Below are 69,542 nucleotides of genomic sequence, written 5' to 3' on the forward strand. Positions count from 1 at the left end.
AAGTCCAAAAACTTCACTCTGTATATTATCTGTACAGAGGATGTGTTGCCGTTACAGAGCTGACACAGCAGAGGAATCTTTCCATACACAGATGTGTGTGAGAGAAAAAGAGAGAGAGTTTGTCTACTGTTGGATTGGAGGGAGGGAATCTACACACTTCATAAATATTTATCTCACACATCAGTCTCTCATTTATTGGCAATAAACATCTCCTGCCTCTGACGTCTGCAGCTCATACAGGCTACGGAGGGCAGGAAGGAACATCAAGTGATAGGAGTAACTGTAGATGTATTCTAATCATGTCTGTTACATTGGTTTCAGTGTGTTGCTAGTTGCTGCAGGTAAAGAGGAGAGGTGATGTCCTCAGGACCTTGCATAGCGAACAGACACACTCATCTCCTCTGCCTTTTTCTGTCTGGAACATTGTCTCATTAGGGAAGCTGATTAAATCGAGGGGACGAGGGTCAGGCCAACCACTGGAGGGAGAAATGCTGTGCTGTGATGAACATGGAGAGAGGGAGGAGGAGATGAAGGAAGACAAAGACAGAAAGAGGTAGAGGGACGGACGGGGAAGTATAGGGTTGTTTGCAGAAGAGAAAGGGAAAGAGGCAGGGACAGAAAGAGTGGGGGGGGGGGGGGGGGGGGGGTTGAGGGAGAGAGGGATAGGCAGAGTGAGAGAGAAAGATAGGAATGTGTGTTAGTGATTGTAGTTGGCGGCTCTGAGGGCTCTTCGCCACATGTTTTGTCTGTACAGGGAGACCAGACGTTCCTTTCTAATGGAACCCTAAAGAGCACAGGCGAAAAGCCACTCAAATCCTCTATCTAATGAAATAACAATGTGTCTGTGTGTGCCTGAAAGGGGATGTCAAGAGAAGTTAGGAGGAATGTTACTTTTTCTCTTTTAAATTTCAACCAGATTTTTAATTGAGGACTAATTAGGTTCCAGGAAACCGGCCCTCAAGATTAAAGGAGAAAGTTGAAGTTTCAGAGAGACAATAATGAGGGTATGCAGTACTTTCTCTGTGTTCTGTCTGCCCAACAGCCCAAGGCATTTCATTATCACCCTCATTCATCTAATCATCTGAGTTTCTGAACCACTTTAAATGGGGCTATGATTGTGATTGGTTTGGGGAGCACACACTGTCCTGGTTCTTCTCACTTTAGCCCAGTTTGTGCTCCACTTCTGTCTGATGCGGCAGTAAAATGGATTTTATTACGTTCTTTCTTTTTTTGAAACAGAGTTCCAAGTTCTACAAAGTTTTGGGTCCCATTTCTTATCTCCTACTCTTATAATGACAGTGGGCACAGTGCCCTCTGGCCTATTACAGTGACCACCTGTTAATGAATGCCTTTCATGTCTAAATCCTGCTGATCATGATAATAAGAATAGTGTTTTTCACTAACAAGTCTAAACTTCAAAGCTCACCTCTTGTCTTGGACGAATACAACAAGCACATAATATATTTTGTTATCAAGCTTGTAACATAGTCCCACTCTCATTGAAATGTTACCTGGTCCATTTTCCCTCAGATATTTCCCTTAAAAAGAACTAACTCTTCTCTACCAGACATGGTCTGCAGTAGGACCCAGGGGCCACCGAGGCGCCGACTACACAGGGCTCGTGTGTAAGGAATTGGCCCAGCCAATTTGTTTCAGTGTGTGGAGAGCCTGAGTGAGGTGCGTGCATAGTGGACCTATAACTTGTGAAGATGTGCATGGCTTAGACAGTTCGTTTTCAACACCAGACAACTGAACTCTCATTATCAACCACGACGGGCATAATACCGTATACAGATCCTGTGCGTACTTTATACGACATTGGTTGGAATGCAAAGCATCCACAGGAGAATTGACCTTTCTTTCGCACATGCACAGCGACGCATGGGTGGAATGCTTCTAACGAATAAGGACTTTTATGGAGTTTCTTTCTTTACTTCGTCTTTGGATAGCTTTGGGACAGTAGAGCGCGGTTGCAGCTCCCCTTTTCCCGCGGAACTCTACCTGGATGGAAACCATGTCACCACAGCAACAGAACGAGCTGAGCCGCAGGACGTCACTCACCGGCGAGTCCAAGACCAGCACGCAACATGAACACAAGAGGGTAAATTAACGTCAAAGGCCAAATCATGTGTTTTTACGCACACATTCCCGATTAATGTGTGGATTGTTATGCGTTTCAAAACAGTGAAAATACTTTTTTGGTCAATTAGTTTATTGCAATTGTGTTGTGTTGCGCGCTCTGTGTCCCGTAGCGCACGGGCTCACACTGGGATTGCCGGTGCTATGTTCGGAATCACGGTGTTCGCAGGAGGAGGGAGTAAATCGCCGTTAAACCGACCCCTCCGGTTGTAAATAATAATCAGAATATCCATAGACAGATCCAGGAATTAGGCATATACAACTCAGTTATTTGCTGAAAACAGCACTACTTGTTGCATATCCATGCGTATATGTGAATTGGTGACATTTCAAAAGCGTTTCAATGCTGTGAAACCGTAGATCTTATGCAGTATATCAAATATGACACCTTCGTTTGAAACTTTAGGCCTTTATCATATAGCCAACTGTAGGTTATTATAGGCCAATGATCAACAGTTGGAATGTATAGATTCCCCCTCCGCAGTCTTCTGAATCAGTAGTTGTGGTGTTTGTGTAAAAGCTATGGTGTTCTGTAGCCGGGTGTTTCAGTCTCTGGCACCACTATAGTGTCTGGCTGCGTGGGGACTGGCAGCCTTTTGCAATAGGCTTTACCCACTGCTCTGCTTTGTGTGGAAATAGCAGTTATAAGCAAGCCTGCCATTAATACCCTGACTGCTTCAGTAATTGATAGTTTTAAATGAAATAGTTATTATCTGACCAGTCACAAGATCTACAGTGCATTCAGAAAGTATTCAGACCCCTTGACTTTTTCCAAATTTTGTTACATTACAGCCTTATTCTAAAATGTATTCAATTGTTTTTCCCCCTCATCAATCTACACACAATACCCCATAATGACAAAACCAAAAATGTTTTTATAAATGTTTGCAAATGTATAAAATATATAAACTGGAGATATGACATTTTACATAAGTATTCAGACCCTTGACTCAGTACTTTGTTGAAGCACCTTTGGCAGCGATTACAGCCTCAAGTCTTCTTGGGTATGACACTGCAAGCTTGGCACACCTGTATTTGGGGAGTTTCTCCCATTCGTCTCTGGAGATCCTCCTAAGCTCTGTCAGGTTGGACGGGGAGTGTCGCTGCACAGATATTTTCAGGTCTCTCCAGAGATGTTAGATTGGCTTCAAGTCCGGGCTCTGGCTGGGCCACTCAAGGACATTCGGAGTCTTGTCCCGAAGCCACCCCTGCTTTGTCTTGGCTGTGTGCTTAGGGTCGTTGTCCTGTTGGAAGGTGAAACTTCGCCTTAGTCTGAGGTCCTGAGTGCTCTGGAGCAGGTTTTCATCAAAGATCTCTCTGTACTTTGCTCTGTTCATCTTTCCCTCGGTCCTAACTAGTCTCCCAGTACCTGCCGCAGAAAAAACATCCCCACAGCATGATGCTGCCACCCTTACGGTAGGGATGGTGCCAGGTTTCCTCCAGACGTGACGCTTGGCATTCAGGCCAAAGAGTTCAATATTGGTTTCATCAGACCAAAGAATCTTGTTTCTCATGGTCTGAGAGTCTTTAGGTGCCGTTTGGCAAACTCCAAGCGGGCTGTCATGTGCCTTTTACTGAGGAGTGGCATCCGTCTGGCCACTCTACCATAAAGGCCTGATTGGCGGAGTGCTGCAGAGGTAGTTGTCCTTCTGGAAGGTTCTCCCATCTTCACAGAGGAGCTCTGGAGCTCTGTCAGAGTGACCATCAGGTTTTTGGTCACCTCCCTGACCAAGGCCCTTCTCCCCCGATTGCTCAGTTTGGCCGGGCGGCCAGCTCTAGGAAGAGTCTTGGTGGTTCCAAACTTCTTCCATTTAAGAATGATAGAGGCCACTGTGTTCTTGGGGACCTTCAAAGCTGCAGAAATGTTTTAGTACCCTTCCCCAGATCTGTGCCTCGACACAATCCTGTCTCTGAGCTCTACGGACAATTCCTTCAACCTCATGGCTTGGTTTTTGCTCTGACATTCTCTGTCAACTGTGGGACCTTATATAGACAGGTGTGTGCCTTTCCAAATCATGTCCAATCAATTTAATTTACCACAGTTGGACTCTAATCAAGTTGTAGAAACATCTTAAGGATGATCAATGGAAACAGAATCCCCCGATTGCTCAGTTTGGCCGGGCGGCCAGCTCTAGGAAGAGTCTTGGTGGTTCCAAACTTCTTCCATTTAAGAATGATAGAGGCCACTGTGTTCTTGGGGACCTTCAAAGCTGCAGAAATGTTTTAGTACCCTTCCCCAGATCTGTGCCTCGACACAATCCTGTCTCTGAGCTCTACGGACAATTCCTTCAACCTCATGGCTTGGTTTTTGCTCTGACATTCTCTGTCAACTGTGGGACCTTATATAGACAGGTGTGTGCCTTTCCAAATCATGTCCAATCAATTTAATTTACCACAGTTGGACTCTAATCAAGTTGTAGAAACATCTTAAGGATGATCAATGGAAACAGAATGCATCTGAGCTCAATTTCCAGTCTCATATAAAAGGGTCTGAATACTTATGTAAATAAGGTATTTCTGTTTTTACAAAAATTTCTAAAACCTGTTTTTGCTTTGTCATTATGGGGTATTGTGTGTAGATGAGGGGAAAAAATAATTTAATCAATTTTAGAATAAGGCTGTAACGTAACATAATGTGGAAAAAGTCAAGGGTTCTGAATACTTTCCGAATGCCCTGTATATTACTGTGTCATAATAACTGTCATTACTAATGTAGTATAGATGCCTTTCTTATAACCAGTAGTGACAGCTGATGTCATCACAGGATAGGTCCTAACTGTTTAGGTCAGCAGATTTGGCTGCTGACCAGCAGGCTAGATAACCCTGATGGGCTTAACATAAATAATTGGTCAGTTGAGGAAACATGATTATGCCTAAAGTCATGACACAAATCATTATCTATACAGTCCAGAATAACATGTTATTTAGCTGTTTACTTTGCGATAGAATGGGCAATGCTTTACATTGTTGCCCATGTGCCATGTATTAACTTAATAACCAACTTCTCTGGTAACCAGGGTTGGGGAGTAACAGATTACATGTAAGGGATTACAAAAAAACGGTAACTGTAAATCCGTTACGTTACCAACAAAAATATTGTAATCAGATTACAGATACTTTTGAAAAAGTAGATGATTACTTTGAGGATTTCTTTTAAATTCGGAAAGGATGTTTGCAAAACAAATCTTGGCCTCTTCTCTGTTTTCTCAATGACACTCAAATCGGCATTGAAAAAAGGCGCAAATTTAAGTTTGTTGCACCTGAGCGAGACTGACCATAAATCAGAGACCACTAGGATGACACACCACATGTGTTTGATGGATTGCGGGAAAAGAGCAGGAATAGGCTTTTGTAGGCTACAGTCCAATCTATGTCTTACAATGTTACGACTTCTGTTGGCATCCAAAGATTATCCAACTTGAATAAACGCTTGGAGGTAAGGATGACAGCAGTGGTGTAGTCTACGGCGATACGGATATCACTTATTATTGATATCTACATAGCGCATTGATGTGAATCACACTACTGCTCTCTCATTTAGCTTTTTGCGCCTTACGTGTTTTGGATGGCTGTTCACAAATCTAAATGTGTATTTGAACCCAATAATGGTTGAATTCAAGAAGTTTAAGCTGCCTATCAATCATTGTTTTTGAAACCAGTGGACAGCCAGGGAAAAATGCGCGTATCCAAGCCTATGGAATAAAAGTGGGGCTTTTATTGCTCAATCTAATTAATGCTGATTTAAAAAAAATCCATAGGCCTAATGGACACATCCTCAAACTTGCAAACTTTTGATAGACTTAAAAGGGGCAATCTGTAGTTGCTACATCCATTTTTTGGACTTATTTTTACATTAATATATATCATTTATATAATGTAATCTTATTATTATTATATGTAGTAGAAAGCGATGGGTTAGAAGAAGCCTACATAACCAACCCATAAAGTAAAATGTAACATCCATATATGGCCAGTTATGTAAACTTTAACATTGATTTATCCTGCAATAGATGTCCTTCAATTGGTAACATACATTTTTGTCTTCTTCTAATGCCTCTTAAGGGGAAAGTAATCTAAAAGTAACAATGTAATCAGATTGCGTTACTGAGTTTGAGTAATCCAAAAGTTAGGTTACTGATTATAATTTTGGACAGGTAACTAGTAACTTTAACGGATTACATTTAGAAAGTAACCTACCCAACACTGCTGGTAACATGTTGTAATGCAATTAATCAGCTGTACATTGGTGACCTCAGATGAGGTATGACTGACCCCACAGTTGTACACAGGGTTACCTGTAGATTTCAGAGAGGGATAACATCTGATTTTCCTATTTACGTATTCACTATATTTTTTACCTTAAAATAAGATCATCCACCCTCCAATCCAATTTGGACTCCCATTCCAATTAATGAATGACATTTATTGTCCCTCAAAAGGAAAGTCTCTCCAGAGCTCCCTACAGTCTACACCTACAGTACATTACAGGAGACATCCCTCACTGAGAAAGAACCCCAGTCCTCTCCTGTCAGACGGGACACCTCAGCCCTGTTATATAATTAAAACCTCCATTGTTAAATTCACTTCCCTCAAACTGTCTGCTTGGAGGCCATGCTAGCGGTGACTGCTGACACCAAAGTCGATGGTGAGTTATCGCACACATCTTGTGTAAACGTTATCTCTTTACCGCAGACTTGTGCAATGTTGTGGCTGCACCACAGTACGCTTTTTAACCGTTATTTATCAGGATATGCTGTATGTGTCTGTCCAGCCAGCCAGCTGCTGCTGTGTACGGTAAATAAGGTAAAACCCATTAGAGAACATTAGTCAGAGTTGAAGACATATTTGGGCTGTTGGATCAGAGTCTCTGCTGTGTCTGGCGTGTCCGTACAGCTCTCTCTCTCTCTCTCTCTGTTTCCCTCCATCTCCACCCCTATCATACCCCTCTCTCTGTTTCCCTCCATCCCTCCATCAGTTGCAAAATCTGAACCCCTACAAATCAGTAGGGCTAGACAAACTGGACCCTCTCTTCCTAAAATTATCCGCCAAAATTGTTGCAACCTCTATTACTAGCTTGTTCAACCTCTCTTTCGTATCGTCTGAGATCCCCAAAGATTGGAAAGCTGCCGCGGTCATCCCCCTCTTCAAAGGGGGAGACACTCTAGACCCAAACTTCTACAGACCTATATCTATCCTACCCTGTCTTTCTAAGGTCTTCGAAAGCCAAGTTAACAAACAGTTCACCGACCATTTCAAATCCCACCGTACCTTCTCCGCTATGCAATCTGGTTTCATAGCTGGTCATGGGTGCACCTCAGCCACGCTCAAGGTCCTAAACGACATCATAACCGCCATTGATAAAAGACAATACTGTGCAGCTTTATTCATCGACCTGGCCAAGGCTTTCGACTCTGTCAATCACCACATTCTTATCGGCAGACTCATCAGCCTTGGTTTCTCAAATGACTGCCTCGCCTGGTTCACCAACTACTTCTCTGACAGAGTTCAGTGTGTCAAATCGGAGGGCCTGTGGTCCGGACCTCTGGCAGTCTCTATGGGGGTGCCTCCAACTGCTATTAAATGCAAGCAAAACTAAATGCATGCTCTTCAACCATTCACTGCCCACACCTACCCACCCGTCCAGTATCACTACTCTGGACGGTTCTGACTTAGAATATGTGGACAACTACAAATACAGTCTGGTTAGACTGTAAACTCTCCTTCCAGACTCACATTAAGCATCTCTAATCCAAAATTAAATCTAGAATCGGCTTCCTATTTCGCAACAAAGCATCCTTCACTCATGCTGCCCAACATACCCTAGTAAAACTGACTATCCTACCGATCCTTGACTTCGGGGAAACCATTTACAAAATAACCTCCAACACTCTACTCAGCAAATTGGATGCAGTCTATCACAGTGCCATCCGTTTTGTCACCAAAACCCCATATACTACCCACCACTGCGACCTGTATGCTCTCGTTTGCTGGCCCTTGCGTCATATCCGTCGCCAAACCCACCGTCGCCTAACCCACCGGCTCCAGATCATCTATAAGTCTTTGCTAGGTAAAGCCCCGCCTTATCTCAGCTCACTGGTCACCATAGCAGCACCCACCCTCAGCACGCGCTCCAGCAGGTATATTTCACGGGTCATCCCCAAAGCCAATTCCTCCTTCGGCCGCCTTCCAGTTCTCTGCTGCCAATGACAGGAACGAACTTCAAAAATCACTTAAGCTGGAGACTCATATCTCCCTCACTAGCTTTAAGCACCAGCTGTCAGAGCAGCTCACAGATCACTGCAACTGTACATAGCCAATCTGTAAATAGCCCATCCAACTACCTCATCACCATATTGTTATTTATTTTATTTATCTTGCTCCTTTGCACCCCAGTACCACTAATTGCACACTCATCTTCTGCACATCTATCACCCCAGTGTTTAATTTGTCATACTGTAAAAATATCGCCACTATGCCCTATTTATTGCCTCACCCCCCTTATCCTACCTCATTTGCACACACTGTATATAGACTTTCTCTATTGTATTATTGACTGTATGTTTGTTCATTCCATGTGTAACTCTGTTATTGTATGTGTTGAACTGCTGTGCTTTATCTTTGCCAGGTCGCAGTTGTAAATGAGAACTTGTTCTCAACTAGCCTACCTGGTGGGGGAAAAAATAAAAATAAATCTCCACCCCTATCATACCCCTCTCTCTGTTTCCCTCCATCTCCTCCCCTATCATACCCCTCTCTCTGTTTCCCTCCATCTCCACCCCTATCATACCCCTCTCTCGGTTTCCCTCCATCTCCACCCCTATCGTACCCCTCTCTCTGTTTCCCTCCATCTCCACCCCTATCATACCCCTCTCTCTGTTTCCCTCCATCTCCACCCCTATCATACCCCTCTCTCTGTTTCCCTCCATCTCCACCCCTATCGTACCCCTCTCTCTGTTTCCCTCCATCTCCTCCCCTATCGTACCCTTCTCTCTGTTTCCCTCCATCTCCACCCCTATCGTACCCCTCTCTCTGTTTCCCTCCATCTCCTCCCCTATCGTACCCCTCTCTCTGTTTCCCTCCATCTCCTCCCCTATCGTACCCTTCTCTCTGTTTCCCTCCATCTCCACCCCTATCGTACCCCTCTCTCTGTTTCCCTCCATCTCCACCCCTATCGTACCCCTCTCTCTGTTTCCCTCCATCTCCTCCCCTATCGTACCCTTCTCTCTGTTTCCCTCCATCTCCTCCCCTATCGTACCCCTCGCTCTGTTTCCCTCCATCTCCACCCCTATCATACCCCTCTCTCTGTTTCCCTCCATCTCCTCCCCTATCGTACCCCTCTCTCTGTTTCCCTCCATCTCCACCCCTATCCCTCTCTCTCTGTTTCCCTCCATCTCCTCCCCTATCGTACCCCTCTCTCTGTTTCCCTCCATCTCCTCCCCTATCGTACCCTTCTCTCTGTTTCCCTCCATCTCCACCCCTATCCCTCTCTCTCTGTTTCCCTCCATCTCCACCCCTATCCCTCTCTCTCTGTTTCCCTCCATCTCCACCCCTATCGTACCCTTCTCTCTGTTTCCCTCCATCTCCTCCCCTATCGTACCCCTCTCTCTGTTTCCCTCCATCTCCTCCCCTATCGTACCCTTCTCTCTGTTTCCCTCCATCTCCTCCCCTATCGTACCCCTCTCTCTGTTTCCCTCCATCTCCACCCCTATCATACCCCTCTCTCTGTTTCCCTCCATCTCCTCCCCTATCGTACCCCTCTCTCTGTTTCCCTCCATCTCCACCCCTATCCCTCTCTCTCTGTTTCCCTCCATCTCCTCCCCTATCGTACCCCTCTCTCTGTTTCCCTCCATCTCCTCCCCTATCGTACCCCTCTCTCTGTTTCCCTCCATCTCCACCCCTATCGTACCCCTCTCTCTGTTTCCCTCCATCTCCTCCCCTATCATACCCCTCTCTCTGTTTCCCTCCATCTCCTCCCCTATCGTACCCCTCTCTCTGTTTCCCTCCATCTCCTCCCCTATCGTACCCTTCTCTCTGTTTCCCTCCATCTCCTCCCCTATCGTACCCTTCTCTCTCTGTTTCCCTCCATCTCCTCCCCTATCGTACCCTTCTCTCTGTTTCCCTCCATCTCCTCCCCTATCGTACCCCTCTCTCTGTTTCCCTCCATCTCCACCCCTATCATACCCCTCTCTCTGTTTCCCTCCATCTCCACCCCTATCATACCCCTCTCTCTGTTTCCCTCCATCTCCTCCCCTATCGTACCCCTCTCTCTGTTTCCCTCCATCTCCACCCCTATCATACCCCTCTCTCTGTTTCCCTCCATCTCCACCCCTATCCCTCTCTCTCTGTTTCCCTCCATCTCCTCCCCTATCGTACCCTTCTCTCTGTTTCCCTCCATCTCCTCCCCTATCGTACCCCTCTCTCTGTTTCCCTCCATCTCCACCCCTATCGTACCCCTCTCTCTGTTTCCCTCCATCTCCTCCCCTATCATACCCCTCTCTCTGTTTCCCTCCATCTCCACCCCTATCATACCCCTCTCTCTGTTTCCCTCCATCTCCACCCCTATCCCTCTCTCTCTGTTTCCCTCCATCTCCTCCCCTATCGTACCCCTCTCTCTGTTTCCCTCCATCTCCTCCCCTATCGTACCCCTCTCTCTGTTTCCCTCCATCTCCACCCCTATCGTACCCCTCTCTCTGTTTCCCTCCATCTCCTCCCCTATCGTACCCTTCTCTCTGTTTCCCTCCATCTCCTCCCCTATCATACCCCTCTCTCTGTTTCCCTCCATCTCCACCCCTATCCCTCTCTCTCTGTTTCCCTCCATCTCCTCCCCTATCGTACCCCTCTCTCTGTTTCCCTCCATCTCCTCCCCTATCGTACCCCTCTCTCTGTTTCCCTCCATCTCCACCCCTATCGTACCCCTCTCTCTCTCCTCCACAGAGGATGAAGTCTCTGAGCCATCGTCGACAGTCCGCTCCCTCTCTGGTCATCAACAAAGCCCTGACCAGATCCAGAACTTTCTCCAGGTACATTGGGGGACCAGGGACATTTCACATAAACTAGGCGTAAAGGTCAAATCCTAGCTCAACAAAAATTACACAACTCAACTTTTCCATCAATATCACACTCGGAGCTTGAGTTAAGTGGGTTTTCCAGTTAGGATTAAGCTCTCAAGGTAGAGCTCTAAGTCAACAGTTTCCATTCTATTTCTAAGGTTCTCTCTTGGCTAGGGAAGTGGCCATGGGTTGTGATGATCATAGACCAGAGAGGTCAAGGGTCACACTGGCTGAACATGAGGAGACAGTTTGTGCGTGCGAGTGAGTGTATGTACATGCGTACCCTGGTCAAACAGAAGGAGACAGCAGTGCACTCTTAGGGAAAAAAGGGTTGTTAGGCTCTCCCCATAGAAGAACCCTTTTTGGTTCCATAGAAGAACCCTTTTTGGTTCTACCTGGAACACAAAAGGGTTCTTCAAAGGGTTATCCTATGGGGACAGCTGAAGAACCCTTTTAGGTTTTAGATAGCAGCCTTTTTTCTAAGAGTGTATTATCAGTCTGAGTTAGCTGTCTGAAGGGACTGACCCAAACAGGGACACAGAGCAGACATCCCCCTCGCAGCCTGGATGTGTGTCAGGGTCATTACTGCTTAGACGACCCCTGGGACTCTGAGCTGTGATTGAGAGGAGTGGAAGGAGCCAAGTTTTAATTGAGGGAGAGTTGCGCCTACGTCTTCCAAATACTCGGAGGGGTGATATCATAATCTGCACCACATTACAGACGCTTCACAGGAAGGAGCGGAACGACTTCATTACTAAGAGAGGAACAGAGTTTTTCCATCAGTTTGTGTGTGTGTTCAAATGCTATATGTCAAGGCAGTTGTGAAATGAATGGTTCACATTGATCTCCAGTTGTTGTTATATATATACACACACACACACACACACACACACACACACACACACACACACACACACACACACACACACACACACACACACACACACACACACACACACACACACACACACACACACACACACACACCAAGCTCGTAGTACTAGAGTGGTTCTCCTCTCAGGCATCGCTAATCCTCTCAGATAGCTAATCCATCCCAATCAGGATCTGGGATCTATTAATATCCCTGGCTTTGACCCTCTGTCCAGGGCAGTGAATAACCATATTAAAGAGATACTGGAGGTGTGTTCATCTGCCCTGGTGACTACTAGCCTAACTGACCCCTTTCACAGCAGGGTCACATTCCATTTAATTCAACACTTCAAACACAACCACATACCCCATAATGTTGATTCCCTGAACTGAAGTTCGTGCATACATTTTTTACCTTTTGTTAAGATTGTTTCGGTTGTATAATTTGGTCAGGAAAGAATATATTTATTCTGGAACTGTGTTTAGATTGGATGTATACCTGATATTTTCTCCCCAGAGAGAGCTTCCTGGTTCCTGTGTGTCCAGAGACGTGCCCATTGGTCCAGTCGTTCCTGTGTCCTGATAGGGCGTTCCTCCTGCACGGCCACGTCACGCTGAAGACAGGGCTGCAGACGCAGGACAGAGACCTCTTCCTCTTCACCGACATCCTCATCATCGCCAAGTCCAAGTAAGAGCAAGAGAGGGAGGAGGAAGGTGGGAGATAGAGGGGGGAGGATGACAGAAGGGCAGTGAGTGTGTCTCTGACATCTGTTGTTTGTCATCCTCAGGTCTCCCACTCACTTCAAGGTGAAGGCCCAGGTGTGTGTGGGTGAGATGTGGACAGCCCAGTGTATGGAGGACGTATGTGAGGGCAGCACCAACCCAGAGAGGAGCTTCGTCATGGGCTGGCCTACCTGCAACTGTGTGGTCACCTTCAGGTACACAACAGACATTCTGGGTCTGCACTCTGCACTGCATATTTCTGAGCAGTGAAGCATTGCTTATATATACACAGCTGGGGAGGCTGGTGGGAGGAGCTATTGGATGGGCTCATTGTGATGGCTGGAATGGAATTAATGGAACTGAGTCAAGCATGTGGTTTCCATATGCTTGAAGTGTTTGATATCGTTCCATTTATTCCATTCCAGCCATCCCAATGAGTCTGTCCTCCTGTAGCTCCTCCCATCAGACTCCTCCGATATACATTATGACCTTTTATAGGTTGTATATATTTCAACCTGGGACATTTTTACAGGTGGTTCTATAAGTTGCTGTAGAAAGTGTTTAGGTTGCACGTGCTGCTGTTGTTCTGACGTTTATGGTTTATCTTTACCAGCTCTGAGGTCCAGAAGGAGAGATGGCTCTACCCGCTCAAAAGGTGAGCAACAGATAAGCCATCATGGTTTATCTTTACCAGCTCTGAGGTCCAGAAGGAGAGATGGCTCTCCCTGCTCAAAAGGTGAGCAACAGATAAGCCATCATGGTTTATCTTTACCAGCTCTGAGGTCCAGAAGGAGAGATGGCTCTACCCGCTCAAAAGGTGAGCAACAGATAAGCCTTCATGGTTTATCTTTACCAGCTCTGAGGTCCAGAAGGAGAGATGGCTCTCTCTGCTCAAAAGGTGAGCAACAGATAAGCCATCATGGTTTATCTTTACCAGCTCTGAGGTCCAGAAGGAGAGATGGCTCTACCCGCTCAAAAGGTGAGCAACAGATAAGCCATCATGGTTTATCTTTACCAGCTCTGAGGTCCAGAAGGAGAGATGGCTCTCCCTGCTCAAAAGGTGAGCAACAGATAAGCCATCATGGTTTATCTTTACCAGCTCTATGGTCCAGAAGGAGAGATGGCTCTCCATGCTCAAAAGGTGAGCAACAGATAAGCCATCATGGTTTATCTTTACCAGCTCTGAGGTCCAGAAGGAGAGATGGCTCTCCATGCTCAAAAGGTGAGCAACAGATAAGCCATCATGGTTTCTTCTACTGCAAACGTATGTTGATGTGTGTCCAGTATGTGTTCTCCCTGTGGGCTGGATCCTAACTTTCCTGTTTTTCCAGTCGAATAAAAGAGGAGAAGGAAAAGGATGATCCTAAAACCATTCCACTGAAGGTGTTTGGTAAAGGCATTGGGAGTTGTGCTCAGGCTGGCAGTAAGACCTTGGGTGTCAGTAACTCTGATTCAACCAATGAGGTTGTCCGACTCGCTCTGCAACAGTTTGGTGTCACGGTGTGTATAGAAATGAGCAATACTGTTTTTTTGTGTCTTGTGTTGTTGTAATCTTGACTAATGTAGTTTTTCGAGTGTTTTTGTTTATCTTGGATCTTAGAATATCTTTGTCTGTGTTCCATAGAGCTGTGTGAAGGACTACCAGCTGTGGGTAAGCTCCAAGAGGGACAACGCCCCTTACCCTCTCATTGGTGAGATTCTAACTAGGGTCTTGCCTGGAACTAAATCCTACTGGAACCCCTGACCCCTGACCTCTGACCTTTACGCCCTAACCCTCTCCCAGGTCATGAGTTCCCTTTCAGTATCCAGATGAGTCATATGCGGGAGCCTCTGTCCCAGCCGGGCCGCAGGGACACAGTTCCACCTCCAGACAGACAGAGGGCGATGCACCGCAACCAGGTACAGGTGGACAAACAGTGCCAGTTCATCCTGAAGACCCGATGCAGCTCAACAACAACAGCGTCTGTGATTGGTGAGGACTGAGGAGGCGCTTAATGTACTAATACTAGTCTATAAAAGGTTTATTAATGGTCTATTACTGGTCTGTTACTGATGGTCCAGGATTGGCTTGTTTTTGCTGTCACCCTTTCTCTTGTTATTTTATTGCTTCCCTTTCTCTCCTCTCTCTGTGTTGTACTGCAAATGATTTGATCTCTCTGTTGTGACCACGTCCTGTCTGACCTGACATCTCTCTCTAGTAGACCCAGCTCAGAAGCCCTTCAAGCGAAGGCGTTCTCTCATCAACTGGGCTTTCTGGAAAGGCTCCAATCCTAACCTCCACAGTTCCTCTACAAACCTCTCCTCTCCTGCCCCCGGCTACCTGTTCGGCCAATCGCTGAGCACCATCTGTTGGGACAACTCCCTGCCCAAGCCCGTCATGGTGAGTGAGGCGATGATGTCGTAGTGACATCATCACAGTGATTTGAGGAAGTCAGTTGAAAATGTATCAATCTCATCTGCAACCGCTGTCTCTCTCTCTTGCTCTCTCTAGGACATGCTGATGTTTCTGTACAACGAGGGTCCGTTCACGCGGGGGATATTCCGACGGTCAGCGGGGGCGAGGGCGTGTCGTGAACTCAGGGACAGACTGGACTCTGGGGCTCAGGATGTCCCGCTGACACGGGAGCACGTCTTCATCATCGCTGCTGTGTTTAAGGTACACTCTCTAAAACACGCTAGACAACTCTGAAGTCTGTGGCGACAGAATTACATCAATTATACCAATGATGTGTTATGTAGGCCTTATGGCAGACGGAGGGTTCAAGTGAAGTGAAACCAAATGTACTTTCATCACCTGAGGAAAAACAGGTTTAATTAACCTTTTTGTGCTTAGTAAATCTGGTCACCTTGTAGGAGCATGGCAGATGAAGCTGTAAAGAAACATGCGGCTGTCACATTGATGCTGTAGTGTTGAGGTTGGGCAAAAAAAAATCAAAAATAACCGCCTTAAACTATATAACTGATCAATGCACCATCATACCAGGTCATTTAATGCTTTAAAATGGCTGCAGAAGTGCAATTTCTTACCGATCTCTAGAGCTTCCGTCCTGTGAAATGACATCAACACATACATGGGTAGTTGCTGGCTAGCTACAGCGGCAACATTTAGCTAACGAACTAGCTACGTCAGTCGCGGCGAGCATGACCAGAATGACACGTCGATGAACCTCCAAAGGCACACTCCATTTTCTGTTTGAAAATTGAGAAAGAGGCGGAGTTGGACCGTTTTTCGTGCCCAAAGTCGACCTTTAAACCTTGTGAATGACTAATGGCAGGGAAGGACATTGTCCTTGCTTGCCAAGTGTTACATTACACCTGTGCCCTTGTGGTGTGTTGTCGTCAATCCAATTATCGACTCGTATCTCTATGGGTGACACATCCGAGCCCGTAGCAATGCAGCACAGGCTGTGCCAAAAACAATAGCTAAATAGAGATATGGTTGTCAAATTTAATCTGTAGCTCATAATCTGTTAATCTAGTAGGGATCCACTGAATGAGTCTGAAGACATTAACAGTTACATCTGAAAGTCTATAACAAATGAAGGTGTCCACCTAAAACTTCACCTCAAAATGAACTTCAATGACATTTTACTGTTGTATATTTTTTCCACTATAAATTGTGTCAGTCTAGTGACTCTGGTCTCTGTATCGACATTCAGGACTTCCTGCGGAACATTCCAGGCAGTCTGCTGTGTTCAGACCTCTATGAACAGTGGATGGATGTGATGGAGGAAGCAGAATCGGAGGAGGAGGAGAAGGCACAGGATATAACGAGGTAGACGGACACTTTCCATCCTCACCTGTATCAGCAGTAGCCTACTCGCCCAGTAATAGGCTGAGTAATGAACCAGGTGACTTAGTTCTGAAAGGGAAACTCCTCTATAGGGTTTTAAGAGTGCCAGGATCCACTGCTTCCCTCAGCTCAGTGTTCTAATCATAGAGAGTTTTATCTCAATTGTTCACAAAGCTTTTCAGCTAGCTTCTCTAAACAGGCAGAGCCCAGGGTTAGGGAACTGAAGAGAAGGACTGGACAGCGTCAGCACGACTGTAGGCCGCTGTAAAGTAGGAACATATCGGGCAAACTGAATATTCCTCCTGGGCATTCAACTATTTGTTATCGATTCGTTCCACCCAGTCACAAGGGAGCCGCGTGAGTGAGAGAGAGAAAGAGAGTGTGTGTGAACTGTTATGTTATCATTCATTTCTGTGCCGGAAAGCAGAGTCCATGTTCAGATGGAGGTAGAGGTAGCCCTTTAAGACAGATCTAGGATCAGATTACCACGTTATTTGAGTTGAATCCTAATCAAACCATCAGGCTAATGAGAAACATCTGACCACGTATCAGTCATTAGGGGCAGCTTGTGCCTACACAAATCAAATCAAGTTGTATTATTTGTATTTTTGTTCTATTTTAAATTTGTGTGACTGTCATTGTCTATCAGTGTTTTGTTACTAGTCATGTGTTGTGTTTTTTGTAGTCCCAGGAAGAGTTGCTGCTGCTTCTACAAAAGCTAATAGGGATCCAAATAAACAAACCAGTGTCTGGAGTTTTTCCTGTCAGGGAAAACTCAAGACCCTGTTCATACTGTAAATAATACACATTTTGATAACCAATATTAACCTTTGACCCATCAGTGACCCTCCTTCTCTGCAGGCTGATTGGTCTACTGCCCAATATGAACGCCCTGTTGCTACGCCACGTGGTCGCCGTGCTGCACGGTATCCAGGAAAACGCCCATGACAACCAGATGAACGCCTTCAACCTGTCTGTGTGCATTGCTCCCAGCATGCTCTGGGCTCCGGGCCCCAGCAGCCCCGAGGTGGAGGGGGAGGGCGCCAAGAAGGTGAGGGGACGACTGGAGGGGTAATGCACATAAGCACTTTCCCTTGACCCCTAACCTTTATCTAGGCTAGGCTCCACTTAAGCCTTTATCCTGTAACCTAGTGAATGGTCACTCAAACACTGGAAAACCACAGTAGAGTAACAGTTAACATGTAGCTGGGAACTCAACAGTAATGAGACGGTAGCTGGAAACATAACGGGCTCGCTAGGAAATATGCAACACATGTCCTTCAGCCTGCAGGGTCAGCACTGTTCTCACACTCGTCTTGTGATGCACACACACACACACACACACTCTACCCCTGCCCTCACAATGGGTGTTGTTTTTTCTTCAAAAGTCTAATTCCATGGCTAACAGATTTGTCTGACGGCTCTGCTAACATTGCAAAAATGTATTATGCAACAAAGTCTTAGGTTACAAGTAAGTTCATGTGTTCCATAGCCAGTTCAATAGCCCCTAGAAGCTTATCTCGCGTGCTAAGACTGAAAATACAGACAGAGCAACATCAATGTAACCATCAGAGCCATTTTGGTGCTGCATTTGTGTCAGTTCATCACCATATCAACAGAATGTCCAACCCACTCAGAATAGATTGTTCTTTCTCTGAGAAGGTTATCTGGTAAATTCCCATCACTCACGTCACTCCTGCTTTCCTGTTTCATACAGTTAGAAAGCTGTGAAGCCCCTTTTCCTATGAATAGACTCACTTCTCTATCTTGGAGACTGATTTCTCATGAGAAAAACACAATGTGTCTTAAATGCTAGTTATTTGTTTAACTCAAGGCCTAATAAAAAGATACATAGAGCTCAGTATCTGTAGTAGTTCCTCCAGGTTAAAGACCTGTCCCCTGTCCTGTCCCTAGGTGTGTGACCTGGTGAGGTATATGATAGAACACTGCCAGGAGGTCCTGGGAGAGGATGTCACCTCTGTGTTTGGAGGTCTACCCCGGAAACGTGCCGAATCGGGTATCACACACACACACACACACTAACATCTCTGTTTATGCAAAGATTCCCCTGCTCAAAAGCACACACCATCTAATTTTCTCCTCTTTCTCTCTGTCCACCTCTATCTCTCTCTTTCTCATTCTCTCCACAGACGTGTCTTCCTTCCACCTGACCGACTCGTCTTATGACAGCCTGGAGAACATGCTGAATGATGACAGCAGTGAGTCTCCATGCCTCCACACCTCACGGCGGCGCTGGAGAGCCAAGCCCCTGCAGGGCAGCCTGGACTCGGTCCTCACCCTGAGTGACTGCGACCTGGAGCAGCCCGACCTGGACACAGACCCCGACACCACAGACCCCCAATCTGGCAACCACAACCACCGTGATACAATCACACAACCTGGATCTGGCAACCTCCTCCAGCCCTCAACCCCAGCCCGAGGCAGGACCAGGAAACTCAGCCCAGCTGCGCCCCCCTCCTCCTGTCCCAGCCCCCCAGCTCCTCGGAGGGGGGGGAGGAGGTGCTCAGAGCCGGCCATAGGGTACTCTGTGGCTAGCTTCATGGCGCGACTGGCAGGGAACGCAGACAGGCTGGGCAGCATCGATGACCTGGCTGGAGGTGGGGAGATGTTTCACAGCTTACGGAAGGATGGACAGACACACGGACCCACACACACAGGGGAGTGGAATGGCAGTAAGGGTGTGTGTGAGGGTTCGGGGTCACAAGGTGCACACACGCGACGCCGGGACGCGAGCTACTCCAGTCTCTCTTCGCCGCCCACCTCCCCCACCCCCACACGCTCCTCAGTGGACTCCCTGGACAGCCTCCTCTCCTACTCCAGCATCCAGTCCGCTGCATTCTGGCAACCCAGGGCGGTGACCAGCGCCGCAAGATTGACTCCCTCCCCTGCCCCTCCTGGTCCTCCTGCCCCTCCTGTCCCTCCTGGTCCTCCTGTCCCTCTAACCCCCATATCTTCCTCTACTTCCACCCATAGTCTACCCATCCCCACCCCGGCTCCAGGCCAGGAGCTCAGTCCCAATATCTCCCCGCCGAAGGAGATCCCTTCCTGGGGTATGCTGAAGGGCTGCAGGGGGCTCCATCCCAACACCTGGTTGAAGAGAGGCCGCAGACTGTCGCTGTCGCAGCAGGAGGATGAGGGGGGTGTGGTGAGTTCCATTACATGTGGTTGTTGTTTATTAGTACTGTTCATTCATGGAATTTCTCTCTCTCTCACACAGACTCATCATTTATCTTTCTCTCTCTCTATAGGTGGGTTCCACTAACAAGACTCTCCCCACTAGCAAGTCATGTCAGGATAAAGGAGGGCTGAAACAGTCGTATGAGGACCCCCCCAAGTCCAGCCTGGCCAGATGCCCCCCAAAGGCAGGAGGGGTGCAGGATTGCGGCAGGATGACCAAGGACCGAAGATCCAGTCAATGCTCGGTGAGCCCACCATCGCGCCAGAGGTCCCAGGAGCATTTCCACTCCTGCCGCTCTCCCTGCTACCAACCAACAGACAGACCCCTCACTGTCAAAGAGCTGAGAGAGATACACAGCCGGGCCTGCGCAGCAAGCAACACAGGATATGACGTCACAAACCAGGGCAGCCGTACTCCTCCCCAACATGTGTTCTTTGGGCAGGGTGGACCCAGCTTGTCCCTAGCCAGGCAGAAGTCCCACTCCCTAGCCCCAGGCATGGAGGGTCTCTCCGGGGGCAGGTGTTCCCAGCGCCGGCGCTCCGAGCCTGGGGCAGCACATCTAGGTGAAGCCCTGGTTCTGGATAAGGCCTCACATCCGGAGAGGCTTCACAGAGAGGCCAAACTGGGTCAGAGGTCAAAGTCAGTGGACGGGTCCCAAGACCTGGGGTTGAAGGTGTCTGACACGGACCAAAGCGGGGCTCTGAAGTTTTGCCTGTCTCCCTCTGCCACCAAGGCTGTGAGGGACTATTTCTCGTCTCACACGCGCAGCAATCCCCATAGTGGTCAGCAGGTGGCGCTAGCCCTGATTCAGGGGCAGAGGGAGCGGCTCAGGAGGTGTAGTGATCCCATGCTGGAGCCTGACTGACCAACTGCTCTTTGCTGAAGAGTCCTACGTGTGAGACCATCACTGGTTGTGAACAGTCACATTAAATGCTTCTACATACAGCTGTGAATGTACAGGTAGAGTCATTTAGGACCATAACAGAACCAAAACATAGCGCTTATGAGAATCACAGATATAACAGCCTTCTGCTTATTGTGGACAAACATTCCTATACTTACAATGCACTTTGCTTTTCAGAATCAATTGGTAATAAGACTCTCATATATTATTATAGATTCTACTAAAAGAGCTCACTGAAGTGAATGTATCATGTACATATTAGGACTAGCGAGGGAAGAGTAGTTTCAGATTATGTAATGTGTCGTTTTAGATCGCAGAAGTGAACAAATGTACTTTAGGGATCAGGCTATTTGGTTGGATTACATGTGAGATTATTCACAGGGACCCTTGCAGTGAACTGCCTATGATCAGTATAAGATTACTAAAACATTTACTTCTAAACAAAAATTCCTTACTGAACAGTGTCAGCGAGGCTGTGATTTTGCATTGACAGTATTTTGTAAATAACATAGACGATCTTGACTGCCAATGAATCAATGTTGATAATGACAAAGCAAAGTGCTTTAAGCTTACAGCTGTAGTGTTTCCTCAAAAGATTTCTAAAACTCTGTATTTCAATCTGTACTGTATATGTGGCAGGATGTCTGTATGTCTGAGAGATGTTCTCTATTCACTCTGTATCGCTGAAGAGTTACTGATTCTGCGATCGAAATGTGAAGGTCATTTCTGATTGAGCTGACATACAGTATGCAGCGTTTACCGTGAATGCAGTCGTCGCTAAAGCGAGACCGTTGCCTTTAAATTTCAATCACGCTGTAAAGTTGAACTTCCACGATGCGGATTGAATAGAGCCCTATGTTTGTGTCTGAGAAGTATACATGAATTATATCATCTATGCAGTATGATTGTTCGCTTATTTTCTACATTTGAAGGTATTCATTTCATACTAATTGCTGCCAATTGTGTTATGTGCATTTTCACATAGCTTTCTACACCATAAATTGTGCTTTGTTCTCTTTGTATTTGTGCCCATAGGATGCTTTATAATGTTTAAAGTGTACACGCTGTGCTGTATTGAGATTGTACAAGCTGGCAGATACCGCCGCTGCTTTAATAAACTGGCTACTACACTCGTTTGATGTGTAACGCATAAGATAATCAGATCATCAAATAAAACAAACCACCTTGGCTAGTAAGACTAATGGTGCCGTTGTTTCGTTTTCTTTGAAATGTTCTGTCCAGTAGCACCTGGGAAAATGTCTTTGGAAGTTTGTATTCAACTCAATTACACCCAAACCCCACTGAACTCAAGTTCAGCCAATCACCCAGTGTCACCTCAATCAGCAGGCCTGGTGCACCCTGGGGACTCCAGAATGCCAGTTTGATGCCAAGCTGTTCTGAATGACTGATATTAGAACTTATCTAATTAATTCTGCCATGTTGCTAACCAATTAGCCTAGCACAGTAACTTCCAACATAGATCCAGCTAATAATATCTACAAAATGTAGATCAGGGTGACTGTCATAAGAGGAAAACTACTGATGCACAACCACATTTCTAAATTGCACCTTGTGTATTCTACTATTATAACTCTCAACAGTACATTGAACCCCTGACTTGAGTCCCAACCCAAAATTAAATAATATACATTTGTTGTCTACAAAAGGGGGGCCACGGGCTGCCAGTTTCCCAACCCGGATGTAGATTGTATGTGTTTCCTGTTTGGAAAGAGATTAGCAGGCATTTGAAATCAACAGATTCTGGTTCTATTGTTTGAAAACTGACTCTTCCCAAAGTAACTATACTGAACAAAAATATAAATGCAACATGTAAAGTGTTGGTTCCATGATTCATGAGCTGAAACAAAAGATCCCAGACATTTTCAAATACGTACAAAAATATTATTTCTCAAATGTGTTTACATCTCTGTTAGTGAGCATTTCGCCATTGCCAAGATAATCCATCCACCTGCCAGGTGTGGCATATCAAGAAGCTGATTAAACAGCATGGTCATTACACAGGTACACCTTGTGTTGGGGACAAGAAAAGGCCACTAAAAAGTGGTTGTGTCACAAGTCACAGATGTCTCAAGTTTGGGGGCGCGTGCAATTAGCATGCTGACTGCAGAAAGGTCCACCAGAGCTGTTGCCAGAGAATAGAATGTTCATTTCTCTACCATAAGCTGCCTCCGTCATTTTAGAGAATTTGGCAGAACATCCAACCGGCCTCACAACCGTAGACCATGTGTACGAGCGGTTTGCTGATGTCAATGTTGTGAACAGAGTGCTCCATGGTGGCATTGGGGTTATGGTATGGGCAGGCATAAGCTACAGACAAACACAATTGCATTTTAATCGACAGCAATTTGAATGCACAGAAATATCATAATGAGATGCCGAGGCCCATTTCTTTTAAAGTATCTGTGACCAACAGATGCATGTCAGTATTCCCAGTCGTGAAATCCATAGATTAGTGCCTAATTTATTTAAATGGGCGGATTTCCTCATATGAACTGTAACATCTTTGAAATTGTTGCATGTTGCGTTTATATTAAGAGTGAAGCATATGAAGGACTGAAGTAATATCCCTTCCTGCTGTGTCATTTTCTCATTAAAGAACATGTTGGAGGATCCATTTTCTATGGTTGTGTAATACATAATGTTAGTATATTCCCTTGAGGGTGGTTTCTCTTTAGCACCAACAACAGGACATGAGACAGACAGAGAAATCAGACTAATTAGAAATGGTCTATTTTAATACAGCATTTCTCTGACTATACACAGATGAGTGCTATTTACAATCACGTGGAATATGAAATTAATATTTAATTACACGAGTGTTAGGACAACACTAAAGACAGTAAGGGTACACAACTTGATGAAACAAAGGCTAGGGTGGCCATAGAAATGACAAGATAAGGCATCCTTGCCAGTCTTTCCTCTGGCCAGATTAATGGGTGTCATTCTGAAGTCTGGATGGGTGACTTTACAATCCTGTTTCAGCTGGTATTTACTCAGAAACTACATGGTGACAAGCTGCACTTTTTGGTACTTATTTGAAAGAATTCAATACAATTGGTAACATGTATTGGTAATTGATAATAGCACAAAAAACAACTATTTGAATGTGTTATTTCCAAGTACTCACCAGGGAGGTAGTGGACTATGAAAGTGATCATAACCCCTTACATTCACTGGAGAACATCTACACAGAACAAAATTATGAATGCAACACGTAAAATATTTGTCCCATGTTTCATAAGCTGAAAGAAAAGATCCCAAAAATGTTCCATATGTACAAAAAACATATTTCTCTCAAATTGTGCGGGGACATTTGTTTACATCCCTGTTAGTGAGCATTTCTCCTTTGCCAAGATAATCTATCCACCTGACAGGTGTGGCATATCAAGAAGCTGATTAAACAGCATGATCATTACACAGGTGCACCTTGTGCTGGGGACAATAAAAGGTCACTCTACAATGTGCAGTTTCATCACACAACACAATGTCACAGATGTCTCAAGTTTGAAGGAGCTTGCAATTGGCAGGCTGACTGGAGGAAGGTCCATCAGAGCTGTTGCCAGATAATAGAATGTTCATCTCTCTAACATAAGCTGCCTCCAACGTTGTTTTAGAGAATTTGGCAGAATGTCCAACCGGTCTCACAACCGCAGACCATGTGTATGGCGTTGTGTGGTCGAGCGGTTTGCTGATGTCAACGTTGTGAACAGAGTGCCCCATGGTGGCAGTGGGGTTATGGTATGGGCAAGCATAAGCTACAGACAACAAAAACAATTGCATTTTATCGATGGCAATTTGAATGCACAGAAACACCGTGATGAGATCCCGAGGCCCATTGTGAGGCCCATTTCTTTTAAAATATCTATAACTAACAGATGCATATCTGTATTCCCAGTCATGTGAAATCCATAGATTAGGGCCTAATTTATTTATTTCAATTGACAGATTTCCTCATATCAACTGTAACTCAGTAAAATCTTTGAGATTGTTGCATTAATATTTCTGTTCAGTATATACTACTTCAAAACCGTTAAGGAATGGGGGGGGCTGATTGGAGACTTCCATCTAAACTTTCTTCTATTCTCCAGAACCTGCTTGGCACAGAGGAATTATTTGCCAACTTTCCCATTGTTCCCTGTATTGAGTGAATGTAAAACTGTGATGATGGGGACTCATTCAAATGTTAATATTTCATAATCTCTATAAATACAGTGTCTTCCATTTCAACATTTATACCAGCATACCACTTAGAATTGGGCATTATTTGGTCATGCTAGTGTTGAAATAAAGCATTGATTTGGGCAAATTACTCTGGTCTGGGGTGGCCATTATGAGGACCCGTCTCCACTCTGTCGGATGTCTGCCACACTCTCAGGCACCCTCGCTGTCATGCCTTCCAGGGACCTGGTCAGGCAGATCTGGCAACCCAGGCGGGACCTGGCAGAAAGAGAGAGAGAAAAAAGAAGATTATGATAAACATATTTAAAAACGTCACAATGCTATGACCTAACCAAAATGGATCCACTTGAAATAATTGAAGTTGGAGAGTGAGGAGGTAATCTTATTCAAGATCTGTGTTTAGGGGGTAACGTTTTGGGACAACAGAAGTGGGCCAGTCAACACTCAGCTAATATGATAGTGAGGTCATGACTGTCACCCTTCTCATCTTGCTCTGCCTAAACCAGCAACACAGAACTCAAATCCCCTTCCGATTGGTTGGAAAGCAGGCTAGCAACAGTACAAGGCAAGCGTGTGCCACTGTGTGTTTATCCCTCTGTTCTTGTTCCTCACAATGATTACCTCCTAATCTCATTATAAATCAACGCTGAACAGCATAACACTCTGGTTACACTGGTGGCAGTGTGTGTGTGTGTGTGTGTGTCATTTCACTTGTGCGTCCAATCAATGGGCCTCCAATTACTGTGTGTGTCTCACGTGTCTGTGAGTCCGTAGGCCAGGTCCAGCATATCCATCTCCTCGTCAGTAATGGGGCCCAGCTTATTATACACGTCTTCCTCAAAGATCAGGTGACAGGTAGAACAGGCCAGTGTCCCCTCACATGCACCTGACAGACAGAGACAAACACACAGAGAGACAGACAGAGGGATCAAAACATTCCAGAGTGAGAGAGCAGGCAAAACCTACAATAAACAACCGTATTAATTCACTTAACCACATTAACGTAACCCAACTCACCGAACCCATCGAAATCGAGGTCCTGGTCGATAATGACATCTAGGAGAGAGTCTCCAGGAGAGCCTTTGACAGAGATCTTCTCTCCATCTCGATTGATGAAGTGGACCGTCACCTTATTGTCAGCTCTGCACAGGAACAGACACAAGGGTGCAATTATAGACAGTAGCTGTGGTCATGCTGGGGAATGGGAATACATTGGATTAACATAACACTTTACAGATGCTCAAGGACTTTGCATTGTATGTTGGAAATGGGTAACTCCCTCTCAGGACTTCGGTTACAAATGTACAGGCTGTTTTTGAAGGTGTATTGGTTTCGGGTTACTGCACACAGATCCAATGGCTTTAGCTTTGACATCTATACCAGGATGTGTTGAACAATATTTCGACAGTCGTTCCATACTCTACAGTGGGTAACTAGTCCCACAAGCAATCCAGCAATGTCCTAGTCCAACAACTATTTAGAGATCCTGAACAAAGCCCTGGTTTGATGGCACTTATCTGCCAGAATGATCAGTCAGTTGTACCTAGCTGTACAATGGTGACAGTTTGCAAATGAATTGATTTGCACATGATTTTCAAATGATGAGATGTACATAAGGTTACAGGCAGTGTGTCATGGTTAATAAATTGATTAAATAGAACGGTGTGTTACTGAGGAAGTAGGTAGCTAGACAGATGGTTAACCTTTGCTCATCATTTTCAACCAGAAGGGGTTATTGAGTGACTGACTCAGACTTTTTCGTCACACTGCTGCAAGTTTGGAAGTTATGATTAAACACAGTTCTAAGAAATTATTGCTACCTAGTTGGTTCGAACAAATACATCGAGTACTGACACAATGATTACGCAACAAGCCTTTCTGCTGAAGTTAGCCTTCAGTTATTGGCTTATTTGATGCGATACTAACAAGTTTGTTAACGTTAACTAGTTCATGTTAGGAAGAATGCTAAGTTAGCCAATATGACTAGCTAGCAATTAGCCTAACTAAGCGTGGATACCTTTATAGCTAGCAAGTTAAGTACGTTTGGGGACATGGGGACATATATGACACGATTCCTTACCTAAGAGGTTGTGTGTTAGTGCTAAAATCCCTTACACGAATACAGGCCATTCTCTGACCCGCCAATGATAAGTTCCCCGACGTTGTGTTTGTTGCTGAAATGAGTGCTTCTGTTCGTCGTAGAGAATTTTCTCGGAACGAAACATGAAATAGTCTTCTTGCCGATGTCATCAGAGCCATTGCTTGGAAATGACGTTCAAACTCTAGCTTAAACAACGGGGAAGAGAGTTCGATTTCGCCTTGTATGAGACCGCTATACACTACTGACAAAACAAGTACTAGCCCTTTGCGTAACCAGCAGACACCGCTGCTCCGTCGGTGTCACGTTAATTGCATAACATCTTAGCTACTGCTATATCGATGCCATACTGGTACACGATCACTTTGGAAATAAAACCTGAAATATATCTAATTTGTTTCAATGAAATAAGCTTAGCCTCTGGACTATTTCAAATGCAAAGCGCAAGGTTTTACTTTTTTATTTAAAGATTTCAAAATAACTTCCTGGAACAAATTATGACATACACTCTCACGTGACCTTACGTGACCAATCACAAGAGTTTTCTTGGGGTCTTTTTCGGGGCAGTGAATAGTTTTCATGTATTCAAATGTATTATATCATGTATTCCATAATGTATCCAAATGTTAGCGCATGGTAAATGATGATTTTGAAAACTAGTTTTAAGTTGTCTACTGTGGTCTTGAAAAGTACTCTTATCCTCAAAATCTGTATATGAGCTGAAAGGGAAATTATTACTCAAACTCATTATGGGAAGAATTAAAACTTCTTATGGCTGCAGGGGCAGTATTGAGTAGCTTGGATGAAAAGGTGCCCAGAGTAAACGGCCTGCTCCTCAGTCACAGTTGCTAATATATGCATATTATTAGTCTATTTGGGTAGAAAACACACTGAAGTTTCTAAAACTGTTTGAATGATGTCTGTGAGTATAACAGAACTCATATGGCAGGCAAAAACCTGAGAAAAAAATCCAACCAGGAAGTGGGAAATCTGAGGTTTGTAGGTTTTCAACTCATCGCCTATCGAATACACAGTGGGATATGGGTCATTTTGCACTTCCTACGGCTTCCACTAGATGTCAACAGTCTTTAGAACCTTGTCTGATGCTTCTACTGTGAAGTGGGGCCGAAGGAGAGGGGATTTGGTAAGGTCTACCATGACCTGAACATGCGCTGAGCATGTGCGTTCATGTGAGACTGAGCTCTGTTCTATCGCATTTCTGAAGACAAAGCAATTCTCCAGATGGAACATTATTGAAGATTTATGTTAAAAACATACTAAAGATTGATTCAATACATCGTTTGACATGTTTCTACTGACTGTTACGGAACTTTTTGACATTTCGTCTGCGTTTAGTGAACGCGCTTTGTGACTTTGTATTTGTTTACCAAACGCGCTAACAAAAGTAGCTATTTGGACATAAATTATGGACATTACCGAACAAATCAAACATTTATTGTGGAACTGGGATTCCTGGGAGTGCATTCTGATGAAGATCATCAAAGGTAAGTGAATATTTATAATGTTATTTCTGATTTTTGTTGACTGCACAATATGGAGGGAACCTGTATGGCTTGATTGGGCTCTGAGCGCCGACCTCAGATTATTGCATGGTTTTCTTTTTCCGTAAAGCTTTTTTGAAATCTGACACAGCGGTTGCATTAAGGAGAAGTGGATCTAAAATTCCATGTACAACATTTGATCTTTGATCAACGTTTATTATGAGTATTTCTGGAAATTTATGTGGCTCTCTGCAAAATCACTGGATGTTTTTGGAACTATTGAACATAACGCGCCAATGTATACTGAGATTTTTTTTACATAAATATGAACTTTACTGAACAAAACATACATGTATTGTGTAACATGAAGTCCTATGAGTGTCATCTGATGAAGATCATCAAAGGTTAGTGATTAATTTTATCTCTATTTCTGCTTTTTGTGACTCCTGTCTTTGGCTGGAAAAATGGCTGTGTTTTTCTGTGATTTGGCAGTGACCTAACATAATCGTTTGTGGTGCTTTCGCTGTAAAGCCTTTTTGAAATCGGACACTGTGGTTGGATTAACAACAAGATTACCTTTAAAATGGTATAAGATACTTGTATGTTTGAGGAATTTTAATTATTATATTTCTGTTGTTTGAATTTGGCGCCCTGCACTTTCACTGGCTGTTGTCATATCGATCCCGTTAACGGGATTGCAGCCCTAAGAATTAACTACCACAAGTATCCTTTTCCATTCATACATAAGATTCTATATGGTGTATCATACCAGATATGTGTTATCATTTTAGTGGCTTACACAGGGCAGTTTACATTTACATTTTACATTTAAGTCATTTAGCAGACACTCTTATCCAGAGCGACTTACAAATTGGAAAGTTCATACATATTCATCCTGGTCCCCCCGTGGGGAATGAACCCACAACCCTGGCGTTGCAAGCGCCATGCTCTACCAACTGAGCCACACGGGACCAGTTTAAATGGAATAAAGTCATTTGATCAAATGTTACTGATATAAAAAAAACTAATTCAATCAATACTGTTCGTGCTAGTGTGGAGTGGGTAGCAGGTGTGCTATCTCGCTTTATTAGCTGGATGCCTTGCCATACCTAACAATGACTTACAATGAAATCCCAAGTTAAAAAACATTGGGATATGGCGGCAATCCAAAATGTTTATAAAAAGGTGAAACGAGGTAAAGCCTTATTGACAATAAATTGGGATTGCTGCTGTTTCCCAATGTTCTTGAACTTGGGATTTCATTTGAACTGTTTGTGTTCATATCAGAGAGTATACGCCCCTTATCATCTTTATTGCTGCAGCTGAATACTTATTGACCAGTGAGTCTTGTCTTTTCTCAAATTACTTTCTGAGTCTCCAGACCACCTGTTCACCATACAGGTAAGTGAAATACAACTACGCACACTCAATACACACAAACAGAGATACACAGACTGAGCGTCTGCTAAATGGCATATAGAGAGTATATATATATTATTTATAAAAGGAAAACGTATTTGACACAGACACACATAAACACAGTCAATGTAGGCTAGCTACTCACGTACTTGAACCCAATGTTAAATAGACACTAAGGTCGAAACATTATCTAAGTGAAGGGAGAGGCTAAGGCACTGGTAAACTGGACAGGAACTGAGCAGAGGTACTTGGACTAAAAGGTAAGAGAGACAGTGAGACTTTTAGATTGAGAACAGTCACAGAGCACTAGCACAGCTGGATTCACCCTACAACCAACAGGTGAGATTACCTGTCTGAGTTAGGTAGATACAGTATATACATTTAGACAGCATATACATTTAGACACCATCAGTGTACCTATTCTCTCTCATCCACTTTTTTCTCTTCTTTGCTTCTTGTCTTGTTCACAGGATGTTGACGTTTACGTTTTTGCTCCTGGCTTTGTCAAGTAAGAATCTGACATTTTTGAATGTTTTTTTTTTTGACAGACGAGATTCCTCAAATTGAGAATAACTGAAATATTACAGTATAGACTGCTTATGCAAAAATACTACATTTCACTATATCAATGTACTGTAACGTTGGACTTATTCCTTACTCTTTTGGACTTTGTTGCAATAAATTCTTATCATGTTAGATTATTTTTCTGGCACAGTGGTTAATAATTGTACCAATAGGGCAGCGGTTCCTTCTCTATGTATGTTCTTATCTGATCAAAATAAGCGCATGCCTTGTATAACAAGATCAAAGTTCAAGGGCAGTGTGTTTGTGGGCTGGCATGCATGCATGTAGGGTGTGTGTGCTCGTGTGCATGTGTGTGCGTGCATGAGTATGATCATTTTTGCAAGTGTGTGTATGTATGAATCTGACCGTGCCTCCCCCCACTTTTGCTCTTGATTATAATATTTACTGATTGTATGTTGTGTCCCCCCAGGTCTCCATGCTGCCCCACTGAGGGATGATGTAGTGGCACCCCCTAGAGGTAGGCTTCAGGATCGCAAGGTCCTGGTTCTGCCCTGGAGCGTCCCAGTGAGGGATCATGTATTGTCATCCCCTAGAGGTAGACTTCAGGATCGCAAGGTCCTGGTTCTGCCCCGGAGCGTCCCAGTAGAGGAGCGCAGACAGGGAACAGAGCCCTCCAGACGCTTCATCATGGACCTGAACACCGGCCTCGTCAAGGAACACGTCAGTGAGATGGACAGGAGAGTGGGACTAGGTACAGGGCTTTGAAATGTTACATTATCCAGAAATTGTATTTATTTTTTACATTTTGGGTTTTATATATTGTCTTTCTCCCCTGGACACAGTAAGCACAGGTTTTCTAGCAGTCCTACAGACATTCGCTTTGGAAGATAATTCTAGCTGAAAACAGTGTAACAGATATGGCTGAAAACAGTGTAACAGCTATGGCTAAAAACAGTGTAACTGATATGGCTAAAAACAGTGTAACTGATATGGGTGAAAACAGTGTAACTGATATGGGTGAAAACAGTGTAACTGATATGGCTAAAAACAGTGTAACTGATATGGGTGAAAACAGTGTAACTGATATGGGTGAAAACAGTGTAACTGATATGGGTGAAAACAGTGTAACTGATATGGGTGAAAACAGTGTAACAGCTATGGCTGAAAACAGTGTAACAGCTATGGCTGAAAACAGTGTAACAGCTATGGCTGAAAACAGTGTAACAGCTATGGGTGAAAACAGTGTAACTGATATGGGTGAAAACAGTGTAACTGATATGGGTGAAAACAGTGTAACAGATATGGCTGAAAACAGTGTAACTGATATGGGTGAAAACAGTGTAACTGATATGGCTGAAAACAGTGTAACAGATATGGCTGAAAACAGTGTAACAGATATGGGTGAAAACAGTGTAACTGATATGGGTGAAAACAGTGTAACTGATATGGGTGAAAACAGTGTAACTGATATGGGTGAAAACAGTGTAACTGATATGGGTGAAAACAGTGTAACTGATATGGGTGAAAACAGTGTAACTGATATGGGTGAAAACAGTGTAACTGATATGGGTGAAAACAGTGTAACTGATATGGGTGAAAACAGTGTAACTGATATGGGTGAAAACAGTGTAACTGATATGGGTGAAAACAGTGTAACTGATATGGGTGAAAACAGTGTAACAGATATGGCTGAAAACAGTGTAACAGATATTGCTGAAAACAGTGTAACAGCTATGGCTGAAAACAGTGTAACAGCTATGGGTGAAAACAGTGTAACTGATATGGGTGAAAACAGTGTAACAGCTATGGCTGAAAACAGTGTAACAGCTATGGCTGAAAACAGTGTAACAGCTATGGGTGAAAACAGTGTAACTGATATGGCTGAAAACAGTGTAACAGCTATGGGTGAAAACAGTGTAACAGCTATGGCTGAAAACAGTGTAACAGCTATGGCTGAAAACAGTGTAACAGCTATGGGTGAAAACAGTGTAACTGATATGGGTGAAAACAGTGTAACTGATATGGGTGAAAACAGTGTAACTGATATGGGTGAAAACAGTGTAACTGATATGGGTGAAAACAGTGTAACTGATATGGGTGAAAACAGTGTAACTGATATGGGTGAAAACAGTGTAACTGATATGGGTGAAAACAGTGTAACTGATATTGCTGAAAACAGTGTAACAGATATTGCTGAAAACAGTGTAACAGATATTGTGTCTGTATATTTCTCTCTCTCTCCAGTGTATGTTCCTCCCTCTGTGGATGAGTACAGACAGGGAACCGAGAACTCCCAGAAGACTCTGGTGGACATCAGGAGCGGACGCATCATCAAACCTGTCGGAGAGATGGAGAGAAGCATGATAATGACTCCTCAGGGTGAGAGAGTGTGTGTTTATGTGTGTATTTGTAACAGAGAGAGAATATACTAAAACTTTCTTGCGCACCTAACCCATGTATTTCCTATCCAGAGCCTATGGAGGTCCCAGTCCCAGTCCAGAGGAGAGTGGGAGGATGGGTGAGGGCTGATGTTCTGCCCGGGAGTCTCCCAGTGGAGGAACGCAGACAGGGAACAGAGCCCTCCAGACGCTTCATCATGGACCTGAACACCGGCCTCGTCAAGGAACACGTCAGTGAGATGGACAGGAGAGTGGCACCAGGTACAGGGCTTTGAAATGTTACATTATCCACAAATGTTATTTATTTTTTACATTTTGGGTTTTATATATTGTCTTTCTCCCCTGCTCATCTCCTCTCCAGTGTACACTCCTTCCTCTGTGGATGAGTACAGACAGGGAACCGAGAACTCCCAGAAAACTCTGGTGGACATCAGGAGCGGACGCATCATCAGGCCTGTTGGAGAGATGGAGAGAAGCAATAAACAGATACTTCAGGATGAGAGAGACAGATTCCAAAGTACAACAGAAGTTTTTATTTTTTATATACACTAAATATATATATATACCTATATATATTCATATCCATATCTAAAAGCCTGTCCACTTGAATTGCTTATTCAGTGGCCTTCTCCTTCTCCCTGTAGATGTGAGGCTGGTCGGGGCTGAGGTCCGGAGCGTCCCAGTGGAGGAACGTAGACAGGGAACAGAGCCTTCCAGACGATTCATTTTGAACCTGAACACCGGCCTCGTCAAGGAACACGTCAGTGAGATGGACAGGAGAGTGGCACCAGGTACAGGGCTTTGTAATGTTACATTTTTCTGAAATTGTAATCTCTAAAAAAGGAAACAACTATTGGAAGAAGTATTAGGGGTTATATACACTGTGTGTACAAAACATTAAGAACACCTTCCTAATACTGAGTTGCACCCCCCCCTTTTGCCCTCAGAACAGCCTCAATTCGTTGGGTGTTAAAAGCATCCCACAGGGATCCTGGCCAATGTTGACTCCAATTCTTCCCACAGTTGTGTCAAGTTGGCTGGATTTCCTTTGGGTGGTGGACCATTGTTGATACACACAGGAAACTGTTGAGCGTGAAAAACCCAGCAGCGTTGCAGTTCTTGACACAAACTGGTGCGCCTGGCACATACTACCATACCCCGTTCAAAGGCACATAAATGTTTTGCCGTGTCCATTAAATTAACACTCTGAATGGCACACATACACAATCCATGGCTTAATTGTCTCAAGACAATTTCGCATCTAAGCTGATTGAAGTGGATTTAACAAAGGACATCAATAAGGGATCATAGCTTTCACCTGGATTCATCTGGTAGGTCTATGTCATGGTAAGGTGTTCATAATGTTTTGTACACTCAGTGTATATTCTCTTTCTCTCTCTCCAGTGTACACTCCTTACTCTGTAGATGAGTTCAGACAGGGAACCGAGAACTCCCAGAAAACTCTGGTAGACATCAGGAGTGGACGCATCATTAGGCCTGTTGGAGAGATGGAGAGAAGCATGAAACTGACACCTCAGGGTGAGAGTGTTTGTGTGTACAGTATGTGTGTGTGTGTGTGTACAGTTTGTGTATGTTTGTGTACTGATGGAGTATGCTTGCTCTCCTTCTCCCTGTAGATGACAGGCTGGTGAGTGCTAAGGCTGAGACTCACTCAGAGAAAGAGTGTGTTGGTGAGGTCATCGATGGCCACTGCTATCAGTTCAACCCCACACTAATGACCTTCAGTGAGGCAGAGGTGAAATATACACCCAGTCAGTCATATTCGCTTTTCTCTTAAACAAACAGCTGTCCTAATATTTGTGTGTGTGTGTGTGCGTCCAGTACTCCTGCAGAATTCTCTCCCCTCACGGACACCTGGCCTCCGTAACCAACGGCAACCTGCACTCCCGCCTGGTCTCCCTGGTGACCAGGGCCACCAAGAGTCCCGTCCTCACCTGGCTGGGTGGAGTCGTGAAGGTCAGTATTCCATCACCCCCTCACTCTTGTTCAATCAGAATGTCTAATAGTAACCAAGCCATTTTCCAAGAGTTTTAATGGTGTGTATGTGTGTGTGTGTTGTGACCCCTGCAGGATAAGCAGTCAGAGTGGACCGACGGGTCAGCCTGGGGCTACAGTGACTGGATGCCCGGTCACCCAGACACACAGACAGACAAGCAGGCTTGTCTGGAGATGTTCAGAATTGGTGAGACTCATACATTTAAAAATATTTGATATCTATATTGACAACCTTTTAAGTATTAACAATATAATATTTTCTAAGTCACAGTGCTGTCAATAGCAGGTTATATTGTGAAATTCTACCTTTGAGACTGTTGATAAATAAGGCTATAAATCATAAAAAGTCTTGGAAGGACCCAGATGAACCTGGTTTTGGTTATGAGAGCATGTTGTATTATAAGATTTCTGTTCTTTCATGACCATAACATTCTGATACTGTTTTAATCAACAGGTCTATTAGACACAATCAAAGTTAGATCCTTAAAATTGGATTATATGGTATATGAGTGTTCCATTTAACAACATTGTCATTTGTTCCCTCTCCCAGATGAGAGCTGGTGGACAGCAGTGGACTGTGAACTGAAGAGAGCTTCCATCTGCTCCTTCCCCATGGCAGCATAAGAGGCCTGCACTAACTGTAGAATTAGAATAAGTAGAATGGACATTACAATGCACTATGAATGGGACTGGTCACTCGATGGCAAGTTGCAACATACATAGAAGGCAACAAAACCTGATGGAGACAAACACAATAGAAAAGTTAAATTACCACCCCCCCCCCCCCCCCCCCCCCATTGGTAGTGATATCAGGTCTCACCAGTAACCAAGTGATGTCAACACATGAAGTGTTCTATTGAAGTGTTCTAATCTGTCACCCTCTTGAGTGACATTAAAAAACATGGATTTAAAAAATATATATCCATTCTACACATTCTGTTTCCATGCAGTAATCCTGTGAACCATAAATCATCTGCATCCTGTTTGTATTAAGTTGTATGTCCTCCCTTCTTAAAATAAAAACGGAGCATTTTACATGGTGTGTCTCTTGTGTTCATTGTGAAATGAAAACAGCTGGAGATGTGTTCTGCCTGAAGCTGTTTCAATGATGCTTCAGCAACAGGTCCAAAGACTTCCCCTACTCCAACTGTCTGAATACTGTTTGAATAGTACATACTGTATAATGAAATCAAAAAGAAATTAACTGGAACCAACTGATCCAAGCCGTATAACCTTTGTCCACGCTTATGAATGAGACACTCCTGTATGGCAGGTAGTCATAAATAATAAAATAGGCTAGACTACTATCTACTGCTTGCCTATATCAACAAAAAGACTTCGGGAAAACAATTAGCTTGAGGAAAACTATAAAAGTGAGACCAATAGATAAACGAAGCGCTTCACTACACCGACAGTTTATAACAGACAGAGGCAAAGAGAGTACGCACCCAAACATGAACAACTTTTTCAGTCTGTCGATGGGAGGTGGGTTGCAACCAACGTCCGGTGTCGGTCTGTGCTGCTACACATGCGCTGAACGGACGCCGCGGAAAACACATTGGTGGATGTAGGCATTGAGGGATTACTAAAGACATGGCGGCCAACATCGAGCAAATTTTTCGCGATTTCGTAGTAAATAAGATAAAAGAAATTGAAGATGAGAGTCAAGATATCATGTAAATATGTTTTTATACAGCCTACATTACTGGCATGAATGGTTTGTTTGGGCAATTTGAGAAATGTATAATTTTCTGTGCTGGCCTACTAGGTTAGCTAGCTTGCGTGTTCGGCAGTACAAAGTGTGCAAGGCAGGCAGTTGCTGTGGCTACAACGTATTAAGCTAGCTAACTACCTGACTAATAACACGGTAAACTCATGGGTTGGTTCTTGCAAAGATTACTATACTGTGGTTTTTGGGTTCAAACAAACCAGGTAGCTAACGTGGCACCAGGTACAGGGCTTGTTCGCACTACGCACCTTCCTAGCTAGCTAATCATGCTAAATGTGGATTGCTAACAAGCCAACGTTAGCAGTTTACCAGGACGCAATCTCTTTGCTAGAACTCCCCCAAAACGTTGGTTTGACAGAGTCACAGTGTGCAAAGGCAATAGACATAATTTACACACACACATTTTGGATTATCAGGATTTTTTATTTAGCTAGCTATGTCAAAAGCAATGCCGGGGACTTAGTTATGCCTTTGAGTTTTCACGTTACACAGTCACGTTCTAATTTGAGGTTAACGCCAAATAACTAACAGTAGCTAGCTACCTCGCAGGGTGGGTATAATTTGTGAAACTTTCCAACAGGAATCTGTTCCAAAAACGTAAAGTACAAGGTTGCCAACAAACAACGCATACAAAGTAGCATGATCAATTCACCTAGCTAACTCGCTGCCGAATAGGCATCAACCCACCGCGTAGCTTATTCTTAATGTTTGTCCATAGGCTAACAGAGTGAAGATAGACTTTTTTCGAAATAAACGTGGTGAGTGACAAATTTAATGAAATAGCCCACTCCCTAATCGTTATCTTATTCTGCCGCTATACAACTTTGTATGCGTTGTTGTTGGCAACCTTGTTATTTACGAAGTTTCTAGAACAGATTCCTGTTGGAACGTTCCACAAATTATACCCACCCCTACCTCGCATGTCAAATCACATTTTATTTTTATTTGTCACATGCGCCGAAGACCTTACAGTGAAATGCTTACTTACAAGCCCTGTCAGTTATTATGTAGACTACGTTAATCATTCAAGCTCATACATACTTATAGATATTGTCCATTCGTTGTGTCCACTGTCATGTTGTTAAAAACCAAGACCCCTGCTGATAAGAAAGTTGAGTGAACCTACTGTAAGTTCAAGTACAGGTGTCATCTCATACCTGCATTCTCTCTAAGTCTGACAGATGAAGGCCATCCCAATGGTAAAACTGCAGATGGGATCAACAACACACAAGGTCAGTAACACAAGGGCTGTATCTCAATAGTCCAAAGTGATATTCTCTCTTCTCCTTTCCTTTTTGCACTGATACAGTGCACTACAGTTTTGATCAGGTGAAAGCATCTATTTCAAATTAAATTGTAATGTACGGTATTATTTATGCAGATAAAGATGGCATAGCCAATAAGGAAGAGGGTGATGTCCCACAAAAGAAACACAAGAAGCACAAGAAGCACAAGAAACACAAAAGCAAAAAGAAGAAACGTAAGGAAGAGAAAGAGAGCGGCTCAGAATCAGCAGCAGACTCTGATGGAGACAAGGCAAAGACTGGTAAGTAGTCTCAAGATACTACTAAGCATATGCATAACAGCAGTGGTGGACCTTTTCAGTTTGATGTTAATAATCAGCAGACTACTTAAAGTTCCATTATGTAGCTTTGTGGACGACACAATTCACATTGAATTGTGAGTTCTAGATCTGTCATTCTCATTGAACGCAAGTTTGATGGTAGATCTGTTTGTTATTTTACAGCGTTTTTGGTTATTGAAAATATATTTCACAGCAGTTCAGCTAGATGGTACAGTGATTCTCTACACAAAATTGAGCTTTTTGTCACAAACAGAATTTTTAGCAACCAGGTAATGTCGATTTCTACATATTGCACCATTGAATCAAATGTCATGATGACTAATTTCTAAAATATTGTCATTCATTCCACAGGGGAAGAGGATGATGGCAGATCCAAGCGGCATAAACGACATTCTGGGAAGAAGAAGAAAAAAAAGCAGAAGAAAGGTGGTGACAAGTCCAACAGCTCATCTGGGTCGGAGTCCGAGTCGAAGCCTCAGCCTGGGAACAAGGAGAGCAAACCTCAGGATCTGCCTGATATCATCCCTAAACTAGAGGAGAAGTGTCCGGAAAAGTCCTCCTCCAGACGCTCACGGTCTCGTTCAGGCAAGCGCAGGTCCAGATCCAGGGACAGGAGAGGGAGATCCAGATCGAGGTCCGGTAGAAGACATGGCGGACACACACGTTCAAGATCACGGCACCGGGGGTCCAGGTCACATTCTAGAAGGTCTGGGTCTGCCAGGAGAGACAGGAGAACCCGGTCAAGGTCCCTCGTGATCTTGAAGAAAGACAGACGGTCTAGATCGAGATCCAGAAGGCGATCGAAATCTAAGACGAGATCTCAGTCGAGACACCAAGAGATGAGTTCAGGATCTCCCTCTCCGTCCAGAAACGACAAATCCAAATCCAGGTCTGCCTCAAGAGACAGCCAATCAGCCGAGAAGGATCCCTCTGCGGCCCTGGCTAAAGATGAGTCTGCTGTGATAGACGAAAATGTAATGGTTGCAATCGATCCGCCAGCCCTAGCTTCCCAAAACAGCATTGATTGTGTTGTCAATATGGCCGCTGCCACTGGAGGAGGGTGGAAGCCGATACCCTTCTTAGGGGACAGCAGTAAGGGAGAGCCAGCCGTTTCCTCCCAGCCCTCAGAATGTCTGACGTCTCCACAGAAGTGCCCTCTTTCTCCCAAGGTGCCTTCAGGTGAGCAGCATGAGACCTCCACTGACCACCATTCAACGCCAGCCTCTGATCCTAACCTCAGCGGCCAGCCAACTGGTGAGCCAGGGGAATCGGATGGACCTGTTACTTCAGAAACCTTGGATGGCTCTGTAGATTCCTTACCCCCCAAAACAGATGCTGGTGGAGGGGACAAGGTGACACCTCAGGGTGAAGAGCTGCCTGCCTCACCTCAACCTAAACCACAGCCAACATCTGGAGAGGCAGAGACGACAGAGAAGGAAGGACAATCTTCAAAGTCCAGGTCTCCTTCAAAGAGGAAAAAGTCAAGGTCAAAGTCTCCTGGTCAGAAGAAACGCTCTGATGCAAAGTCCTCCAAGAAGAGGAGGTCCAGAACCAAGTCTCCAGGGAGGAAAAGGAAATCGAGGTCCTCGTCGCCAAGCCACAAGAGGAAGTCCAGGACGCCGTCTCGGAGGAAGAGGTCTCGCTCAAAGTCCGGGACGAGAAAGAAGAAATCACGGTCCAAATCCAGAACGCGGAACAAGCGCTCAAAGTCTAGGTCGCCGAAAAGGAAACGATCCAAGTCACGGTCTCCTGCTCGGAGGTCAAAGAGATCGAGGTCACGCTCCGGTTCGCGGCGGAGGGGTAGGGGTGCATTCGGCAGCCACCAGCTGAGCCAGAGGGACCGCTGGAAGCGTGAGCCAAGCCACTCCCCAGTCCTCATCCTTCGCAAGAAGAGGTCTCCAGCACGCACCAACCGCGACACCAGCAAAAGCCCGCCACGACTCACAGAGCTGGGTAAGCATGTCACAAAATTATTTTGAATGATCAATGTATTTGAATTGAATAACTTTATTTTCCCCAATGGTAACTTGACAAAAACACTGGTGTACAGTAAGTCTCAATGCAAGTTTGTGATGTGTTCCTCATCCCTCCTCACAGATAAAGACCAGTTACTGGAGATTGCTAAGGCTAATGCAGCCGCCATGTGTGCCAAGGCCGGGATACCCATCCCAGAGAGCCTGCGACCCAAAGCAGTCCTCCAGCTGCCTTTACCCAACCCCATGTCCTTCTCCATGCCCATGAATATGAACATGCCCATGAACATGTCTATGAACATGCCTATGAGCATGACCATGAATGCAGCTATGGCTAGCATGACAGCTGCCACAATGACTGCTGCCCTGGCCAGTATGGGATCTATGGCCTCCATGCACCAGATGGCCCCGCTCCCCAGCATCACCAACAAGCCCCCGCCAGGTCCCCCCCAGCCCAACATGGCCACCATCGAGGATGTGAAGAGGAAGGTGGCCAAGCAGGCAAACAGCATCAGCATCAAGGAGTTCACTGACGTAAGTGCTCTTCAATGTCATGATGATGACAATCATGTAATAATATGCTTTGGGGAAGATTTACTAAGCATTTGTCCTGGTGCAAAATGTAGTCCTGCACCTTTTTCATAACAAAACACAAATCTTAGACATTCAATTGTATGTGGTAATGGAAACACTGACCCTCTAGCTGTGTCCTGTGTGTTTCTGTAGAAGTGTAAGAAGATTGTGGAGAAGGGAGGGGAGCTGGCCCTCGCTGAACCCCGTATATCTGACGACGAGGACGACGCCAAACCGTTTGGACGAGCCGCCCTGAGGGAGGTCAAGGGCATCTCCTTCAGCCTCAATGTAAGAACATGGAACACACACACACAGCATCAACATGTCTCTCATGAATATACAGTACATTCTGAGCTTAAACATTTCCTTAATAAATAAAAATGTTTCGAGGCAGTTTCAACTGATATTTAATTTTCAGAACATGGTTACTGTTTGAACATAGTTAAAGACTAGTTACTGTTTAGATACTATGTGGGACTGAAGAGATGTGCCTAACTGGGTGAATGGTTGAAGTGAACTGCAGTATGCTGTCTGTTTTGCCCTGGGCTGATGTTAAGAGCTGTTTCTATTGCTGCCACATAACATTTTACAACAAACATACTGTTTTTCCTATTGAGCCAACATAGGCGATGGGCAAAGCAGACAGCAAGCCTCCTTGGGCCCAGAACCAAACCAGGTAGATTTATACTCTTGCGCACTTTCCCACAAACTTCCATCCCAAGGAGACCTCAGTCATGTGAGTGAAGTTTGCTGGTTGAAGTGCGCTGGAGATAAATCCCCCTGATTGAGACTGGGCCCAATAACTGCTATGATAACCAGCCATTCCTCTTCAACCATTCCCCTTGTTGAAACACACCTCTTTGTCTTTTTATATTTTTTCCCTCCCATTTTTTAAACAGTAACCCCCCCCCCCCGCCCCTCCTACTCCTGTGCTGCCCCTCCTCCTCTCTCAGAACGCATCCGTGCGTCCATCTCCGGCGTTGGCGGTTCGGAGCGAGGCGGCGTTCGCCAAGGAGTTCCCCGTGTCGTCGGGCTCCCAGCACAGGAAGAAGGAGGGCGACGGGGGAGGGGCTTATGGAGAGTGGGTGACCGTCGACAAGAAGGCGGAAAAGGCCAAGGCGGCGGCGACCAAGGCATTGGCAACGGCTGCCAAGGAAACTTCGCCTGGGGATGCGCCTTTGTCTGCGGTGTCCGTGGCAACGGAGGAGCCGGCGGTCGTCAAGGAGAGTGATAGTGTGTTCCCGGAGCCGCCGCTACAGGTGGGATACGGAGGGGAGGGGGAGGAGGGAGTAAAGTGACACTAAGAGAGATGAGGGGGTTTTAGGAGTCGTTGTGTAGGAGGGAGAGAAAGTGAGTTGAGATATTATGCATTTCAAAATCATACGCGTTAAAAATATATGTGATTTATTTTGGGATTTTAGTTTTAACCCAGTGTTTTACCACATGTAGTGGTTTGGATCAGTGGTTTCCGAAATGGTAGGTCACTGCTGGTTCCTATTGGGATGTAGTTTGAGACCAGGTTCTATGGTTATACACAGTAGCTAGAAACATTGGTTTGGTTGATTTGAAAGTAGAAAAGTCCAAAAGCCTTAGGTGGGTTGTCATGCCCAGCAGGATGAAAAAGATTTGAGATCCACTGGTTTAGATGGTATGGTGAGTTTAGTTAGAATGCCATACCTGTGCTCCTCATCTGACCCTATAGCAGCATTGACTGGGTTTAGCTGGAATAGCTGTTTCTGAGGGCGGCATGTAAAACACTGACCCTCCTCCCCCACCAGTTCCAAATTGAATGTACAATCAAGTGCATCATTTGACCTCTCAAATCTGAGCAATACCATTTAATAATCTGACTCCCAGGCGATGACAAGTGGTTTAGAATTGAGTTATCGATCAGTCATCGATCGTCAGATGGGCAGACCAATGAGAAATCGGGTGACGTCATCCGTGACCTTGCTGTTAATTTGTGCTTATTTTGTATTTGATGCAACTGTTATTAAACAAAGCTGGCTGAAATTCCACAGGTTGCGTTTTATTTTTTGGGGGGGGTGTACAACTGTACTAATACTGACAACTCTTAAAAATACAAATACTGACGACAACGTAGATGTAAGTAGTTTCATATAACAACTGATCTAGGTCTCATGGAATAAGTCTAGATTTCTTTCTTGTATGGTGAATGGATTTTCCTTATTCGTTTTATCAGCTGTTCACTGGTGTGTGTGTGTGTGTAGTATTGTGTTTTTGAATGAATGTGTGTGAATGATGTGTGTGTGACGCTGACTCCTGTGTCTCCCCCTTTAGCCTGTAGACATCACCCAGGCAGTCGGTGAGAGGATGAAGGCCCAGAAGCGTCTGGCCGAGAACCCGTACGACGTCAGCGCCATCTGCATGCTCAGCCGTGCTCAGGAACAGGTAAACAGGCGTTCGTAGAAGCATAATGTACGCTCTTTCCACCTCCTTTCTCACACACTAAACATTTCTCTCTGTTAGGTGGATGCATGGGCCCAGTCCAACACCATCCCTGGACTGTTTACAGGTTCTACTGGAGCAACGGTGCTCAGCTCAGAGGAGCTGTCCAACAGCGGACCACAGGCCTGGATCAAGAAGGTACCGTCCACTGCCTTACCTGCTCCCCACCCCAAACATACCACCCCACTACCCTACAGGTGTCTGCATCGCCCATGCCCACTGGTGTACCCACTTCACAAGCCTTCCTCAGCCTGCTCCCTAATCACCACCCAGCCCTAGTCAAATAACTGAATGGCTGTACGCATCGAGCCAGAGACACATACTGTAGTTAGTTTGACAAATGTTCTGTTGATGTAGAACAGACTGAGTTAGAATGGAGTAGTTCCACTGTTACTCAGTGGAGTCCAGGTTAGATGTAAGGGCCCCGAAACGTGGGGTCCACTGCTACCATGGCAACCCTTGTCAGCGCTAACGCACATAGTTTACTGATGTGTGTGTGAGAGCATGTGTTGTCTGTATTGTGTGTTTCTGTCTGCGTCAGAAAAGATGCTCTGACGGTAAAGGAAGCCTCTTGTTTATGTTGACTGAGCCTGATATTTGCACTGCAGTCTGTAACAGTGGTAACATGATGAACCCAGACTTTAATCTTTAATCTGACATACAGAGATGAACAAAAATCTCCCTGTACTTCAATCACCCCCCCACCCCTCCCCCGCAACACACACACACACATTCTGACTAATTACATTTCCTGTGAAGTGGGTACACCATGTTAAGGGTAGCGATGCAGATTCCTTACATGTGACATTCTTACCAAAGCAGGTGCAAATGCAGTACTGACACCCGGCCACTAGTGGTGCTCCGGTCTAACACCCGGCTACTAGTGGTGCTCTGGTCTGTCCACTAAATAGTCTCCCCCTCGGAGTCGGAATAGGGACTTGGAGGGAGGGGAGAAAGAGGAGAGCTGGAAGTAAGTCTGCAGACCCCAGAACCCCCCCTTGTCCTCTAGCACCCCAGGGTAAGGCAGAGATTATGGTCCATCTCAGTAGTCTAAAGATGCTTCCTCGTCTCTTTCCTTGGATTCACACTGATCTCAGAACAGGGGAAAGGGAAAATCACTATTCTTTCACCTATCCTGCCTTTTCAGATCAGGTCAGATGTTATTGGGGACTTTCGGTGAGGAAGTGACTTTAGACTATTCAGATGCACCCTAAGACAGGTTACTATAGTCTCTACCGTCACGCTGTCTCCCTATCACTCCCCCACACCCAGTCACACAGAATGTCATCAGGCCCAGAGATAACCATAGTCGTTTGTCCTCTGTCTGTGGACCCCGTCTGGACCCTCCTACCCTGTAGTGTTTCTATAGTGGGCTGTTTGAAGCCAGTGGGTGTAACTGTACCCCAAGCCTCCCTGAGCTCTGTAAACACACAGAGGCAGGGCGCTACTGTTACTGTTTTAAATGTAACATCTTGAGGAATCTCTCTCAGGTTGGTTACACATTGTCACATCATTTAGCTATAGAGAGAGTGATGGATCTGCTGAGTTCATTATTCACTTAATACGACACGTCCTTCACATGCAGATGCTATGTGCAGATGCCATGGACATATGCTGTGGACATGTTCAGAGACATGAAATAGGGATGAGAGTGCATTGATCATACTAATGTTAGTGACATGCATTTTGCTAGCATTGCAGCAGCTAACATTGATTTACAGCACGCTAGCATTGCAGCAGCTAACATTGATTTACAGCACGCTAGCATTACCAGCATATGGACTGTGTTGTTTGTGTGGTTGTTGGGTGCCCCTAGCAACCAGTCCTGGTGCATTCCGTTTCCCAGTAGATGAGCAGGGTCTAGTTTTAGACCAGTCAGTGGTCTCCAACCCTAGTCCAGGCTGTGCAGGATTTTGTTCCATCCCAGCATAGTCGTATAGGTTAGGGCTGTAACGAAAACCTGCACACTAGCTCCAGGACCACAATTGGAGACAACTGCCTGAGGGAGATCTCTGTTCTGAGGGACCTAGGCTGGTTACAGGTGTCCATGGACATGCCTGTGCTCTTTCCCTTGCCCTGGGGGAGGCTGCGGTCAGAAGTTGCTCCTAGTCACAGATCTAGGATCAGCTTCCCTTCTGCAAATCCTAACTCCAAGCTGACCTAGGTGTCTAGGAGCAACTTCCTCCCAGTCCTTGGGGCAGCCCGAGGAAGGAGGTCGATAAGAGGGGTCTGGATTGGAGCAGAGGGAGAGAGGTGTGGGTTCACAGGGGTGACCTGTGAACTTTCACCTCTCTGTGTATTGGACACTTGTTTCAGGGTCAGTCCTTGTAGCTGTCCTTGTTGCCATGGCCACAGTCAGGCCCCCCTCTCATTTCCTGTCTGATGCTGGGCCGGTGATGAGGGGCTAGGTACGTACACCACACAGCGCCTTGCTATACATCTTGTGTAACCGTGTGTGTGAGAGAAAAGGTGTGTGTAAGACAGAAAGAAATGAGGTGTCAATGCACAGCGCCCTCTTATTTACCTACATGTGGTATAATGTGTGAAGAAATAAGTCTCTCGGCTGTGTCTTGAGTTTCACCACAATTTATTTCATTTCATCTGTACTCTTAATGTGTTTTGAAGTTTCTCTAGAAATGTTTTCTCAAACGCGCGATTTTCGAAAGCTGCCACCACAGATAGTTATTTCTAGTATTTCACATAGGGGTAGAGGTTACTACAGACAGAGTAACACACACACACTCACCGTTAACTGTTATCCAGAGGCATGTGAGTTGTCCTGAAGGTAGTCTCTAACTCAAGTCTGACTGACAGTGGTGTGACTGGATGAGAGACAGAGTGAGTGGATTAGGTGATTGAGATGTTTTCAAGGTGGAAACTAATTATGTGCTTTCGCCTCTGCCTCTTCCCTACCTCTTCACTCTCTCTCTCCCTCTTCTCCTCTTCCTCCTCACTCCATGGTTCTCTCTTCTGTTATTCTCCTCTTTCTCCCTCTCTTCCTCCCTTTTCTCCTGCTGCTCTCTCTCTCTGTAGGATCAGTTCTTGCGAGCAGCCCCGGTGTCGGGAGGAGTGGGGGAGTTTCTCATGAGGAAGATGGGATGGCGGACGGGGGAGGGGCTAGGGCGACACCGCGAGGGCACTGTCGAGCCAATCATCATCGACTTCAAGACCGACCGCAAAGGTGAAGTGACCCATGCTTTCCACCAAAGCATTATGCATCGCAATATATTCCAGAAGGCTATTAATGATGCTTAATAATGTGTGTTATTGATGACGCTTAATGATGTTTGTAGTTGATGATGATGATTAATAATGTGTGTATAATCTGACCATAGGTCTTGTGGCTGAGGGAGAGAAGACTCAGAAGTCGGGCGGTATGGTTGTGATGAAGGATCTACTGGGTGAGTACAACACACACAGGATTTTAACTCAGTCACTCATTTGACCAATATTGCATTTTTTTTGAAGTGCTATAGAATCAATCAATTAGAATTGTATTGATTTTAATAAATGTATTGATCATCTGCCCCCCCAGGTAAGCACCCAGTGTCTGCTCTGATGGAGATGTGTAACAAGAAGAAGTGGATTCCTCCAGAGTTTGTTATGGTGACCCACAGTGGCCCAGACCACCGCAAGAACTTCCTTTTCAAGGTGTGGATACATGCTATGAGCCTGTGTGTTTGCATGGGTTTGTTTATTAGTTTATGGATGACTTTGTCAGATGGTTTGTGTTATAACCTCTCCTCCTCTCTCGCTGTACCCCAGGTGGTGGTAAATGGTCAAGACTTCCAGCCTGCGTCAGCCAGTCCCAATAAGAAGCATGCCAAAGCCATGGCTGCTACGGTGGCTCTGCAGGCCATGGGAGAGGTGGCAGGGGACACAGGGCTTTATACAGGGCCTGTGTTCACCACTGCTACCACTGGACCACTGTTCTCCTCCAACGTCTAACACACACACATAGGGAAACACACTCACAGACTGAGATACAGCGCTCGCACACACACAGGAGAAAAATTACTTGAGTCGCAGACCCTTCTGGCTGACAAGGACATATAGAATTTTAAGTCACCCGCCAGGGAATGATGATTTGTATTGGAATTTCTGTTCTTATTCTATGTTTTGGGCCTACACACCACAAGCATTAAGAAGAGCCGTATCTGCTGCCTAATGGTCAACACTAGGAGATAGTGTTACTCTAAGCAAAAGAAACTTACTGATATTTTAAAACGGTTCCATAACTGTTTTTTTTTATCATACTTTGAATGTTTATCTTATGTGTTGAAGCTGTTCATGGTGTTAATGCATTTGGGAGAATTTGAAAAACCCCACCATTCTCATGACCAAATCATCAATATCAAATGTTACCCATTTGGAACATTAATTTTCAAAGTGATTCACACTTGATAGTTCTGTCTCATTTTGGACAGATTCATTTACTACTGTCTAGGTTGAGCTTTCAGTCTGCTTTTGTTGGTAGCGTTATTTACAAGGTCTGTATAAAAACAAATGTGACGTGTTAGCTGAAAGCGAAGAGATGCGGGTAACCGTAGGAGTTATGGTCTGGAATACCAAAATAAAAATGTGTTTTTATCTGATTAATTAAATGATACAATCCTTTGACTGTGTGCATAAAGTACATTTTCTCATTTAGTTGTTTATACAGACGAGAACATGTCTTTTCAATGTTTATTTGCCATGCGCTCACAGCACGTTTATTGTACATCCAATACTGTGTTTTCAAGAGGTTCAGTATTTGAAGACTCTCCCCGCCCTCGTCATCATTCCAGCACTTGTAGCAATAAACATATTTCCTGGTGCAGGGAGAGCTATTAATAGGAATACTAAATATGGACAGAGCATAGAAGGGTTCATCTGAGGCCTTGAGTCCAATCCCACATTCCAATACACAACCTCCAAAGCATTCAGTGGACGTAGCAGTGCGGACATCAAACGATGTCAGACTTCTCACTGGCAGCTCAGATGAGTGGTTGATCCAGCATCGCAGAGGACAAATGCATAGAGGCTGTAGCTCTAATGTGGCTAAGATAATGTAGCATTTTCCGACTATTCACATATACAGTGCATTCGTATTTTGTTACATTACAGCCTTATTCTAAAATGCATTCATTTGTTTTTCTTCCCCTTATCAATCTACACACAACACCCCATAATGACAGCAAAAACTTGTGGTGGACTCCAATCAAGTTGTAGAAACATCTTAATGATCAATGGAAACAGGATACACCTGAGCTCAATTTCGAGTCTCATTGCGAAGGGTCTGAATACTTATGTATATAAGGTATTTCTGTTTTTTTATACATTTGCAAAAATGTCTAAAAACATGTTTTCAATTTGTCATAATTGGGGTATTGTGTGTAGATTGATGAAAGAAAAAAAGAATGTAATATATTTTAGAAAAAGGCTAACGTAACAAAATGTGGAAAAAGCAAAGGGGTCTGAATACTTTACGAATGCACTGTATACACTTTAAAAATGTACTAGTCCTGAATTAATTATCATTTGATGTAATTGATTGGCCGAGAGTCACCTGATAGACACAGATCTGAATCAGTCTGATTAAAAGAGAATGAAAACTGTTTTTCAGCCCTCCAAAACCCTAATTAATTGACCTTGCCCTAACCCTTGCTTCTACCCTCTCTTCCTAATGTGGGTCTAGGATGGGATCTTGTTGAGAGCCAGCAGAGGGAAGAAGATCAGAGCTGTAACCAGCAGAACCCCTGTGATTATCCCGATACGCACCAGCGGAAGGGTCTTTGCCCACACTGCCAACACGTCTTCTAGATCCTCTGGGCAAGGAAGAGGGAGAATAGGGGGGCACAGTATTCAACATTGACTACGTCTTCCAACATTCATCTACAGTACTTCTAAAACATTTAGAACATAACACTCACCGAAGGTTGCATCAGGTGATGATGGTGTCATCTCTGTCTGCACTAATATTGGCTCAGATGATGTCCCTAATAATGTAATGAAATGTTACCAGTATGTCCCAGCAATAACGAAAACAATAAGTAATAATAAGCATTGGGGAGAAAATAGCTTTCAAACGTTGCAACACCTGTACAGCACCTTGCATATCCTCCTTATCTTGGGTCACCAAAGTGAAGAATGTTATTGGGTTCTCACTGTCACCACTAGTCCCACTGAAGTCTGAGCTACTGGTGACATTCTCTGTTCCTGTGTTACAAAAGGGAAAAACACTGAAACATCTATGTTACTAGCGCTCTCATTCAAAGACAAGGAGCACAAATTAAAGAACAAACTCAATGTGTCAGAGATGATCAGTCAGCGTGGGTAGGCCTACCTGTTAAGTTATATAGGTCAGCGTGTGTAGACCTACCTGTTAAGTTATATAGGTCAGTGTGTGTAGGCCTACCTGTTAAGTTATATAGGTCAGCGTGTGTAGGCCTACCTGTTAAGTTATATAGGTCAGTGTGTGTAGGCCTACCTGTTAAGTTATATAGGTCAGCGTGTGTAGGCCTACCTGTTAAGTTATATAGGTCAGTGTGTGTAGGCCTACCTGTTAAGTTATATAGGTCAGTGTGTGTAGGTCTACCTGTTAAGTTATATAGGTCAGCGTGTGTAGGCCTACCTGTTAAGTTATATAGGTCAGTGTGTGTAGGCCTACCTGTTAAGTTATATAGGTCAGCGTGTGTAGGCCTACCTGTTAAGTTATATAGGTCAGTGTGTGTAGGCCTACCTGTTAAGTTATATAGGTCAGTGTGTGTAGACCTACCTGTTAAGTTATATAGGTCAGTGTGGGTAGGCCTACCTGTTAAGTTATATAGGTCAGTGTGTGTAGGCCTACCTGTTAAGTTATATAGGTCAGCGTGTGTAGGCCTACCTGTTAAGTTATATAGGTCAGTGTGTGTAGGCCTACCTGTTAAGTTATATAGGTCAGTGTGTGTAGGCCTACCTGTTAAGTTATATAGGTCAGTGTGGGTAGACCTACCTGTTAAGTTATATAGGTCAGTGTGTGTAGGCCTACCTGTTAAGTTATATAGGTCAGTGTGTGTAGGCCTACCTGTTAAGTTATATAGGTCAGTGTGTGTAGGCCTACCTGTTAAGTTATATAGGTCAGTGTGGGTAGGCCTACCTGTTAAGTTATATAGGTCAGTGTGGGTAGGCCTACCTGTTAAGTTATATAGGTCAGTGTGTGTAGGCCTACCTGTTAAGTTATATAGGTCAGTGTGTGTAGGCCTACCTGTTAAGTTATATAGGTCAGCGTGTGTAGGCCTACCTGTTAAGTTATATAGGTCAGTGTGTGTAGGCCTACCTGTTAAGTTATATAGGTCAGCGTGTGTAGGCCTACCTGTTAAGTTATATAGGTCAGTGTGTGTAGGCCTACCTGTTAAGTTATATAGGTCAGTGTGTGTAGGTCTACCTGTTAAGTTATATAGGTCAGCGTGTGTAGGCCTACCTGTTAAGTTATATAGGTCAGTGTGTGTAGGCCTACCTGTTAAGTTATATAGGTCAGCGTGTGTAGGCCTACCTGTTAAGTTATATAGGTCAGTGTGTGTAGGCCTACCTGTTAAGTTATATAGGTCAGTGTGTGTAGACCTACCTGTTAAGTTATATAGGTCAGTGTGGGTAGGCCTACCTGTTAAGTTATATAGGTCAGTGTGTGTAGGCCTACCTGTTAAGTTATATAGGTCAGCGTGTGTAGGCCTACCTGTTAAGTTATATAGGTCAGTGTGTGTAGGCCTACCTGTTAAGTTATATAGGTCAGTGTGTGTAGGCCTACCTGTTAAGTTATATAGGTCAGTGTGGGTAGACCTACCTGTTAAGTTATATAGGTCAGTGTGTGTAGGCCTACCTGTTAAGTTATATAGGTCAGTGTGTGTAGGCCTACCTGTTAAGTTATATAGGTCAGTGTGTGTAGGCCTACCTGTTAAGTTATATAGGTCAGTGTGGGTAGGCCTACCTGTTAAGTTATATAGGTCAGTGTGGGTAGGCCTACCTGTTAAGTTATATAGGTCAGTGTGTGTAGGCCTACCTGTTAAGTTATATAGGTCAGTGTGTGTAGGCCTACCTGTTAAGTTATATAGGTCAGCGTGTGTAGGCCTACCTGTTAAGTTATATAGGTCAGCGTGTGTAGGCCTACCTGTTAAGTTATATAGGTCAGTGTGGGTAGGCCTACCTGTTAAGTTATATAGGTCAGTGTGTGTAGACCTACCTGTTAAGTTATATAGGTCAGTGTGTGTAGGCCTACCTGTTAAGTTATATAGGTCAAAATGTGGATCTAGGATGGTCAGATAGACACCTTCTGGTATCCCACTCTTAGGGTCCTCGAAGCCCCTGGACTTGTAGAAGCAGCGATAGACTCCCTGGTCTTTGAGCTCCGTCTTGTAGATAAACAAGGACAGGTCACCGTTCTCCAGCAGGTTGTTGGGTGGGAGAGAGAGACGGAGGTCTTCTTCCTTAGGTCCCTTGTCGTCTGGACCAGGGTTAAGGGTCATGATCTCCACATCGTCCTTCAGCCATTGGACGTAGATCTGGCTGGTGGGCTGGGTCTTGGGGATGACACCGTAGCAGGGCAGAGTGACCGGGCTTCCCTTGAACAGCGTGATAGAGCGCGGAGGGTCGGGCTCTGAGAGAGAGAAGGGATGGAGAGTAGTAGAAAAGAGTGAGGGATGAGAGAGGATGTGATAAGCATAAATTAAGATAATCAAACATTCCAAATGGTACACCCAAAATGGCCGCTGGTCGACGCTGGTCGGCGGCTCTGAATGGGAAAGCCTGAAAACAGACTTACCCTGAACCTTGAGCCAGACCGTAGAGATGGTCTTGCGGCCCAGCCAGATACACTCGTACATTTCCTCATCGCTCAGCACTGTCTCCTGGATGGTCATAGAGAAGTCTCCATCTCTCATCCTCTTTGCTGGGGGGAATTCCACCCGGGAAGAGAACCCCAGTGTCGTTTTGACCTCCACCCCCTTGGCCCCGTCATCCCATCTGGCCTCACCAAGGATGTTCCCAACCTCCATAGAGGCCACCTCCTGCCCCATGGCCTCCCAGCGGACCTCCCCCCCATCCTCCTGGCCCAGGTAGGAGGAAAAGTTACAGGGGAGGGTGACATTGTCTCCGTACCCCACCTTCAGCTCATACACGGGGGAGAATGTAGGCACAGACACTGGGGGGATGGATGGACAGATGCAGAACAGTGTGAGAGCAGGATGAAGGATGGGAAAAAGTTTGAGGGAGAGAGAAGGAGAAAGGGATGAATTGATGATTAGTCAGAAAGGAAGACAGACAGGCAGAATACCTATTTGTACATTATGCTACAGATCCATTTCTGTGTCCAAGACCTTTGAATGATAATGACAGAAAGAGCAGAGGTATAGCAGAGATCTCTAGTTTTAAACAAATAATGACACAAGCCTTTGGAAAATAGAGAATGCTTATTGATGAGTTTTACATGATTGAGTAGTAGCCTAGGTCTCAAGAAACTCACCAGCTTGGACTGACGTCAAAATCACCAAGAAGCCTAAAAAAATCATCTTGCAAGATGTCTATCCCTTGATCACCTATAAAAAAAAAAGTTTTTTAAAGTATTACAAAAGTTACAAATAAAATACGTTTTTTATTTTTTTTATAGAATACATCTGGAAAGAAACAATTAAGTTATTAGAAGGGTATTAGGTCTGGTAAAAAGTGTTCAAAAATATATTGGAAATGTAGCCTAAATCCCACTCATAGCCAATCAATAAATCGATACGATAATCCGTTCAGGGTCCGCTGGATATCGCTGATCTCACGAGCCTAAAAAGAAAAAGTCTGCTTGACCGTCTCCATGATTAACTTTTGCAACAGAACAAGTCACCGTGAAGGGTGCTCTTACCGAATAACTGGTTATCAAGGCGAGATAAACAACGAACCGCCAGAAACGGGTCTGCACACGGGTTAGACTTCAGCCATTGGCAAGAGGATGTCCTATTTTTTTAACCGTGAGAAGCAGATGTCTGTGTCAGGACTCACATTATGAGCTATTATTTAATTTATATTAATCCAACCACCCTATAGAGCCCCACAGTGGAGGTGTCATAATACCCATAAAACCTGGCGGTCAAACAGGGAAATGAATCGTTTTTCCACCATTAATTTCTCTCATAGGGGATTTTAGAAAGACTTAAAATGAGGGCTGTGTTTTGTGTAGGCTTACCCTGGTTTGACATAAAATATGCACACAAACTGTTTAGACTGGGAGGCATACAGTAAGCTTAACACTAAAACTGAAACCAAATTATATAAAACTAAATAGAAATGTTTTTGTGAAAACAAACAAAATAAAAACTAGTAAAGTGGATCTGAAAACTGAGACAAAAAATGAATATAAAATCACAAAACTATAATAACCTTTACAGGAACACAAGGCAGACTGAATTTTGGATTATTATAACATAAATTGATAGTATCCAGTCCAGTGTTTGGTTATAAACCCCCTCTATCAATCCTGTTAATTTGGACATCTGGTACGTAAAGTTAGCCAATTTGCATCATTTCACTTTTACACCTATTTCACATGAGTGTAGTTCATCTATAGCTATGCTCCTATTTACTCATCAAGATGCAGCTATGCAGATCAGTTGGCTCAAACGTTTGCAAAACATTCTTATAGCAACGCACTATGTACACTGAACAAAAATATAAACGCAACATGTAAAGTGTTGGTCCCATGTTTCATAAACTGAAATGTTCCATGTTTGTTTACATCCCTGTTAGTGAGAATTTCTTCATGATCATTACACAGGTGCACCTTGTACTGGGGACAATAAAAGGCCACTCTAAAATGTGCAGTTTTGTCACACCACACACAATGCCACAGATGTCTTAAGTTTTGAGGGAGCATGCAATTGGCATGCTGACTCCAGTAATGTCCACCAGAGCGGTTTGCTGATTTCAAAGTTGTGAACACTGTGCCAAATGGTGGCAGTGGGGTTATGGTATGGGCGGGCAGGCAGGCAGAAACAACGAATACAATTGCATTTTATCGATGGCAATTTGAATACACAGAGATACCGTGGCAAGATCCTGAGGCCCATTGTCGTGCCATTCATCCGCCGCCATCACCTCATGTTTCAGCATGATAATGCACAGCCCCATGTCCATCTGTACACAATTCCTGGAAGCTGAAAATGTCCCAGTTCTTCCATGACCTGCATACTCACCAGACATGTCACTCTTCGAGCATATTTGGGATGCTCTGGATCGACGTGTACGACAGCGTGTTCCAGTTCCCACCAATATGCAGCAACTTCACATAGCCTCTGAAGAGGAGTTGGACAACATTCCACAGGGCACAATCAACAGCCTGATCAACTCTATGCAAAGATGTGTCGCACCTCATGAGGCAGATGGTGGTCACAGATACTGACTGGTTTTCTGATCTACGCCCCTACCTTTAAGGTATCTGTGACCAACAGATGCATATCTGTATTCCCAGTTATGTGAAATCCATAGATTAAGGCCTAATGAATTTATTTCAACTGACTGATTTCCTTATATAAACTGTAACTCAATAAAGTCTGAAATAGTTGCATTCATATTTTTGTTCAGTATAGAATAAACATGCTCTTGCCTGACACATAGAAGGGAATCATGTCAGCGCTATACAATCCATTTCTATCTGCAGCTTTCAGAACATTGTGCTCTCCTGGATGCAGCCCAGGTCGGCTTCCCGTTAACGAAACATGAAACTCTAGCTGGAGAGTCAGTGCACAGTGGTTCTGCTGCCAAGACACCACACTGACTAACTATTCTCCTCAAGAGCAAATCAGGATTTTAAAAAATAAAAAATTTAAATCAGGAAATCTAAACCTTTCAAGGTTTAGACTTCGACGTTAAATTAATAACAGTAATGGGGGGGAAATAAGTCAAGCAGAAAAATCACGTGACAAATGAATTTAATCCAATAAAATGGCACCAGTACAGAGATATAACGTCATTAATATAAAACAATTATGTTGAAATAAAAGCTCTTAAAACAGAAATTAAAAATGGTTCAAGACAAAAACATCTTACGGCAGGGTCTAAAATCAATCACAAGTCTGTTTTAGCCAAATCCAACTCATTATGGCAAATACAGGAATTTTACATGTCCACGAACTCCATTTCCCATCAGCCATTGGGTTGTAGTCCAGGGAACAGGGGATTAGCAAAACTACAATTGCCAGCATACCTGGAGTTTGTGGACAGGCTATTCAGACAGATATGGACAGTAAGTATACGGCAGTGTAGGAATGGTACGGTCCACCTAAGGCATCTAGGCTGTGTCCCAAATGGCACCCTATTTCCAATATAGTGCTCTACTTTATTGGGCTCCGGTCAAAAGCATTTCACTATAAAGAGAAAAGGGTGCAATTTGGGACGTAGCCTAGCAGTGCTCTCTGGGCAGTCTGATAGAGGCAGGGTGAGCTGCTCTCAGGACTTCCATGTGTAGGAGTAGTTGTTCAAGTGGAGCTGTCTGAGGGGAGACTTCCCCAAGGTAGAGGGCTCCCGGAGCTGCTGGATGGTGCTGGGATGAAGACCACATCCATCCAGCTCTACAGCCTGCTCAGCCTGGGAGAGGGAGAGAGGGAGGGAGGAAGAGAAGAATATATACAAACAAGTACAAAGGATTTTATGATTTAACTTTGAATTGCGGAGATAAAATTATGAGGCTTTATACCAGTCCATTACAGTGGTGTCGTGACTTGGATAACAGTTGAGCTGTGTGTGTGTGTGTCACCTCTATTCTGGCGGTGTGTGTGTGTTCGGTACGGTGGGGGGTTTGTGTGTGTGTGACTGACCTGTTCCCTGGTGGTGGTGTGCGTGTTGAGGACTGCAGTGGGTTCGTGTGTGTAGAGTGCGGTGCTGAAACCTCCTCTCTGAGCAGGCCGAAGCAGGCGGGTCAGGGCGTGGAGAGAATGAGGCATTATGGGTCCCGTCACCTCTAGACTGCACACATCCTGGTACCCAGCACGCACCTGGGTCTTCACGTTCACACTACGCGCCTGACAATTAGACACAAGGCAACATGCTTATAATTTCTGTTACACACAGCAACGTTTCTTCGGAAACTTTCCATTTCTAGTTTTTGTTATTTCCATTCATAAATTGAACATTGAAATGTGGGAGGTAAGGCTCCTCAGATGGTTTCAGTCTACAGCAGTGTGTGTCTCACCTTGAGTGAGTGTAGCGTAGCTCCTCTGAAGGCTGTAGGGGCCAGTAGGGTGGGGGGCAGGCCTGCCTGTGATCCAGCCCCTGCCACCAGGCTCTTACAGTTGATGAGGAAGTTGATGAGAGTGAAGGTGTGCGTTCCCGACACACAGACTACAGACTCTGGCTTGTGGTCTAAACACACCGAGTTGCGCTCTTTGTGCAGTTTGATGGAGATGTTGTCTGGTTTCTTAATCTTATCCTGCACTCCCATCTCCGTCAGCCAGGAAAACCCACCATCGTCATCATCATCGTCTTCCTTGTCACTGGCTTCAGACAGTGTCTCCCCCTCCTCTCCATCTGCCTCCTGGCTGTGTGAGGTTGATCCCTGCTCCTTGCTCTTCTTCCTCTCTTCCAGCAGGGGGAGTGTGAACTCAATACCTACAACCACAGGTATTTGACAGAAAATGTTTTACTATCAAGATTAGAATAACCATATATAAATGTTTAATAACACACTTTTACATGATATATTGTTTACATGATATATTGTTGAGTGACTTCCTGTATTTATACTAATGCTAAATATTTATTCTATTAGATGTATTGTTTACTTCTTACTGTTCTTACTTCTTACTGTAAACACCATGTGTGTATCCTGTGCATATGACATAATAAACTTGAAGGATATACTGTAGCTCACCGTCCGCCTTCATGGCCTCTCTGAGCCCCCTAGTGGTTGGGGTGAGTAGTGCAGTGATGCTGCTGTTCCCCGCCAGTCCTGAGGCTCTGAAAAGAGCAGTGAACTGGTAGGAACACACATAGAAATATGGACATAGTCTGGCCTTCAATAGACTGTACAGGGAGGACAGGCTCACTGACCTGGGAGAGAGGAGAGGGGGAAGAGAGAGAGAGAGGGGAGAGAGGAGTTGAGTTTAAGATAATTTAAAGCTTTTGAAATAATACAGACACACACACTCCCCTCTGATGCCCACTCACCATTCACTCATGAGGCTCTGTTGAAGTGCCATGTCCTGGGCCCAGGGGACATTCTTGCCAGTGAAGCTTCTCTCTGCTCCTATCCGGGGGAACAGAGAGAGCCAGGACAGGGACGGGTGCTGCCAGAACTGCAGACACTGCTGGAACCCACATCGTAGCTCAGCAGATGTCCGAGGGTCCTAGAGGAACACAGAGAAGTGAGTATCAGAGTGTGAGAGACAGACTGAGTACAATATATTTGTGTTGCTAGTAAAGCTCCTCAGGTACCAGTACTCCTTTGCCTTGGAGTTGTCATTGGTGTGTCTGTGTGTGTAACATGTATAACACTACCTGTATACTCTGTGGTACAGTAGTGTATTGTCCTCTACAGTGCTGGGTAAGACCCTGGGCCTCCTCTGTAGCTCTGGGCTGTACAGCCCAGGAGAAGGGGAGCAGGGAGGTGAAAAGGAGACGCGTCTTCAGACTCCAGTCTGCAGGGTACTCCACACATGCAGGAGGCGCTATGGAGGTTACTGCACCAGCCTGGGGACTCTGACACACACAAGATAAAATGTTGACTCACAAAATACCAAAACAACCCCTAACGTTAGTCTGTAGCCATGAATAGTTGAATGGGATGGAATAAAAGCCTGCACACCAGCTACTCCACAGCCTGTCTATAATGTAGATAGCTATGATTGTAACAGGCTTTTGGTAGTTTTCCAAGAATGGAGTTGGAGACATGTCCATAAGGAGTAAGAGAATGGAGAAATGAATAGAACTCACCTTCAGTATGGGTGTTCTCTCCTCCTGGAACAAATCCTCATCTTCAAACAGTGAGTCGTCTTCAGACAGAGAAGTTGGTTTCTGTTGTTAGAGAGAAAGATCAGAACAAAAACAGCGGTGTGAAATCACCACGAGGTGCGATGCTTTAACAGATAAAGCAATTTGACAACTGTACAGTAGCTGGCTAACACTACATTAACTAACTAACGTTACCTCTGTCATGTGTCAGTTGGCTACATACTGTAGTTTGCTGGAAAATAATACAAGTCTGCTAGCGTTAGGTACAGTAGCAAGCTAGATTGTTTATAACGTTATTATTGTTGTTGCACAATGTATTAACGTGTGCCACTATCATACCTTGCCGGGCACGTCTTTGCTTAGTTCTTCTGCCTGGAGAAGTCGTTCACTAAATGGCAGCGTTCTTGTTGTTGACTTCTCTCCCTCCACTCCTGCAGCGCCGCCCGGCTTCACATAATCCGAAGAGTCGGCGTCGTCATCAGTGTAAATAAAGCCTTTCTTCTTCGCTGGGCTGCTGAGGGTGTTCTCGATACTAGCAAATGGGTTTCTCCGCTTCACTCCCCCTCCAGAGCGACCCTGGCCGAACAGAGGTCCTGGGGAGAATGGTCGAACAGCGGATATAGAGGCACCCTCACACGGGCTGGAAATCGCGCCTCGGCCGCCAGAACTGACACCCTCGCTGCGGGCTCTCTTCCTCCGCATTCGCAGGATTTCAGCTGGTCTTTTGAAACTAGGTGAGTAACCAGCTTGTTGTGACATTTTGCAAGGATAATGGGGGAAAAAAGTTTGGTCCGAAAACAAGAAGAAGAAAGCCGTTTAAAATAGTTGAGTGCGGCCGATACGCCTCTGTGTTGTTGTTCCTTGAATTTACTTCAACACAAAACAAATTTAGCGCGCGACGTGCGTGGAACGTCAGAGTCCCGCTAAAATTTCAGGGGAGGAGTTTTATGTTACGCCAGCGTGCATCGAGTCAAACAACAATTTAGATGCTTTGGCGCCATCTTCTGGCTAGAATTATAAATGAAAGACCAATTTTGCAATCGCATAAAGCCACTGATTCTCTAAATCTGCCGGGAAAACAAATCAATATAATTTATGTTTCTTCAGACATTAAAGTTATATCCTATATCCTGTTATGCTTCATTAATTATTACAAAATATATATCCATAAGATATAATGTGTATGTAATTTTCAATACATGTTTTCATTTCTTGATTTTATCATCTGCATTATGTCCGAGTAACAATCAGCGGTCCCCTCGACCCCCTCTCTCCCTCTTGTCAAAGTGATTAATAGTATGTATGTTAATTCTTGTTAGCGATCATTTCTCAGCGTTTATCATTACTGTTGGTGATCAATCACGTTCATAGCTGAACCGAACCCAATGAAACTGTCCGTCAGTGATTCTAACGGTTTTCAGGGATTAGCGAATTTGTCAATCGATTATTTGGGCTGTCATTTGGGTGGAAAGACAGTACTTTTGCCGTGTCAAAAGTATCCCAAGGTTAGTAGGAGTAATTGATTGTTTTGGGCCTTGAACATCAACACACAGCCATCAACATATGTTTGTTTCTGTGTTCTGTCCAGCCATGACTAACAGCAAAGCTAACATTTTCCAGGTTATTCCTTGTGATTGAGTATGTCACGCTCATAGGCTACCAATATCAACGGGGATAAACTAGTTTAATGCGTTTCCCACGTTCCCGATGGCGGTGGATGTTCCCCTCAACGGTTCCTCTGGCTTGTAGGCTACGCCTATTGGAAAAAGGACCCTATATCAACATGGACTATAATAAGGCGGGTGTAAGGGTTTAGTGCACCTGTAATTGTATACAGATCTTTTTTACTGACCTGGACATGTGCGAGCATTGTCAAACAAACCAGGGGTGTAATCATTAGTCTAAACAGTTCCAAAACGTTTAGCAAATGTATTTCCGTTGCTTCCGTTTAAAAAACGGGTTGCCACAGAATCGGCTGATTGAATACACCCCTGGTGAAACTTCAAACAAAGCAACGGAAAGTATGCGTCCCTGATGATAAAGTTGCGACTACAATTTAATCATCGATCTACACTTCCTCAAAGGAAGATCAACGTGACATGGTAGCCATACGTAGATCAAGTTTGGTCTGTTTCTCATAAGACCACCACAAAGTCTGTGGGCCTCACTAGGAGACGCTATTCACAACGCTTTCTCATTGAATGTTGATTTATGATCAGGTTCCCCTAACCAAGTTATGATGAATATACCTATTTGTCTGTTGATTCTTTGTTACATGTCAAAGTAGATGATTCAGTTGGTTTATAGGTAGGCCTACTTGCAGTTGCAACACATGAGTTGTGGGTTTTAATCAGTTTGAACCCTGCTTGGAACACATAATAAATACCTAGATGAACTCCTTGGTTTTGGATAAAAAAAATATCATAGGCTATATTATAGACTGACAGTGAATAGTGGTGTATTATAGTATCATAGACTGTGTTTCTGTGTCTCTCCCACCCCACTGCCCTCTTCTCCTGGAGACTGTGTTTCTGTGTCTCTCCCACCCCACTGCCCTCTTCTCCTGGAGACTGTGTTTCTGTGTCTCTCCCACCCCACTACCCTCTTCTCCTGGAGACTGTTTCTGTGTCTCTCCCACCCCACTCCCCTCTTCTCCTGGAGACTGTGTTTCTGTGTCTCTCCCACCCCACTGCCCTCTTCTCCTGGAGACTGTGTTTCTGTGTCTCTCCCACCCCACTGCCCTCTTCTCCTGGAGACTGTGTTTCTGTGTCTCTCCCACCCCACTGCCCTCTTCTCCTGGAGACTGTGTTTCTGTCTCTCCCACCCCACTGCCCTCTTCTCCTGGAGACTGTGTTTCTGTGTCTCTCCCACCCCACTGCCCTCTTCTCCTGGAGACTGTTTCTGTGTCTCTCCCACCCCACTGCCCTCTTCTCCTGGAGACTGTGTTTCTGTGTCTCTCCCACCCCACTGCCCTCTTCTCCTGGAGACTGTGTTTCTGTCTCTCCCACCCCACTGCCCTCTTCTCCTGGAGACTGTGTTTCTGTGTCTCTCCCACCCCACTGCCCTCTTCTCCTGGAGACTGTGTTTCTGTGTCTCTCCCACCCCACTGCCCTCTTCTCCTGGAGACTGTGTTTCTGTGTCTCTCCCACCCCACTGCCCTCTTCTCCTGGAGACTGTGTTTCTGTGTCTCTCCCACCCCACTGCACTCTTCTCCTGGAGACTGTGTTTCTGTGTCTCTCCCACCCCACTGCCCTCTTCTCCTGGAGACTGTGTTTCTGTGTCTCTCCCACCCCACTGCCCTCTTCTCCTGGAGACTGTGTTTCTGTCTCTCCCACCCCACTGCCCTCTTCTCCTGGAGACTGTGTTTCTGTCTCTCCCACCCCACTGCCCTCTTCTCCTGGAGACTGTGTTTCTGTGTCTCTCCCACCCCACTGCCCTCTTCTCCTGGAGACTGTGTTTCTGTCTCTCCCACCCCACTGCCCTCTTCTCCTGGAGACTGTGTTTCTGTGTCTCTCCCACCCCACTGCCCTCTTCTCCTGGAGACTGTGTTTCTGTGTCTCTCCCACCCCACTGCCCTCTTCTCCTGGAGACTGTGTTTCTGTGTCTCTCCCACCCCACTGCCCTCTTCTCCTGGAGACTGTGTTTCTGTGTCTCTCCCACCCCACTGCCCTCTTCTCCTGGAGACTGTTTTCTGTCTCTCCCACCCCACTGCCCTCTTCTCCTGGAGACTGTGTTTCTGTGTCTCTCCCACCCCACTGCCCTCTTCTCCTGGAGACTGTGTTTCTGTGTCTCTCCCACCCCACTGCCCTCTTCTCCTGGAGACTGTGTTTCTGTGTCTCTCCCACCCCACTGCCCTCTTCTCCTGGAGACTGTGTTTCTGTGTCTCTCCCACCCCACTGCCCTCTTCTCCTGGAGACTGTGTTTCTGTGTCTCTCCCACCCCACTGCCCTCTTCTCCTGGAGACTGTGTTTCTGTGTCTCTCCCACCCCACTGCCCTCTTCTCCTGGAGACTGTGTTTCTGTGTCTCTCCCACCCCACTGCCCTCTTCTCCTGGAGACTGTGTTTCTGTGTCTCTCCCACCCCACTGCCCTCTTCTCCTGGAGACTGTGTTTCTGTGTCTCTCACCCCACTGCCCTCTTCTCCTGGAGACTGTGTTTCTGTGTCTCTCCCACCCCACTGCCCTCTTCTCCTGGAGACTGTGTTTCTGTGTCTCTCCCACCCCACTGCCCTCTTCTCCTGGAGACTGTGTTTCTGTGTCTCTCCCACCCCACTGCCCTCTTCTCCTGGAGACTGTGTTTCTGTGTCTCTCCCACCCCACTGCCCTCTTCTCCTGGAGACTGTGTTTCTGTGTCTCTCCCACCCCACTGCCCTCTTCTCCTGGAGACTGTGTTTCTGTGTCTCTCCCACCCCACTGCCCTCTTCTCCTGGAGACTGTGTTTCTGTGTCTCTCCCACCCCACTGCCCTCTTCTCCTGGAGACTGTGTTTCTGTGTCTCTCCCACCCCACTGCCCTCTTCTCCTGGAGACTGTGTTTCTGTGTCTCTCCCACCCCACTGCCCTCTTCTCCTGGAGACTGTGTTTCTGTGTCTCTCCCACCCCACTGCCCTCTTCTCCTGGAGACTGTGTTTCTGTCTCTCTCCCACCCCACTGCCCTCTTCTCCTGGAGACTGTGTTTCTGTGTCTCTCCCACCCCACTGCCCTCTTCTCCTGGAGACTGTGTTTCTGTGTCTCTCCCACCCCACTGCCCTCTTCTCCTGGAGACTGTGTTTCTGTGTCTCTCCCACCCCACTGCCCTCTTCTCCTGGAGACTGTGTTTCTGTGTCTCTCCCACCCCACTGCCCTCTTCTCCTGGAGACTGTGTTTCTGTGTCTCTCCCACCCCACTGCCCTCTTCTCCTGGAGACTGTGTTTCTGTGTCTCTCCCACCCCACTGCCCTCTTCTCCTGGAGACTGTGTTTCTGTGTCTCTCCCACCCCACTGCCCTCTTCTCCTGGAGACTGTGTTTCTGTGTCTCTCCCACCCCACTGCCCTCTTCTCCTGGAGACTGTTTTTCTGTGTCTCTCCCACCCCACTGCCCTCTTCTCCTGGAGACTGTGTTTCTGTGTCTCTCCCACCCCACTGCCCTCTTCTCCTGGAGACTGTGTTTCTGTGTCTCTCCCACCCCACTGCCCCTCTTCTCCTGGAGACTGTGTTTCTGTGTCTCTCCCACCCCACTGCCCTCTTCTCCTGGAGACTGTGTTTCTGTGTCTCTCCCACCCCTCTGCCCTCTTCTCCTGGAGACTGTGTTTCTGTCTCTCTCCCACCCCACTGCCCTCTTCTCCTGGAGACTGTGTTTCTGTGTCTCTCCCCACCCCACTGCCCTCTTCTCCTGGAGACTGTGTTTCTGTGTCTCTCCCACCCCACTGCCCTCTTCTCCTGGAGACTGTGTTTCTGTGTCTCTCCCACCCCCACTGCCCTCTTCTCCTGGAGACTGTGTTTCTGTGTCTCTCCCACCCCACTGCCCTCTTCTCCTGGAGACTGGTTTCTGTGTCTCTCCCACCCCACTGCCCTCTTCTCCTGGAGACTGTGTTTCTGTCTCTCCCACCCCACTGCCCTCTTCTCCTGGAGACTGTTTCTGTGTCTCTCCCACCCCACTGCCCTCTTCTCCTGGAGACTGTGTTTCTGTGTCTCTCCCACCCCACTGCCCTCTTCTCCTGGAGACTGTTTCTGTGTCTCTCCCACCCCACTGCCCTCTTCTCCTGGAGACTGTGTTTCTGTGTCTCTCCCACCCCACTGCCCTCTTCTCCTGGAGACTGTTTCTGTGTCTCTCCCACCCCACTGCCCTCTTCTCCTGGAGACTGTGTTTCTGTGTCTCTCCCACCCCACTGCCCTCTTCTCCTGGACTGTTTCTCTGTCTCTCCCACCCCACTGCCCTTCTCCTGGAGACTGTGTTTTCTGTGTCTCTCCCACCCCACTGCCCTCTGCTCTCCCTGGAGACTGTGTTTCTGTGTCTCTCCCACCCCTCTGCCCTCTTCTCCTGGAGACTGTGTTTCTGTGTCTTCTCCCACCCCACTGCCCTCTTCTCCGTTTTATAATTTGTAGTCTAGGTGCAGTACCTTTATAACGATTGTAGTCTGGCACATGCAGTAGGGTGTATCTTAAGTGTGTAGTCTGGGCAGCAGGGCTGGTAGTATTGGTACTAGGACATCGATAATGTGTAATCGGCAGGCAGTACCTTTATAATGTGTAGTCGGGCAGCAGTTAGAGTAGTAAGTACCTTTATATTGTGTAGTCTGGGCAGCAGTACCTTTGTAATGTGAGTCTGGGAAGCAGTATACCTTTATAATGTGTAGTTCCGCATGTAGTACCTTTAGATAGTGTAGTCTGGCCAGCAGTTTTTTTTTTGACTTAAATGTGTAGTTGGGAAGCGCTTACTTATATATTTAGTCCGGCAGCAGGCTGTAGTATTGGTAGTAGTACCTTTATAATGTGTAGTCTGGCAGCAGTACTTTATAATGTGTAGTCTGGCAGCAGTACCATTTATAATTGTGTAGTCTGGGCAGCAGTACTTTATAATTGTAGTTGGCACAGCAGAGTACCTTTATAATTTGTAGTTCTGGGCAGAGTACCTATAAGAGCATGTAGTTTGGGGCAGGTGTAGTATTGGTTAGTAGTACCTTTATAATGTGTAGTCTGGGCAGCAGTAGCTATATGTTTAGTCTGGGCGCAGTACTTTTTTTTAGTCTGGGCAGCAGTCTTTTATAATGTTATCTGGGCAGCAGTACCTTTATAATTTGTAGTTTGGCAGAGGCTGTAGTATTGGTAGTAGTACTATAGTGTAGTCTGGGCAGGCAGTACCTTAAATGTGTATCTGGGCAGCGTACCTTATAGATGTCGTAGTCTGGCAGCAGTACCTTATAATGTGTTAGTCTGGCAAGAGTGCCTTTATAGTGTTAGTTGGGCAGCAGTACCTTATAAGTGTAGTCTGGGCAGAAGTTTCCTTTATAATGTGTAGTTTGGGCAGCAGTGCCTTGATAATGTGTAGTCTGATGGCAGCATACCTTTATATTTGTAGTCTAGGTGTAGTACCTTTATAACGTGTAGTCTGGGAGCATGCCTTTATCATGTGTAGTCTGGGCAGCCGTGGTAGTATTGGTAGTAGTTACTTTATAATGTGTAATCTGGGCAGCAGTACCTTTATAATGTGTAGTCTGGTAGCAGTACCCTTTATAATGTGTAGTCTGGGCAGCAGACCTTTATAATGTGTAGTTTGGGACAGCAGTCACTTTTAATGTGTAGGTCTCGGCAGTAGTACCTTTATAATGTGTAGTTGGGCAGCCGCAGTTACCTTTATAATGTGTAGTATGGGAAGATGCCTTATATAATGTGTAGTCTGGGCTAGGCAGTACCTTTATAATGTGTAGTCTGGGCAGCAGTACCTTTATAAGTGTTAGTATGGGCAGAGTGCCTTTATAATGTGTTAGTCTGGGCAGCAGTACCTTTTAATGTGTAGTCTGGGCGCAGTACCTTATAATGTGTAGTATGGAGAGTGCCTTTATAATGTGTAGTCTGGGCAGCCAGTACCTTTATAATGTGTAGTCTGGGCAGCAGTCCTTTATAAGTGTAGTCTGGGCAGATAGTTACACTTTATAATGTGTGTTCTGGGCCGCAGTGCCTTGATAATGTGTAGTCTGGAGCAATACCTTTATAATTTGTAGTCTAGGTAGTAGTAACCTTATAACGGTAGTCTGGGCAGCAGTGCCTTTGATATGTGTATAGTCTGGGCAGCAGGCTGGTAGTATTGGTAGTATGACCTTTATATAGTGGTAACTGTCTGGCAGCAAGTACTTAATGTGTAGTCTGGGCAGGCTAAGTCGCGTGGTATTTATATGATGTAGTATGGGCAGCAGTACCTTTCTAATGTTTAGTCTGGGAGCAGTACCTTTATAATGTGTAGTCTTAGCAGTAAGTAGTACCTTTATAATGTGTAGTTGGGCAGAGTACCTTTATAATGTGTAGTTTGGGAGCAGTTACCTTTATATTTAGTCGGGCAGCAGGTGGTGTATTGGTAATAGTAGTGCGGACCTTTATAATGTGTAGTCTGGGAAGCAGTCCTTTATAATGTGTAGTCTGGGCAGCAGTACCTTTATAATGTAGTTTGGGAGCAGGAGTAGGTAGTATGTGTAGTGCAGAACCCTTATATATGTGTAGTTTGGGCAGCAGCGGTAGTAGTACCTTTATAATGTGTAGTGCTGGTTGCAGCAGTACCTTTATAATTTTTACTGGGCCAGTCCTATATGTGTAGTCTGGCAGCAGTACCTTTATAATTTGTTAGTTTGGGCAGCAGGCTGGTAGTATTGGTAGTAGTACCTTTATATGCGGTAGTCTGCGGCAGCAAGTACCGTTTATAATGTGAGTCTGGCAGCAGTACCTTTATAATGTGTAGTCTGGGCAGCAGTACCTTTATAATGTGTAGTCTGGGCAGCAGTGACCTTATATATAGTGTGTTTGGTAGTTGTAGTAGTACCTGTAAACGGGAGCAGTACCTTTATAATGTGTAGTCTGGGCAGCAAGTTACGTTATAATGTTGTAGTTTGGGCAGCAGTGCCTTGATAATGTGTAGTCTGGGCAGCAATACTTATAATTTGTAGTCTAGGTAGTAGTACCTTATAACGTGTAGTCTGGGCAGCAGTGCCTTTTTCATGTGTAGTCTGGGCGCAGGTGGTAGTATTGGTAGTAGTACCTTTATAATGTGTAATCTCGGGGAGCCGAGGCCTATAGCTTTCCCTTTAATTGCGTGCTTGCTCGTTGCAAGCCGGCTATAACTGCTTGATAGTATTGGTAGCAGTACCTTATATGTGTAGTTGGGCAGCAGTACCTTTATAATGTGTAGTCTGGGCGCAGTACCTTTATAATGTTGTAGTTTCTGGGAGCAGCTTATAATTGTGTAGTCTGCGGCAGTCTAGTACCTTTATTATATGTAGTAGAGCTGGGCAGGCAGTAACCTTTATAATGTGTAGTTGGGCAAGCAGTGCTTTATAATGTGTAGTCGGGCAGCAGTACCTTTATAATGGTAGTCTGGGCAAAGCAGTACCGTTTATAATGTGTAGTCTGGGCAGAAGTCCTTTATAATGTGTAGTTCTGGCAGCAGTTCTTGATAATGTGTAGTCTGCGGCGCAATACTTTAATTTGTAGTCTAGGTAGTAGTACCTTATACGTGTAGTCTGGGCAGCAGTGCCTTTATATGTGTAGTCTGGGCAGCAGGGCTGGTAGTATTGGTAGTAGATACTTTATAATGTGTAATCTGGGCAGCAGTATATTTATAATGTAGTCTGGGCAGCAGTACCTTTATAATGGTAGTCTGGGGGGAGCAGCAGTCCTTTATAAATGTGTAGTTCTGGGAAGCAGTACCTTTATAATGTTGTAGTTCTGGCGTAGTACCTTTATAATGTGTTAGTCTGGGCAGCAGTACCTTTATAATGTGTAGTTTGGAGAGACCTTTATAATATTTAGCTCCAGGCAGCAGTGTAGTCTGGTAGTATTCGTGTAGTTGGAGACCTTTATAATTGTAGTCTGGGCAGCAGTCCTTTATAATGTGTAGTCTGGGCAGCAGTTAGCCTTTATAATGTGTAGTCTGGCAGGAAGTCCTTATAATGTGAGTTGTGTAGCCTTAAGCAGTACCTTTAAATGTGTAGTCTGGGCAGCAGTACCTTTATTAATGTGTAGTCTGGGCAGCAGTACCTTTAAATTGTAGTCTTGGGCAGCAGGCTGGTGTATTGTAGTAGTACTTTAATGTGTAGTCTGGGCAGCAGTTACCTTTATAATGTGTTAGTTGGGCAGCAGTGCCTGATAATGTGTAGTCTGGGCAGCAATACCTTTATAATTTGTAGTAGGTAGTAGTACCTTTATAACGTGTTAGTCTGGGCAGCAGTGACCTTTATGATGTGTAGTCTGGGCAGCAGGCTGGTAGTATTGGTAGTAGTAACCTTTATAGTGTGTAGTCTGGGCAGAGGTGGTAGTATTGGTACTAGTAACGTCATAATGTTAATCTGGGCAGCAGACCTTTATAATGAGTATGCTGGGAGCAGGGTGGTAGTATGTAGTAGACTTTAAATACTAGTACCTTTATAATTGTAGTCTGGGCAGCATACCTTTATATGTGTAGTCGGGGTAGTATACCTTTATAACGTGTAGTCTGGGCAGCGACCTTATAATGTGTAGTTGGAAGCAGTACCTTTATAATGTGTGTAGTCGGGGTAGTAGTACCTTTATAACGTGTAGTCTGGGCAGCAGGACCTTTATAATGTGTAGTCTGGGAGCAGTACTTATAAGTGTATATCTGGGCAGCGTACCTTATATGTATTGGGAGCAGGGTAGTAGTATGGTAGTAGACCTTATAATGTGTAGTCTGGGCAGCAGTATTTTAAATGTTTAGTCTGGGCAGCAGTACCTTATAATTTTAGTCTGGGCAGCAGTCCTTTATAATGTTGTAGTCTGGGCGCAGACTTGATATTTGTAGTTGGGAGCAGGCTGGTAGTATTGGTAGTAGTACCTTTATAATGTGTAGTCTGGGAGCAGTACCTTTATAATGGTTGTATCTGGGCAGCAGTAGTACCTTTATAATGTGTAGTCTGGGCAGCAGTACCTTTATAATGTGTAGTCTGGGCAAGCAGTCCTTTATATGTGTAGTCTGGGCAGCAGTACTTTATAATGTGTAGTCTGGGCAGGGAAGTTCCCTTATAATGTGTAGTTTGGGGCAGCAGTGCTTGAAATGTCGTAGTCTGGGCAGCAATACCTTTATAATTGTTAGTCTTAGGTAGTGAAGTACCTTTATAATGTGTAGTCGTGGCAGCAGTACCTTTATAATGTGTAGTCTGGGCAGCAGGTTATATTGTAGTAGTAACCTTTATAATGTGTAATCTGGGCAGCAGTACTTTTATATGTGTAGTACTGGGCAGCAGTACCTTTATAATGTGTAAGCTGGGCAGCAGTACCTTTATAATGTGTAGTCGGGCAGGTAGTACCTTTATAAAGTGTAGTCTGGAGCAGGGACCTTTTCATGTATGTCTGGGAGAGTTACCTTTATAATGTGTAGTGGGAGAGTACCTTGATAAGTGTAGTTCTGTGGCAGCAACCTTTATATGTGTAGTCTGGGAGCAGTACTTTATAATGTGTAGTCCTGGGGGGCAGCAGTACCTTTATAATGTGTAGTTCGGGCAGCAGGGCTGGTAGTATTGGTAGTAGACTTAAATGTTGTAGTTGGGCAGCAGTACCTTTTAATAAGTGTAGTCTGGGCAGCAGTACCTTATAATGTGTAGTTGGCAGAAAGGTGACCTTTAATGTGTAGTCTGGGCAGCAGACCTTTAATGGTAGTTGGGCAGAGTACCTTTATAATGTGTTAGTTGGGCAGCAGTACCTTTATAATGTGTAGTCTGGGCAGCAGCGTGGTAGTATTGGTA

The 69,542-nt window shown here is 45.1% G+C and overlaps 5 protein-coding genes and 1 long non-coding RNA gene across 12 annotated transcripts; 2 read left to right on the top strand and 4 right to left on the bottom strand.

Moving 5' to 3' along the window:
* Positions 1–24,611: 24,611 nt before the first annotated feature.
* LOC120033363 (adrenodoxin-like) lies at positions 24,612–27,349 on the bottom strand. Its single transcript, XM_038979677.1, has 4 exons — positions 26,959–27,349; positions 25,896–26,020; positions 25,635–25,764; positions 24,612–25,136 (listed from the first exon to the last, which is right to left on the bottom strand). Exons 1-4 carry the CDS (start codon positions 27,135–27,137, stop codon positions 25,028–25,030), a joined length of 543 nt encoding a protein of 180 aa, XP_038835605.1. The 5' UTR covers positions 27,138–27,349; the 3' UTR covers positions 24,612–25,027.
* Positions 27,350–29,778: 2,429 nt separating this feature from the next.
* Positions 29,779–35,872, top strand: wu:fa56d06 (uncharacterized protein LOC795664 homolog). 5 transcript variants are annotated; one of them, XM_038979607.1, is made up of 12 exons: positions 30,078–30,157; positions 30,368–30,405; positions 30,892–31,173; positions 32,667–32,801; positions 32,894–33,082; positions 33,183–33,338; positions 33,466–33,612; positions 34,226–34,360; positions 34,459–34,577; positions 34,664–34,798; positions 34,913–35,024; positions 35,388–35,872. In XM_038979607.1, the coding sequence occupies exons 2-12, from the start codon at positions 30,369–30,371 to the stop codon at positions 35,459–35,461; spliced, it is 1,521 nt and encodes a 506-aa protein (XP_038835535.1). In that variant the 5' UTR covers positions 30,078–30,157; position 30,368; the 3' UTR covers positions 35,462–35,872. The 5 variants fall into 5 exon arrangements, with proteins under 5 accessions (XP_038835538.1, XP_038835535.1, XP_038835537.1 ...); XM_038979609.1 differs by having other exon boundaries at positions 30,079–30,157; positions 30,892–30,939; XM_038979606.1 differs by having other exon boundaries at positions 30,152–30,236.
* Positions 35,873–36,361: 489 nt separating this feature from the next.
* LOC120033313 (protein SON-like) lies at positions 36,362–47,786 on the top strand. Of its 3 annotated transcripts, XM_038979603.1 has the most exons (13): positions 36,364–36,513; positions 37,740–37,798; positions 37,948–38,112; positions 38,503–40,104; positions 40,249–40,658; positions 40,851–40,985; positions 41,651–41,956; positions 42,999–43,109; positions 43,188–43,304; positions 46,200–46,347; positions 46,502–46,567; positions 46,702–46,817; positions 46,932–47,786. In XM_038979603.1, the coding sequence occupies exons 1-13, from the start codon at positions 36,431–36,433 to the stop codon at positions 47,112–47,114; spliced, it is 3,501 nt and encodes a 1,166-aa protein (XP_038835531.1). In that variant the 5' UTR covers positions 36,364–36,430; the 3' UTR covers positions 47,115–47,786. The 3 variants fall into 3 exon arrangements, 2 of the variants coding, with proteins under 2 accessions (XP_038835532.1, XP_038835531.1); XR_005473936.1 differs by lacking the exons at positions 46,502–46,567; positions 46,702–46,817; positions 46,932–47,786 and adding an exon at positions 45,483–45,574 and having other exon boundaries at positions 36,362–36,513; positions 46,200–46,306; XM_038979604.1 differs by lacking the exons at positions 46,200–46,347; positions 46,502–46,567; positions 46,702–46,817; positions 46,932–47,786 and adding an exon at positions 45,483–46,165 and having other exon boundaries at positions 36,362–36,513.
* Positions 47,787–48,645: 859 nt separating this feature from the next.
* LOC120033331 lies at positions 48,646–49,359 on the bottom strand. The gene is made up of 3 exons (XR_005473939.1): positions 49,257–49,359; positions 49,079–49,144; positions 48,646–48,973 (listed from the first exon to the last, which is right to left on the bottom strand). It is a non-coding gene; the product is annotated as an uncharacterized LOC120033331 (long non-coding RNA).
* A 45-nt stretch (positions 49,360–49,404) lies between these two features.
* LOC120033264 lies at positions 49,405–52,195 on the bottom strand. The gene is made up of 3 exons (XM_038979539.1): positions 51,943–52,195; positions 51,400–51,777; positions 49,405–49,412 (listed from the first exon to the last, which is right to left on the bottom strand). The coding sequence occupies exons 1-3, from the start codon at positions 52,193–52,195 to the stop codon at positions 49,405–49,407; spliced, it is 639 nt and encodes a 212-aa protein (XP_038835467.1).
* Positions 52,196–55,090: 2,895 nt separating this feature from the next.
* LOC120033458 (protein downstream neighbor of son homolog) lies at positions 55,091–58,971 on the bottom strand. Its single transcript, XM_038979824.1, has 8 exons — positions 58,446–58,971; positions 58,089–58,169; positions 57,654–57,854; positions 57,324–57,502; positions 57,028–57,206; positions 56,350–56,765; positions 55,976–56,179; positions 55,091–55,745 (listed from the first exon to the last, which is right to left on the bottom strand). The coding sequence occupies exons 1-8, from the start codon at positions 58,863–58,865 to the stop codon at positions 55,608–55,610; spliced, it is 1,818 nt and encodes a 605-aa protein (XP_038835752.1). The 5' UTR covers positions 58,866–58,971; the 3' UTR covers positions 55,091–55,607.
* Positions 58,972–69,542: the final 10,571 nt, after the last annotated feature.

The sequence above is a fragment of the Salvelinus namaycush genome, chromosome 40 (genome assembly GCF_016432855.1).
Source record: "Salvelinus namaycush isolate Seneca chromosome 40, SaNama_1.0, whole genome shotgun sequence".
NCBI lineage: Eukaryota > Metazoa > Chordata > Actinopteri > Salmoniformes > Salmonidae > Salvelinus > Salvelinus namaycush.

Bases quoted from the DNA above. Each gene is read 5' to 3' on its own strand.
- LOC120033363 (XM_038979677.1), bottom strand. From the start codon at position 27,137: ATGGCTCTGATGACATCGGCAAGAAGACTATTTCATGTTTCGTTCCGA. The intron at 25,765-25,895 runs GTGAGTTGGGTT...TCTGTCTGTCAG, and splicing joins CCTCGATTTCGATGGGTTCG to GTGCATGTGAGGGGACACTG. The intron at 25,137-25,634 runs GTGAGACACACA...TCTTTCTGCCAG, and splicing joins GCCTACGGACTCACAGACAC to GTCCCGCCTGGGTTGCCAGA.
- wu:fa56d06 (XM_038979607.1), top strand. From the start codon at position 30,369: ATGTTGACGTTTACGTTTTTGCTCCTGGCTTTGTCAA. The intron at 31,174-32,666 runs GTACAGGGCTTT...CTCTCTCTCCAG, and splicing joins GGACAGGAGAGTGGGACTAG to TGTATGTTCCTCCCTCTGTG. The intron at 33,083-33,182 runs GTACAGGGCTTT...TCTCCTCTCCAG, and splicing joins GGACAGGAGAGTGGCACCAG to TGTACACTCCTTCCTCTGTG.
- LOC120033313 (XM_038979603.1), top strand. From the start codon at position 36,431: ATGGCGGCCAACATCGAGCAAATTTTTCGCGATTTCGTAGTAAATAAG. The intron at 36,514-37,739 runs GTAAATATGTTT...ATTCTCTCTAAG, and splicing joins GATGAGAGTCAAGATATCAT to TCTGACAGATGAAGGCCATC. The intron at 40,105-40,248 runs GTAAGCATGTCA...CCCTCCTCACAG, and splicing joins GCCACGACTCACAGAGCTGG to ATAAAGACCAGTTACTGGAG.
- LOC120033264 (XM_038979539.1), bottom strand. From the start codon at position 52,195: ATGGGGCAGGAGGTGGCCTCTATGGAGGTTGGGAACATCCTTGGTGAG. The intron at 51,778-51,942 runs GTAAGTCTGTTT...TCTCTCTCTCAG, and splicing joins GGTCTGGCTCAAGGTTCAGG to AGCCCGACCCTCCGCGCTCT.
- LOC120033458 (XM_038979824.1), bottom strand. From the start codon at position 58,865: ATGTCACAACAAGCTGGTTACTCACCTAGTTTCAAAAGACCAGCTGAA. The intron at 57,503-57,653 runs GTAGTGTTATAC...GTGTTCCTCTAG, and splicing joins CTGTACCACAGAGTATACAG to GACCCTCGGACATCTGCTGA. The intron at 56,766-57,027 runs GTGAGCTACAGT...CTGTGGTTGTAG, and splicing joins AGAGGCCATGAAGGCGGACG to GTATTGAGTTCACACTCCCC.